This window comes from Ahaetulla prasina, chromosome 7, assembly GCF_028640845.1.
Source record: "Ahaetulla prasina isolate Xishuangbanna chromosome 7, ASM2864084v1, whole genome shotgun sequence".
Taxonomy (NCBI): domain Eukaryota; kingdom Metazoa; phylum Chordata; class Lepidosauria; order Squamata; family Colubridae; genus Ahaetulla; species Ahaetulla prasina.
The window spans coordinates 101,567,905-101,637,979 of NC_080545.1; the positions used below are offsets into that span (position 1 = coordinate 101,567,905).

Genomic DNA, 70,075 nt, shown 5'->3' on the forward strand with positions numbered 1-70,075 from the left:
GCTGCATTGGGGCATCGGGGCCCATCTTGGCCCTGCTGTCGAGGGGCGGGGGGTTGCAAAGGTCGTCCAGCAATGCAAATAAAAATTTAAAAAATGGCCTTTGCAGCTCTTTGCAACAGCACTTTGGGGACGGAGGGGTTAGGAAAGAGACGTTTCGAGGGCCGGTGTGGAGAGCAGACCCAATCGGCCTGTTCCCCTTTGCCTTCTGCCCTTCTTGGGCCTGGAGGCTTTTTCACCGCTGCAGTCCAGGTTTTTCAAAGCCGGCTGCGTTGCAAGGGTCTCCCCAGGCAGCGGCCTTTCGCTCCCCCAATATAGCTCCTTTGGGCCCAGGCACCAGGCGCCACCTTCAAGCCTCCCTTCTCCTTGCATCCCCGGCCTTTCAGTGTCAGGAACTCCGAAGCAGAGCTGGGAAGGCCTCAAAATGGCAGTGTGGCATTTTAAACATTTCCCTCCTCCATTTATCCACTCGGTCTCTCCTCCTCTCTCATTTAGCTCTGTCTATCTGGTCTGTCAGTCTGTCTGTCTCACCTTATAACCTGTCATCTGTCTATCATCTATCTATCTATCTATCATTTATCTATTTATAATCAATGCTATCTCTATTTATCTATCTACCTCTATCAATCATTTATTTATAATCTATCTATCTATCTATCTATCTATCTATCTATCTCTACCTCTATCATTATTTATAATCTATCATCTATTTATAATCTATATTATCTGTCTATCATTTATCTATTTATAATCAATGCTATCTCTATTTATCTATCTACCTCTATCAATCATTTATTTATAATTATAATCTATATTATCTATCTATCTATCTATCTATCTATCTATCTATCTATCTATCTATCTATCTATCTATCTATCTCTACCTCTATCATTATTTATAATCTATCATCTATTTATAATCTATATTATCTATCTATCATTTATCTATTTATAATCAATGCTATCTCTATTTATCTATCTACCTCTATCAATCATTTATTTATAATCTATAATCTATATTATCTATCTATCTATCTATCTCTACTTCTATCATTATTTATAATTTATCATCTATTTATAATCTATCTATCTATCTATCTATCTATCTATCTATCTATCTATCTATCTATCTATCTATAATCTATACTATCTCTATCTACCTCTATCTATCAATCATTTATTTATAATTTATAATTTTCATCTATTTATAATCTATATCAGGGGTCTCCAACCTTGGTCCCTTTAAGACTTGTGGACTTCAATTCCCAGAGTTCCTCAGCCAGCTTTGCTGGCTGAGGGACTCTGGGAGTTGAAGTCCACAAGTCTTAAAGGGACCAAGGTTGGAGACCCCTGATATAGATTATCTATCTATCTATCTATCTATCTATCTATCTATCTATCTATCTATCTATCTATCTATCCCTCTATCAATCATCTATTTATAATCTATCATCAATTCTTGAAATCAGCTCATTTGCCTGGAACCCGCACTGCATATAGGACATTAATACAATCAAACGAGTCCAGAGATATTTCACAAGAAGAGTCCTCCACTCCTCCGCTTGCAATAAAGTACCTTATGCCACCAGACTCCAAATTTTGGGCTTAGACAACTTAGAACTTTGCCGTCTTCGGTCTGACCTAAGCGTAGCTCAAAAAAATATCTACCACAATGTCCTATCTGTCAATGACTACTTCAGCTTCAACCACAACAATACAAGAGCACACAATAGATACAAACTCATGGTAAATTGATCCAAAGTAGACTGCAGAAAATACGACTTCAATAACAGAGTTGTCAATGCCTGGAATGCATTACCTGACTCTGTGGCTTTATCCCAAAAGCCCCAAAATTTTAACCTTAGACTGTCTACTGTTGACCTCCCCCCATTCCTAAGAGGTCTGTAAGGGGCGTGCATAAGCGCACCAGCATGCCTACCATCCCTGTCCTAACGTTTCCTTTTTACTCGTATCCTTTCATATATTTATAATTATGTTTACACTTGTATCTGTCATAAAATGCATGCTTGACGAAAATAAAAATAAAAATTTATAATCTATATTATCTATCTACGTATCTATCTATCTCTATCATCTATTTATAATCTATACTATCTCCATCTATCGATTGTAGGAAGTTAGCACCCACCCCTCTCCTAGAAGAATGAAATATTTTAGGAAATATTAAAAAGGCAGAATATATTTCCCTGGATGAGAAACAGAGAAACATGTTTTAAGGACAAAGCAGCTCCCTGCAGCTTTCTGCCTGCCCCCACCTTTGTCAATGGGCCAGAGACAGAAACTCATTCTCCCCCTACCTTTGCCAATGGACCATCATCTGCAACACAATAGGACCCATCTAGCAACAGAAACTCCCCACATGGCACCTGGGAAGATGACATCAGCCAGCAAGGCTAGCTAAGACCCCCACCCCCACCCCCTGGGAGTCTGGGAAGTTCAAAGCTCAGAGAAAGCACAAAACCTCAGCATCTCCTCCCTTTTTTTCTGTTCAGGAACTCAAACCATATGGTCCTGTCCACCATTAAACCATCTTTCCAAGCAGTCTCCACGTTTCCAGTGTCTTTTTCCCCACTTGGAACTGAACCCAGATGGACATTTCTTTTCTTTTTTTTTATTTTGTCACAACAATATACACAAGCGTCAACATAAAACAACAACACATCATGTAAGCATATATATAAGCAAAAGTATGCAATAACTATATTAATTGGATATAATGAAGGGAACATTAGGACAGGAACGGTAGGCACTTTTGTGCTCTTATGCACGCCCCTTATAGTCCTCTTAGGAATGGGGTGAGGTCTTCCAACACTATCTACCTCTATCTGTCAATCGTTTGTTTATAATCTGCCTGGGAGGGGAGGGGATGATTCCAAGCTGTCCCGGAACCTTCAGGGGGGGAGCCCAGCCCCGCCTCCAGCTGAAAAGTGCCAAGGGGGTCCCGGTGGCAGTGCAGTGGCAGTTGGCATCCCAGCTCCATCTGTGAATCTGAGAACAGGGACACACACCCCCTCCCCGGTGGTGCCATGGCCAGCCGAGCCAGGATGGGGGCCTCGGGGCCCCTCTCCTCATTCCGGGTCTGGACTCACTTCTCACTCTGGTCCTTCAGGGAGCCCCCCAAGCAGGCAAAAACTCACGGGAGAGGACCAGCTTTCTGGAGCAGCTCGGGGGTGGTCAGTTTGCCCCAGAAGCAGAAGGTCTCCATGGCCAGGAAGAAGAAATACAGCCTATGCCCCTCTCTCCCAAGTGAGTGGGGGACAACGCTGTCCCAGCACAGGTTGGGGGGGGAGAAGAGGCCTTATGGGCCTTATAAAGTGGGAGTAAAAGTCCTTTGTGATCCTTTGCAAACCTTCCTTGCCTTTCTGGCTCTTTTCCCCAGGTTGAGATGCTACCCGGTGGCCATGAGGACTAGAAACCTTGCCTCTGTTTAAATTGGAGGCTGCACCCTGTAAGGGGGGAGGGTATTGGGAGGAAGAGGAGACTGCAGGTGGGTTTTTTGCAGGGTCCTCGCTGCAGGTAAGCAGCAAAATTAGGATGAATTTCTGGCCCCACTAAGTCCTCCTTGAAATGGCAGGATGGTCATCATAACTATATTTATAATTATAGCAACAACAAACCAAGATGGTTAAAGATGGCTAGCAAGCTGGCCTGTTCCCTCTTTGGTTCCTCTTATGGTCTAGTAGTTTAATCGTGCTTTTGAAATATCATTCATTTCTAATGTAATCCAAACTGAAAACCTGAACTCAAAACTTTTTAATTTAATCTAAATTGAATATTTGATTTATTCTCATTTCAATTCAAATTTTAATCCATTTTAATTTCAGTTCAAATATTACTCCATTTTAATTGATAATTAAATATTAATCCACTTTAATTTACTGTGAAAGTTTAATCCGTTTTAATTTCAATTCAAATTTTAAACTGTTTTACTTTAAATGCCAGTATTAATCTGTTTTTAATTACGTTCAAATGGTAATCCATTTAATTTCAATTCAGTCCTTTTTTATTTAATTTAAATTAGTTCAAGGTGACAAATTTATTGTTGTGGCAGAATACAGATAGTCCTTGATTTCAGTAACAGTTCGCTTACTGCCCTTCTGAGCAGCTCTGATGATGTTCGCTATTTGGGTCATGAAACCTCTTCAAGAAAACCACCAAGTTCAGAGAGCACCAAGGACCATAGTCCTCCTCCTCCTTCTCCTCCCCTCTGCAAACCCTATTCCCCTCTAGCACTGATGATGTTCCCTAGTTGGGTCGTGAAATGTCTGCAAGAAAACCACCAAGCCCAGAGAGCACCAGAGGCCTCACCTGAGCTACAAATATTTTCTTCTGTCAGTGATGGCATTTGTCCTTTGTTTTCCACCAGAATTCCTTGGCATAACCAGCTGGGCACAATTGCTTGCCATTTTCTTAGTGGCGGTCGCTCTGAGTTTGTTCTCCGTGCTGATGGGTTACTTTAATGCCTGTAAGTATCTCTGCTTCTCCCAGCCTTCCGATCTCACCCTCCTGGACCTCTTCTTCTCTCAAGTGGTTTCTCTGAAGGTAGAACGGCAGGAGACCCTGCAGAAGGATTGAGCAATCCCTCCCATAATCCTTGACTGCTGGGACTGGATGGCTGGGGGGCATGGGGGGAGTGCTGTCCAACATCTCTGGAGAACATCAAAGCTAAACTTGATCAAGAAAGGTCCAGCTGTTCCTCCATCTATGGTCATAATTGTCTCAGCAGACAAACTGGCTTGGAATACTTTCCATGACTCTCTGTACAATATTGGGGTGTCAGGATGACTCCCTTACACACTGTTGGACACCTGATGGGCACATCCAGAAGCAAAGGAGGTCAACCAACGAAAGAGCTGGACCCACACACCAATGGGTAGGATTCGGAAGGCTGCTAGGGCGGAGGAGGAGGAGGAGGAAGAGAAGAAGGAGAAGGAGGAGAAGGAGAAGGAGAAGAAGGAGAAGGAGAAGAAGGAGGAGGAGGAGGAGGAGGAGGAGGAGGAGGAGGAGGAGGAGGAGGAGGAGGAGGAGGAGGAGGAGGAGGAAAGAGAAGAAGAAGGGGAGGAGGAGGAAGGAGAAGGAGAAGAGGAGGAGGAGTGGGGGAGGAGGAGGAGGAAGAAGATGAAGGAGAGGAAGGAGAAGAAGAAGGAGAAGAGGAGGAGAAGGAGAAGAAGAAGAGGAGGAGGAGGAGGAGAAGGAGGAAGAGGAAGAGGAGGAGGAAGGGGAGGGGGAGGGGAGGAGGAGGAGAAGAAGAAGAAGGAGGAGAAGGAGAAGGAGAAGGAGAGGAGAGGAGAGGAAGAGGAAGAGGGGGAAGAGGAGGGGAAGGAGAAGGAGAGGAAGAGGAAGAGGAAGAAGAAGAAGGGGGGGAGTCATCTGGTCTAGAAGGATGAAGAAATAGCTAAACTTTTTTTTAAATAGTGTTTTTATTGAAATGTATCGTATTATTTTATTTGCCTGTTCACCGCCCTGAGTCCTTCGGGAGAAGGGCGGTATAAAAATTAAATTATTATTATTATTATTATTATTATTATTATTATTATTATTATTATTATTATTATTATTATTATTATTATTATTATTATTATTATTATTATACCAGAGGTGGTAGCTTTCGAACAATATCTCTCAATTTAGAGGCTTCAGATGGGCGGAGTCTGGGAGTTGGAGTCCACCCATCTGAAAGCTGCCAAGGTTCACGGCTTCAGAAGACCATGGGGTGTTGGAGTTGGAGCCCACCCATTGCTTTAGAAGGCCACGGTGTTGATGGTGACGAGGTCCCACTGCCTCACCTGGTCGGGTTCAGAGGTGGGTTTCAGCAAGTTCTGATCAGTTCTGGAGAACCGGTAGGAGAAATTTTGAGTAGTTCGGAGAACCGGTAGTAAAACTTCTGGCTGGCCCCATCCCCATCTAGTGTCTGTCTCCCGAGTCCCAGCCGATGGGGAGGAAATGGGGATTTTGCAGTATCCTTCCCCTGGAGTGGGGTGGGAATGGAGATTTTACAGTATTCTTCCCCTGCCACACCCAATCCACACGCACCAAGCCACACCCACAGAACCGGTAGTAAAAAAATTTAAAACCCGCCACTGGTTGGGTTCTCTTTCTCCTCTGCTCTCAGGCTGTTTCTGCTGCCATCACATTCAGACCAGCATCAGAATATGAGGCTGACATTCCCTGGGACGGAGGCTGGTGGCGGCTCTTCAGATCTGACTTTCTGGCCCGAGCTTCGCAAGTTGGTGGGAGTGGCCTCCGTCCACCACCGTCCTGGGAAAGAACCTCCGTCTGCACAATAGTCTCGGGTTTGTTTCTCCTTCGTTTCAGATATCCAGAAGGCTGATACATTAAATGACCAAACTTTCCAGATGAGGACCAGGGAGAAAAGGTTGAATGATGCTATCAAACTGTTGGCAGGAGACCAGGGTGAGTGTCTCCTCCAGGCTTGCTTCTCCCGGCTCCAAAAATAGAATAGAATAGAGCGAGGGCCATAAAGTCCTCGTCCTCCTCCTCCTCCTTCCCCTCCTCCTCCTCCTCTTCCTCCTCCTCCTCCTCTTCTTCTTCTTCCTCCTCCTCCTCCCCCTTCCCCTTGTCTTTCTCCTCTTCCTCCCCCTCCCCCTCCTCCCCCTTCCCCTTCTCTTTCTCTTCTTCCTCTTCCTCCTCCTCCTCCTCGTCCTTTTCTTCTTCTACTTCTCCTTCCTCCTCCTCCTTCTTCTCCCTCCTCCTCCTCCCCCTCCCCCTTCTCTTTCTCCTCCTCCTCTCCTCTCCTCCTCCCTTCTCTTCTCCTCTTCCTCTCCTCCTCCTCCTCCTCCTTTTCTTCTACTTCTCCTTCCTCCTCCTCCTTCTTCTCCTCCTCCTCCTCCCCTCCTCCTCTTCTCCTCTTCCTCCTCCTCCTCCTCCTCCTCCTTTTCTTCTTCTTCTCCTCCTCCTCCTCCTTCTCCCTCCTCCTCCCCTTCCCCTTCTCTTTCTCCTCTTCCTCCTCCTCCTCCTCCTCTTCTTCTTCTCCTTCTCCTTCCTCCTCCTCCTCCTCTTCTTCTACTTCTCCTTCCTCCTCCTTCTTCTTCTCCCTCCTCCTCTTCTTCTTCCTCCTCCTTCTCCCCCTTCCCCTTCTTTCTCCTCCTCCTCCTCCTCCTCCTCCTCCTCCTCCTCTTCTTCTTCCCCCCCTCCTCCTTTCAGCAACCCCAGTCCCTTCTAGCATTGATGATGCTACCTACTTAGGTGGTGAAATGTCTGCAGCAACAAGCCAAGCTCAAAATGCACCAAGGACCCCAGAGTCAGGATCTACACCAGTGGTGGGTTTCAAATTTTTCTACTATCGGCACTGTGGGTGGGCGTGACATGGCTTGGTGGATCTGGCTTGGTGTGCCTGGCAGGGGAAGGTTACTGTAAAATCCCCATTTCCTCCCGATCAGCTGGGACTCGGGAGGCAGAGAATAGATGAGGGCGGGGCCACATCAGAGGTGGTATTTACCGGTTCTAAGAACTACTCAAAATTTCCGCCAACGGTTGTGCAGAACCGGTCAGAACCTGCTGAAACCCACCTCTGATCTACACCCCAGAACCCTAGTATGTGAGTAATGGCTGCATCATCAAGAGTGCATTAGAAGAGAGATCTTATGGGAGAGGTAGAGAAATCATCATTTGTGGCAGATTCCCTCACCCTCCCAGTTGGATAATTCTCTACATCCTCAGCCATTCCTTCTGGCCATCAACCCAGCCTTCTTCCACTCCAGTTCTGAACAGGATTGCCTGCAAAGAGAGAAGAACTGGATGAGGGAGCATGGGAGGAGGAGGGTTTCCTATGCTTTTCCCACTCCCCTTGTCCTCCCACCCCACCCCTCTCTCTAGATCAGCATTGTAAACTCTGTCGCAACCACACCTGGCTGCAACGAGGAGAGACCTGCTACAGACTGACAGATGTCTTGATGCCCTGGGGAATGTGCATGGAGAAATGCCAGAGCCAGGGAGGCAGGCTACTCATAGCAGACACGGTAGGGGAAATGGTGAGCATTCTTGCCATTACAGCAATGCCATTACATCCATTATCTATCCATCCATCCATCCATCCATCCATCCATCCATTATCTATTCATCCATTATCTATCCATCCATCTATCCACCCACCCACCCACCCATCCATTATCTATCCATCCATTATCTATCTATCCATCCATCCATCCATTATGTATCCATCTATCCACTCACCTGTCCATCCATCCATCCATCCATCCCTCTATCTATCTATCTATCTATCTATCTATCTATCTATCTATCTATCTATCTATCTATCTATCTATCTATCTATCTATCTATCTCTATGTATATCCATTCTATCTCCTCCTCTACCTGTCTCTATATTTCTCTTTCTATATCTATCTCTCATCTCTCATCTGTCCATCCATCCATCCATCCATCCATCCATCCATCCATCCAATCTATCTATCTAGATGACCTCCCAGGGCCCTTCCAATTCTGTGATTCTTTTATACCAAAGAATCTCTGGGTTTTCTCTCCGTAAACACTTTCAGAGTCTTCTGTTATCAAGATGTGAATCCTACTCCAATATTTCTCTGCTGGAAGGGCCGGACATTGCTGAGGTGCTTGGTGACCTGTATCCTTGAGGGTCCAGATGTTGGCGGTGATTCCTCCGGACATCCCTGAACTTCCCCTCGTTTCCTGGGCTTCGGTCAGAATCAAACCCATCATTTTCCTCGTAGGAATTCCTGCTCCAGGAGTCCCACAAATGGGTCACCGTGGTTGATCACCACCACGTCCCGCAGAAGGTCTGGATCAGTGTGGTCTTCAACCTGTCTCAGAAGACCTGGTGTTGGGCAGATGGAGAAGTCATGCACATCCGGATGTGAGGGTCACCTCTTCCCCCAGGGCTGGGAAGCTGTGGGTGGGTGGGACACACAAAATGCGGAGCTGTTGGGCAGGTTCTTTTCTTTAAACTTTAAAACAGGGGTCTCCAACCTTGGTGACTTTAAGACTTGTGGACTTCAACTCCCAGAGTTCCTCAGCCAGCAAAGCTGGTCCCTTTAAGACTTGTGGACTTCAACTCCCAGAGTCCCTCAGCCAGCAAAGCTGGTCCCTTTAAGACTTGTGGACTTCAACTCCCAGAGTCCCTCAGCTAGCAAAGCTGGTCCCTTTAAGACTTGTGGACTTCAGCTCCCAGAGTTCCTCAGCCAGCAAAGCTGCCCAACAGGAGATCCTAGACCATTTTAGACAAATGGCTGTCCAAAGTCCACAAGCAAAGCTGGCTGAGGAATTCTGGGAGTTGAAGTCCACAAGTCTTAAAGTCGCCAAGGTTGGAGACCCCTGCTTTAAAACATCTTATAAAATGTTTTTGAACCTTTTTAAAAAGTCGGAGAATCGCTGCCTCCCCCTGACTCCAGAATGGACACAAAAGTCCTGCTTTATACCACAGCCGATGACAGGTGGTGGGAACACACCTGGAAGGGAGGCCTCGACTTATAACGGTTCGTTTAGTAACCGTTCAAAGTTACCAAGGGACTGAAAAATGCTGATTTAGGACCGTTTTTCGCTTACGATTGATGCAGCGGCTGACTCGTATTTATGACGGTTGCAGCGTCCCGGGGTCATGGGACCCCCCCCCTTTTTCGACCTTCTGACCAGCACAGTCAATGGTGGAAGCCGGATTCACTTAACAACCAGGTTACTAACTTATCATCGGTGGTGATCGCTTTTATTAGTGCCCTTGTAACTGCGAACGGTCACTAAACGGATGGTTGTAAGCCAAGGACTTACAGGTTCGAGCCCGGCCCAAGGTTTACTCAGCCTTCCATCCTTTATAAGGTAGGTAAAATGAGGACCCAGATTGTTGGGGGGGCAATAAGTTGACTTTGTAAAAATATACAAATAGAATGAGACTATTGCCTTATACACTGTAAGCCGCCCTGAGTCTTCGGAGAAGGGCGGGGTATAAATGTAAACAAAAAAAAAAAAAGGACTGCCTGTAATGAGGTTTTTTGATCAGTAACTCTTGTTATTTTTTTGTTTTTTTTAATCCCTTGGCAGACCCATCCACATAACCAAGGCTTGTTTCGCCACTGAATGTTGCGTGGCGATTAGGCACGGAAAAGCAATCAGCAACATCTGCAGCGAGGAGACCAGATGTCTGTGCAAGAAAGTTCTGGTTTGAAACCATCCACGGGCACCCCAGAATTTCCTCCCCCCCCCAACCACCTTTTGCAATAAAGGTTCCCCAAATCAGGTAACCCATTTTGACCTCGGGAAACGCCTCCGTGGCCGAAAATGCCCCAAAGATAAAAGCTTCTTCTTCAAAGAAATTAAACGCCTGTATCAAATGCTTCCCCTCCCTTTGATTGTCATTTTTTTATGCTGTTGTTTTATATCTCCCAAATGCTGGGGTTTTTTTCCACTCTTGCAGCGTCTAAGAAATTTAAAATACTTCACGGTGGCCATTGATGTTTATTTACCTTTTCAGGGACTTCTAGATATATATATATATATTTTAGTATTTCCCCTCCCAATTTTGCTTGTGGTTAGCAAACTTCAGAGGTTGATAAGTTTCAAGTTACAGTACACTAATTTGAAATTTGATAAGTTTCGAATGACTGAGCAGCAGTTCATTTAGTAACTGTTCAAAGTTACCAAGGACTGAAAATGCTGATTTAGGACCGTTTTAACTACGACTGATGCAGCGGCTGACTCGTATTTATGACGGTTGCAGCGTCCCGGGGTCATGGGGCCCCCCCCCCCTTTTTCCACCTTCTGAGCAGCAAAGTCAATGGGGGAAGGCGGGTTCACGGAACAACCAGGGTACAAACTTATCATCGGTGGTGATCGCTTTTATTAGTGCCCTTGTAACTGCGACGGTCACTAAACGGATGGTTGTAAGCCTAGGACTTACAGGTTCGAGCCCGGCCCAAGGTTTACTCAGCCTTCCATCCTTTATAAGGTAGGTAAAATGAGGACCCAGATTGTTGGGGGGGCAATAAGTTGACTTTGTAAAAATATACAAATAGATTGAGACATTTCCCCTATACACTGTAAGCCGCCCTGAGTCTTGGGAGAAGGGCGGGGTATAAATGTAAACAAAAAAAAAAAAAGGACTGCCTGTAATGAGGTTTTTTGATCAGTAACTCTTGTTATTTTGTTGTTGTTTTTTTAATCCCTTGGCAGACCCATCCACATAACCAAGGCTTGTTTCGCCACTGAATGTTGCGTGGCGATTAGGCACGGAAAAGCAATCAGCAACATCTGCAGCGAGGAGATCAGATGTCTGTGCAAGAAAGTTCTGGTTTGAAACCATCCACGGGCACCCCAGAATTTCCTCCCCCCCCCCAACCACCTTTTGCAATAAAGGTTCCCCAAATCAGGTAACCCATTTTGACCTCGGGAAACGCCTCCGTGGACGAAAATGCCCCAAAGATAAAAGCTTCTTCTTCAAAGAAATTAAACGCCTGTATCAAATGCTTCCCCTCCCTTTGATTGTCATTTTTTTATGCTGTTGTTTTATATCTCCCAAATGCTGGGTTTTTTTTCCACTCTTGCAGCATCTAAGAAATTTAAAATACTTCACGGTGGCCATTGATGTTTATTTACCTTTTCAGGGACTTCTAGATATATATATATATATTTTAGTATTTCCCCTCCCAATTTTGCTTGTGGTTAGCAAACTTCAGAGGTTGATAAGTTTCAAGTTACAGTACACTAATTTGAAATTTGATAAGTTTCGAATGACTGAGCAGCAGTTCATTTAGTGACCGTCCAAAGTTACAACCGCACTGAAAACAATGGCCTATCACCATTTTTCACACTTATGACCACTGCAGCATCCCCACGATCCTGTTATCAAAAAAGGCTTGGCAACTGACTCATATTTATGACAGTCGCCATGTCCCGAGGTCATGTGATCCCCGCTTGCGACCTTCTGGCAAAGCCAATGGGGAAGCCAGATTACTTTAACAACCACGTCATTAATTCAACGACTGCAGTGGTTCTCTTAACGACTGTGGCAAGGAAGGTCGTAATATGGGACAAAGCATACTTAACAAATGTCTCGCTTAGCAACATAAATTTTGGGCTCTATTGTGGCCATAAGTCGAGGACTACCTATACATAGAACGTTTTTCTTACGGTCTGAATTATTGAATCAATTAGCACCAGTTGACTGAAATTGGCTTGACAGGGCTTAAAATGCTCATATCCCGAATATCTGAATAGAGCTGGAAGGGACCTTGGAGGTCTTCTAGTCCAGCCCCCTGCTCAAGCAGGAGATCCTAGACCATTTCAGACAAGTGACTGTCCAGTCTCTTCTTGAAAACCTCCAGTGATAAAGAACCCACAACTTCTGGAGGCAAGCTGTTCCACTGGTTAATTGTCTTGACTGTTAGGAAATTTCTCCTTAATTCCAGATTGCTTCTCTCCTTGGTTAGTTTCCATCCATTGTTTTTTGTCCTGCCCCTCTGGCGCTTTGGAGAATAATTTGAACCCCCTCTTCTTTGGGGCAGCCCCTCATACTGGAATGCTGCTATCACATCACCCCTAGTCCTTTTCTCTAGACTGGCCATACCCAGTTCCTGCAACCGTTCTTCCTATGTTTTAATCTCTAGGCCTTTAATCCCCTTACTGTATTTTTTGGAGTATAAAACGCTCCAGATTATAGGACGCACCTACCTTTTTTGGTGAAGAAAACAAGAAAAAGAAATCTGCCTCTGCCTCCCAGCAATTTTGCCTCATTGCAGCAAATAGCAAATATCTTGCTTTATTTTCATTTTCGTTTTCAGCATAGCTTGATTAGCACAAGGAAAAAACAATCTGCTCCCAGCAATTTACCTCCTTGCAGCAAGCAGGAGAGGCCCACACAGCAATAGGCCATGGCAATCCCTGCAGCCTGAAACAGCTGAGAGTCCGGACGCCGATCTAACTGACAATCAACTTGTGCTAATTAGGCTGTGCTGAAACTGAAACGGGCTGTTTCTTCTTGCTGCAAGGAGGTAAATTGCTGGGAGGCAGAAGCCAAGGGGTGGGGCCAGTGGGTGGGAGGGGCTATATTCGGTGTATAAGACGCACCCAAATTTTCACCCCCTTTTGTGGGGGGGAAAGGTGCATTTTATACTCCGAAAAATATAGTAGTTGCTCTTCTCTGCACTTTTTCCAAAGTCTTAAGATCTTTTTTGTAATGTGGTGACCAAAACTGGATGCAAGTATTCCAGGTGTGGCCTTACTAAAGCTTTATAAAGCGGTTCTAATACTTCACGTGATTTTGATTCTACGTCTCCGTTTCTACAACCAAGGGTCATATTAACTTTTTTGGCTGCCGCCACACACGGCCGGATCATATTTAAGGGATTGTCCACTAGGACTCCAAGGTCCCTCCCACAGTGACTGTTACGGAGCATTTTAGTCCATGGGGCACAGTCATAACTCAGAGCTGAAAGCCTTTGGGGCGAAAAGGAGCCAAGAACCCATGGATGGACGCACGTAAACATGACCGCATGAGGAGGACCATGTAAAATTGGGTAGATCAACTGGCAAGCTCTAACCTCACACAACCGCAGACTACTGACCTCCAAGTACTGAAGATAAACAAACAGGATGGTAGCCTTTATTGACCCAAAGGTCTGGTGTTCAAACTTACAGGTGTGAACCTTCCACCTGACTGATAGGAGGGGAGCATCGGGTTGGTGTCATCCCTCAATGACCACCTAAATCAGGGGTGTCAAACTCAAGGCCCGTGGGCCACATCTGGCCCACAATATGATCGGATCTGGCCCTTGGGGCCATCCTGATCTACCCAATGCGAAGAGGAAACATACCAGCAGTTTTGGTGGGTGGGTGGGTGGAGTCAAGGTGACCACACCCACCCAGTTAGCCACACCCACCCAGTCAGCCACACCCACCCACCACCCTCAGCCATGATGCGGCCCTCAGTGAATTGAGTGATACCTCTGACCTAAGTAGACCTTCTCCAGAATGGGAGCTCTGCCCAGTTTTTTTTAAAAAAAGCAAGTTTTTATTGATTTTTTAATTTCCTCCCCTGGACACATACATGGTTTATGAACAGAGTATTGGTCATATCATATCTTACGCAATTCAATATATTCAAATATATTTTACTTAGTTACAATTTTTGCCAGAATATTCTTTTTTCATAATTTTTTATCCATATCATAATATTTCCTTGCTCATTTCACTAAGTCACATCTTCTTTCACCCTCAAGTTCTAATTTCTCCATTTTTATTCGTATTCATTCTCTTTCATTCTTTTTTTTTTTAACTGTTTCAATTTTTATCCTAATATATTAAAATATATTCGGAGTTGCCTTTCTTCCAATTCTTCCAATCCTTTTCATAGCAATCCTTTCTTCTCCTTCTCACTCCTTTCCCTCCCTCCTTTCATCCCACCTACTTTCTTCTCTCCTCTCCTGTTCCTTCTCTACTTCCCCTTCCTTTCTTCCCCTCCTCCCTGCTTCCTCTCGATCTAACTTTCTCTCCTACTCTTATCTCCCCTCCCTTTCCTCCTCTCCTCTCCTCTTCCCTTCCTTCTTTCTTTCTCCCTCCTTCTCCCTTTCCATCTCTCTCCTTCTTCTTATCTCTCTCCATTGCTGTATTTGTTTTCATTTCAATATTTCTGGTGTCCAAGCAACCCCGATTTTCTCATTTATTGAGTGTATTTCTCAAACGTCCCCTCGGAGGTCCCCCCAGTCTGTGCCACCAGGTCTATCCTGAAGGAGACCATGGAAGCGTTTTGCAAGTTCCATCTCTTTTCTCGTCCTTCTGTAAAAAGAGCCTTAATCCAAGGCCTTGAAGGGACTTTTTTTTTTAATTTAATTTTGTCACAACAGTATTCACAAACATAGACATAAAACAACAACACATCATATAAAATATATATATATATATAAGCAAAAGAATGTAATAACTATGTTAATTTGATATAATGAAAGGGAACAATAGGACAGGAACGGTAGACACTTTTGTGCTCTTATGCACGCCCCTTATAGTCCTCTTAGGAAGGGGGTGAGGTCAATAGTAGACAGTTTTTGGTTGAAGCTTTGGGGATTTTGAGAAGAGACCACAGAGTCAGGTAGTGAGTTCCAAGCGTTAACAACTCTGTTACAGAAGTCATATTTACTGCAATCAAGATTGAAGTGGTTAACATTAAGTTTAAATCTATTGTTTGCTCTTGTATTGTTGCGATTGAAGCTGAAGTAGTCTTCAACAGGAAGGACATTGCAATAGATGATTCTGTGTGTTAAACACAGATCATGTGGGAGTCGGCGGAGTTCTAAGTTTTCTAATCCCAGGATTTCAAGTCTGGTGGTATAAGGTATTTTGTTGTTTACGGAGGAGCGAAGAACTCTTCTAGTAAAATATTTCTGGACTCGTTCTATTGTATTTATGTCAGAGATGTGGTATGGGTTCCAGACGGATGAGCTGTATTCAAGAATAGGTCTGGCAAATGTTTTGTATGCTCTGGTTAGTAGTGTAGAGTTTTTGGAAAAGAAGCTGCATAAAATTAGGTTTACAACTCTTAGAGCCTTTTTTGCTATGTAGTTGCAGTGGGCTTTGGCATTTAGGTCATTTGATCGGAAACAAAGTCAAGGTCATTTTGAAGGGTAGAAGTATTGTTAGTGGTATTGAATAGTCTGACGTCATCAGCTAAGAGAACACAATAACTTGAGATGAGGTCACAGAAATCATTTATGTATAATATGAAGAGCGTCGGTCCAAGAAACTACCTTGGGGAACGCCACTTTTGACAGGAACAGGATTTGATAGAGTGTTGCCAATTTTGACCACTTGTTGTCTGTTTGACAGGAAGGCATTTATCCAATTGTGAAGAGGTCCTGAAATGCCGTAGGATTTTAGTTTTAAGAGAAGTTTATCATGTACTACTGAGTCAAAAGCTTTGCAGAAGTCTATGTAGATTGCATCTATTGCTTTTCCTTGATCAAGGTTAGTAGTCCATATGTTTTTGCAGTGGAGAAGTTGTAAGTTACATGATAATTTTTTTCTGAAACCAAATTGTTTATTAGAGAGTAGGTTGTTTGTTTCAAGGTGGAGTGTAATGGATTGGTTTATGATAGATTCCATTACTTTGCATGAGACACAACATAGAGAGATAGGTCTGTAATTTTCAACTAGGCTGGGATCTCCTTTTTTGAAGATAGGGATGACTGTGGCTAGAGACCAGAGTTTGGGAAGGGAACTAGTCGTGAAAGCTTTATTAAAGATTATGCTTAGGGGTTCTGCTATATTAATTGAAAGTTTTTTTAAAAAGTATGCACATAGTCCATCAGGTCCAATAGATAATGATGGTTTCAGGTTGCGAAGAGCTTTTTCAACATTATCTTCTGTGAAGTCTATATGTGTTAAGTCGTTGTTAACATTTTTAGTACGATTGAGGAATGTCGGATATGAGCCATCACTGTTTACAAAGACTGAGCCAAAGAATGTGTTAAAGAGGTTTGCTTTAACTGTTTCATCAGTATATTCTTTGCCGTTTGATTCTTTTAGTGGTGGAATGGATCTTGTTTCTTTAAGTTTATTGTTCACAAAATTATAAAAATCATGATTGGAATTAGTGCGTAAAAGGTCTTCTTCTTGCTTGGTGTGGTAAATGGTGCATTCAGTTTTTATTTGGTTGCAAATATTTCTGTAGCGGTTTTTGAAGTTTGCTACATGGCCCTTTTTGTTTCTTCTCCAGAGGGATTTTTTTTGGGATTGAAGCTTTTTTATTGATATGGATAATTTGTTTTTTTATTTTTTTATTTTGGTGGTGATTTGTGGTACGTATAGTTTGATGATTTTATTGATTTCAAGTAGGAATACTTTATAGTGGTCTTCTGCAGTGATACAGGTTGAGAATACATTTTGCCAGTCAAGAAATGAGAGATCATTGTTTATAAGGTCATAGTTGGCTTTTTTAAAATTATAGTTTGGAGTACTATTGTTATGACGATTTATGTGAGGGCGTCTATTTAGACAAAAGTCAATCATGCAGTGATCACTGTTGGAAAAGGGTTCTTTTATTTGTAGTCCATAAATTGAGTTCGTGTTATTACAAAAGATGAGGTTGAGGCAGTTCTTAAGTCTAGTATTGTAAGTTACTAGTTGCTTGGAGGGTGCTGCTGCTCCCATGCTTCTCCTCCTGGCTGTTCTCTCTCAGGGACCCCCTTCCTCCCCCCCTGTGATCCAGCCGTTGCTGACTCTTCGGTAGGAAGAAGGATTTTCACCACCTTGGAGGCCGGGGTGAAGGGCTCCAGGTCCCCCAGAATCAGGGCCTTCTGTAAGATTTCTCGGTGGGTCTGGCTGAGCCTGGGGGTATCGTAGTGGATTCGGATCCATGGAGTTCCTGGAAGGGAAAAGGGAGAGAGCAATATAATCCCAATTCCCTTCCGGCACTGATGATGTTACCTAGCTGGGTCATGAAACGTCTGCAAGAAAATTCAGAGAGCCCACAGTCCTCTTCCTCTTCCTCCTCCTCCTCCCACCTCTTTCTGGCACTGATGATGCTATCTAGTTGGGTCATGAAACATCTGCAAAACAACCAACCTTCCCATACCACCAAGGATTCTCTAGTTTTCTCCTCCTCTCCCTCCCCCTCTCCCTCTCCCTCCCCTCCTCTGGCTTGGGAGAGGGGACTGCACCTGCAGCTACCTGGGCCCCCTTTCTAGTGTGGGCTCTACTTTTCAGTTCAGTCGAACGCCTCCCTGGCATTGCTCCCCCCACCCTCTGGGCACTGGGGACCCGCAGCCATTACCTTTGGCCACTCGCTTCCCCGTGGAGACCAGCAGCTCCGCGCCCACCCGGGGGTTGATCCGCTGCCCCTCCTGGGTCCGTCCAGCCCCCAAGTCATGGAGCACCTGCGCGATGGGCAGAGCCTGGATCTGCTGCACGGTCCCTGCAGGGAGAGAAGACGGGCAGACTGGGTGACCCCTCCACTCTGGTGGGGAGGGGAGGAATGGGGAGGGGGAGGGACAACACACACCCCCTCCAGTTCCTGAAAGAGACTCAGTCTTTTGTGCAGCTCCTGAAACAAAGAGCATCTTGTGATGGAGAAGATCTGGGCCTATTGTGTCCCCTGTTGTTATGGACTCCTTTCTTTCTTTCTTTCTTTCTTTCTTTCTTTCTTTCTTTCTTTCTTTCTTTCTTTCTTTCTTTCTTTCTTTCTTTCCTTCCTTCCTTCCTTCCTTCTTTCTCTCCTTCCTTCCTTCCTTCCTTTCTTTCTCTCTCTCTCTCTCTTTCTTTCTTTCTTTCTTTCTTTTTTCTTTATTTTCTTTCTTCCTTCCTTCCTTTTCTTTCTCTCCTTTCTTCCTTTCTTTTTCTCTCTCTCCTTCTTTCTTTCCTTCCTTCCTTCCTTCCTTCCTTTCTCTCTCCCTCCCTCTCTCTCTCTCTCTCTTTCTTTCTTTCTTTTTCTTTTTCCCTTCCTCCCTCCCTTCCATCCATATCCATCCATCCATCCATCATCTATCTATCTATCTATCTATCTATCTATCTATCTATCTATCTATCTATCTATCTATCTATCTATCTATCTATCTATCTATCATATATTTATCTTTTTCCTTCCTTCCCCTTTATTTCTGTATAAGTATCTCAAGGCAGCAGACATATCGAAGACCCCTTTCTCCTCCCATTTTCCCCACCACAACAACCCTGTGAGGTGAGTTGGGCTGAGACAGAACGACTGGCCCAAAGTCACCCAGCTGGCTTTCATACCTAAGGCGGGACTAGAACTCACCGTCTCCTGGTGATCTTCTGACAAGCAAAGTCCATGGGGAAGCCAGATTCCCTTAACAACCAGGTTACTTACCAAATAACTGCAGTGATTCGCTTAACAACGGTGTCAAGAGAGGTCGTAAAATGGAGGAAAACTCACTTGTCAACTGTCTTGCTTAGCAAAGGAATTTGGGGGCTCCATTTTGGTCGTAAGTCAAGGACTACCTGCATTTCTAAACACCCGTCATCAATCTTTCCTCCTGCCCAGGAGCCTCTGCAGGAAAGGGCCGGAAGGAAGGGGGGGAAGGAGAGAGATTCACAGCCGCCCCCCACACCGCCCACTCCATACCCTCTTCTGGAGCCGGCAGCTCCTCCTGGATGTCAGCCACTTTCAGCACTGCCAAACGCTGCTCCTCCGTCCCTTCGCACAGCAGGCGGGACACCTCGGCCTCCACCCCTTGAGCCTCCAGCATGGCCTGGAAAGTGCGCAGGGCAGCGCCATTGCTCAGGACTTGGCCGATCTGGGCGGCCCCCGCGGGCACAGAGCCTGCTCGCCCGCTCTGCCACAGCAAGATGCCCCCTGGAGAGAGAGAGAGAGAGAGAGAAGTCAGCCAGGGTGACAAGGTCAACTGAGCCCAGAGGGAGCATTTGGAAATGGGAGGGAGGCTCAGGAGTATCTGCCAATGAGGGAGCATAAATTGCCAAGCGCAACTTGGGCGTCCTCCTGGATGGTCAGTTGTCCTTTGAAGATCACTTGACGGCCGTCTCCAGGAGAGCCTTTCACCAGGTCCGCCTGGTCCGCCAGTTGCGTCCCTTTCTGGACCGGGATGCCTTATGCACGGTCACTCATGCTCTCGTGACATCTCGCCTGGACTACTGCAATGCTCTCTACATGGGGCTCCCCTTGAGGAGCACCCGGAGATTCCAGGTAGTTCAGAATGCAGCTGCGCGGGTGATAGAGGGAGCCCCTCGTGGCTCCCATGTAACACCCCTCCTGCGCAGACTGCACTGCCTACCTGTGGTTTTCCAGGTGCGCTTCAAGGTTTTGGTAATGATCTTCAAAGCGCTCCATGGCATAGGTCCGGGTTACTTACGGGACCGCCTGCTGTCACCGAATGCCTCCCACCGGCCCGTGCGCTCTCACAGGGAGGGACTCCTCAGGGTGCCGTCGGCCAGGCAGTGCCGACTGGCAACACCCAGGGGAAGGGCCTTTTCTGTGGGGGCCCCCACTCTCTGGAACGAGCTTCCCCCAGGACTTCGTCAACTTCCTGACCTTCGGACCTTCCGCCGCGAGCTCAAGACACATCTATTTATTTGCGCAGGACTGGACTAGATTTTTTAAAAATTTTTAAATTTTAAATGTCTAAATTTTAGATTTGGTTTTAAATTGGGTTTTATTGTTTATATGTCTATTTTAAATTTTGGCCTATATAATAAGTTTTTTAGATGAATGTTTTACTTTGTATATTTATGTGTTTTTATATGGCTGTACACCGCCCTGAGTCCCTAGGGAGATAGGGCGGTATAAAAGTACGAATAAATAAATAAATAAATAAATAAAATAAATAAAATAAATGGTAGATTAAGAGGGGCCCTTGAGGTCATTTAGCCCAACCCCCTTTTCCAGGTAGGAATTCCTATTCAAGTATCCCCCACAGTTGGTGGTCAAGGACCTGCTTGGACACACTGCCCACCAGTTTGGACTGGAAAGGAGTCCCCCCCCACCCACTCTCCTGCAGCTTGTGTAGTTTTCTTCACCATCTTGAAAAAAATAAGCCATGGGTTTACTCGATGTCATTTTGTGTTGGTGGGCAAAGGTTGAACGCAATCTTAGATCTATTTGCCAGGCCGTCTGTCTATCTCCGTCTCCTGCTACAAAAGGCTGCAGAGGCATCCGTAATGGTAGGGATTGGGCGAGGGGGGTCACATATATCCCGATGTCACTGCAGAAATGTTTCCATGGGGCTTATCCCCTCCTGGTGGCTTTTTTTTTTTGTTTGTTTACATTTATACCCCGCCCTTCTCCGAAGACTCAGGGCGGCTTACAGTGTATAAGGCAATAGTCTCATTCTATTTGTATATTTTTACAAAGTCAACTTATTGCCCCCCCAACAATCTGGGTCCTCATTTTACCTACCTTATAAAGGATGGAAGGCTGAGTCAACCTTGGATTGACTTGCAAGCTTGCATGCAAATTGTAGAGCTGGAGGAGGAGGAGGAGGAGGAGGAGGAGGGGAGGGGGAGGAAAAAACAGAAGATGGAGAAAAGGACAATAGAGAAGGAGGAGAGGAATGAAGGGGAGAGAAAAAAGGAAGGGGAAGGAGAAGAGAGGAGGAGGAGGAGGAGAAAGAAGGGAAGGAAAAAGCAAGGAAAAGAGGGAGAAGGAGAAAAGAGAAAGAGATAGAGAAGGTGAAAGAGGAGGAAGCATACATTAAAAGAGAGAGAGAGACAGTCGAAGCTTCCTTTCCTACACACTGACACATCCTTCCCATCTGGCAGGCACCACACTGGGGAAAAGCTGCTGTACAGGTTTCCACACAGTTCATTCCCTGGATGGGACCTGCTTTGTCCCCAGAATGCTGATTGGTTCAATTGGGCCCCACAACAGAAGGTCCTTTTCTTGACACCTCCATGCATGGGGTGGAGAGTGAGGAAGGTGACCTTGACACAGACGAGCCAGTTCTGTTACCGAGGAGAACGACGTGGCTTATGTCGGAAGCAGTCAGATAGACACCTCCCTAACTCGCATGGGTATAGGTAGGGGAGGAGGAACACCACAATCCAGCTTGCGAGAGGTTGTTCGTTCAGCCATCTCCATCAAAGTAGACTCTGTTGATTTCGTGCTCTGATCTACCTGGTGGGGCTGACCCCCCCACCAACCTTCCTCACCCGCCATCCGTACATGCTTGAGGTGCACCATCCAAGTGTTCTGTCCCCCTTCGCCTCCGTCCGAGTGATGGCTTAATTAGCCGGCACTATCAGCTCTGTCAGCAAAATAGTGAGCGCCTGCCAAGTGACTCTGTTATCTCCCACGACACCGATGAGTCACCCAGGAACAAACTTAAACTCTTAGTTAATCAGCTGATTTGCCTGCTACGAAGAGGCACAGCAGCCCTCGCTGCCTTTATATCCTGTGGGGTGTGGCTCCATGACTCAGCACTTCCTAGGCCTGCCCCACCCCTGCTTCTGTTGTTCCCGCCTCTCCTGCCTACGAAACCTAGGGTCCAGCCAGGCCTGATTGCCATCAGCTGGGTCTGGAGGCATGGCCTGGGGGGGAGGAAGAGTCAGGGGACGGAGGCCTCGTTATCTCCTTCACCTGGCCTGCTTCTGGCTCCTGGAGCTGAACCGGTGCTCCCAAGGTAAACCCTGACGGCCCTTCCCCCTCACTTTCCAAGTCACTTTCTGGCAGGAGGCTGGCTCGGGGGGCGCAGACACAACACCAAGTGCCATCACTGAGACGCACCTAGAGTGGTGACCAGCTCACGGAGGTCCTCGGGGCCGCCTCCTTCCAGGCACTGCAAGGCTTCGAGGACTTCCAAGGAGTTGCCTACCCGGCCACCCACGGGCTCATCCATCCTGCTCAGGACTGCAGCTGTTTTCATCCCGAGCTGGTTTCCGACGGACACCTGGGGAAGATGGAGAGAACAGGCGGGAAAAGGTGAGATTTCTCCAGCCTTAGTTGGTGGAAGTAGTCCCAGATCTTTATGGAAGCTTCTGCAAGAAGGTAAATAAGTGGACCTTCCAGATGGCCCTCTTGAGTTGTACATCTTCTAAACTTCTTCTGATCTGCAGATTGGACTCAACCGTTTGGGTGAGCTGAGTTAAGAGGTGTCCAAAAAATTGTGAAGGGATTTTTGGGTTCCTTCTTCAGGTTAGAGATTCATCCTAAAGCCTTTCAGACAACCTTCAGATCTCCCGCTTGGGTGAGTGGGGGCAGGGGTTGGACTGGAGGACCTCGAGGTGTATGATCACATGTATCTGTCCCATTGAGCCCAAAGAAAAGTCCAGGATGGTATAGGATCTCCTGCCGTGAGCAGAGGGTTGGACTAGGGACTCCAAGGTCCCTTTCAACCAGAGGTGAAATCCAGCAGGTTCCGACAGGTTCTGGAGAACCAGTAGCAGAAATTTTGAGTAGTTTGGAGAACCGGCAAATACCACCTCTGGCTGGCCCCATAGTGGAGTGGGAATGGAGATTTTGCAATATCCTTCCCCTTCCACGCCCACCAAGCCACGCCCACAGAACCGGTAGTAAAAAAATGGATTTCACCACTGCTTCCAGCCCTGTTATTCTATGTTCTAACCTAGATTTCCTTAGCTGCCTTGGTTGGCTAAGGATTATGGGTGCTGAAATCTAACTCATCTGGAGGATTGCAAGTTGAAGGCGGCTAAAAGCCTATTGTTGGAGGAGAGCCATGTATCTGGTTTGCCATCTCCACCTCCATCATTTCTCAAGAGTTCCACAACTGTTCAGGAGAACATCTAAGGACACGTCCCTGCCCAGGTGGTCATAGAATGTAGAAGGGACCTCGGAGGTCTTCTAGTCTTTTAGTCAGAAGTTGTGGGCGCTCCATCCCTGAAGGCTTTCAAAAAGAGACTGGACAACCATTTGTATGAAATGATATAGGGTCTCCTGCTCAAGGAGGGGGTTGGACTAAAAAACCTCTGAGGTCCCTTCCAATTCTATTGTTGTTCTATATGTTCTAGACCAGGGGTCTCCAACCTTGGTCCCTTTAAGACTTGTGGACTTCAACTCCCAGAGTCCCTCAGCCAGCAAAGCAAATTCTGGGAGTTGAAGTCCACCAGGCTTAAAGTTGCCAAGGTTGGAGACCCCTGCTTTAAACAGCATACAGCTCCACCCCAGTACAATCACTCAATTATCCAATTAACTCGCATCCTCCCTCTCCCTCCCCAATCTATCACAAGCCACTTCAGTTGTTGCACCGTCATTCCTTAAAGTGATGGATGGTGAGAAACTGCTCCAGTGCATTTCCCTGACATCATCTAGCATGAGGCTGGGAAGTCGAAATGAGAGGAAAGCCTCCAGGCTGAACAGCCCAGCAGAGCAGGCACACAGGAAGGGTCGTCGGCCAAAGTGTGCAGCAGTAGAATGGCGATCTCACACAAATGGCGGCCCCAAGTACCGTCGCAGGGCTGGGGCTGACAATTCAATTTCTGTCTCATCTGCCTTTTATCCCCAGAGCTAGAGTGGAGCTTTGCTAGCAGCAGTGGCTCTTCTGTCCCAAGGACCGGCCCATAGATTTCCACTGCTCTCCTCTCCTCTGCCTTCTGCATATCTGTGCATCAGGCACTGGACCCATGTTGTGCCTCGCTCGCCCCCCTCTCCGCAGCTGGGCCCCTCTCATCTCCTGCTATCTCAGCCAGAGACTGATAGTGCAGAAGAATGTCCTGGCATGCCTCCAGCCCCCAGCCCTGGCACCATGCCCGGACAAACCGAGCAAACAAACCTCCCCCCGATAGCATGTGCGCCTGAAGCCAGCCATGAGCTGGAATTACCGGCAGCTGGGGACGAAACGATGCAGTGGATAGATCCACGCTTCCGGAGAATGGAGAGGCGATGTCAGGAAAAGGAAGGGAGGGGCAGGCCTGGATAAGTGCTGAGTCATGGAGCCACACCCCATGGCCTATATAAAGGATCTGCTTTTTGGCATTCCTTGAGTCAGGCAAAGTCTCATCTGGATTGCTGAAGTCACATCCTGGTCTCCTGCCTGCCTTGAGAACTCTGATAGGACTTTGGCAGAGCTGCAGAGGCTTTGCGGCCACGCTTGATAGGGACTTCCCCGACCCGGCCGTCAGAGGAGGAGTGGGACACGACAACCCAGCTGTTCCTCCTCTTCCTCATCAGCCTTCTCCAGACTTGGGAGCTGTTGACTCGCCTCTGTCTCTATCTCTCTGACAGCTCCATTCCCTCTTTCCCCTCCTCTGATTTGGCTATTGGAGGGGCCGGCAGCCGATAGGCCACAACACTTCTGTCCCAAGGGATTGAGCTTCATCCTTGCAAAGGTGGCTGCTCAGATGGAAGAGATGGTCTTCATCTCCAAGGACAACATTGGGGAGAAGGAAACCCATCCCTTTGTGATGCTAACCATCACCATCATCCGAACCCCAACCCTCCAAAGACACCGGATGGGGCAGCTTCGGTCTTACCAGGCTTCGGGCAAGCTGTTCAGCACTCTCCAGTGTATGGTACAAGGCGGCACTGCCAAATTTGACATCCAGCACCAGAGCGGAAAGCTTCTCCACTACCTTCTTACTCAGGATGGAACCTAAGGGCCAAGAAAGGAGCCGCTGAGACCATGGTGCACAGCTCTTCCCCCCGAGCTCATAGAAACCTAGAAAGTTGAAGACAGAAAAAGACCTAGTGGCCCATCGAGTTTGCCCTTCAAGTTTTGTTAGTTTTGTTAGTTTTGTTTTTAATTTATTTCTTATTTTTTAAGTAACATTTTTATATTTTATTTTTATTTTTGGCAGATGATAGATACGAGACTGGTGCGGTGGCCTAGAGGTGGAGCTCTCGCCTCACAACCAGGAGAGGCTGTGAGTTCGATCCTAGGTAGAGGATTTCTTTCTCTGGGCACAATGAGAATATATCTGCTGAACAAAACTCCACATTGGCAACACGAAGGGCATCCGGCCAGTAAAACACTCAGCTCCATTCAATTGCCCAGACTCCACCCCACAAGGGATTATGGAGTTGTTAAAAGAAAAAAAGAAGAAGATAGATTTGTGTTTATCCCAATTATGCTTAAACTCATTTCCTGGTGATTGATCCAAAATCTCCGCTGGAAGTCAGTTACAAGCTCCCACTCCTCTTTTTGTGAAGTACAGGTAGTCCTGGACTTACGACCACAATTGTGCCCAACATTTCTGTTGCTAAGTGAGACATGTGTTAGGTGAGTTAGGTAACCTGGTTGTTATGTGAATCTGGCACCCACATGGACTCAACTTCTCAGAAGGTTAAAATGGGGATCGCACAAGCACGAAGCCGAAAGCGCCAGCCTGAAGATGACAAGTGAGACCTCGTCGAAACGTTGCCAAGATACTCTCAATCTTACACGGGAAAAGACCTGAATATGCCAAGACCTACATACATATATGTTTGTATGTATTAATATAACAAGGTATATGTAATAATAAGAGGAAGGTTTAGAAATTGATGAGCGGTAGTATTAGGTATGTTTAGATAATATGAAACAATGGAAACGAAATGTAGTAACTATGAATATTATATCTATTTGTATTAAAATGTATGATACCTAGCAGAGGTGGGTTTCAGCAGGTTCTGACCAGTTCTGGAGAACCGGTAGCAGAAATTTTGAGTAGTTCGGAGAACTGGTAGTAAAAATTCTGACTGGCCCCACCCCCATCTATTCTCTGCCTCCCAAATCCCAACTGATTGGGAGGAAATGGGGATTTTGCAGTAGCCTTCCCCCAGGAGCGGGGTGGGAATGAAGATTTTACAGTATCCTTCCCCTGCCACGCCCACCAAGCCATGCCACGCCCACCAAGCCATGCCACACCCACCAAGTCACGCCCACAGAACCGGTAGTAAAAAAAATTGAAACCGACCACTGATACCCAGATATCACACTATTCATGTACTGATATGTATAAATAATATGAAATAAAAAACTTGAAAAAAGGGCTGAGAAATCCTGTCGGAATTCAGTGCCGGCCGTGAGACAGTCCAGCGTCAGAGGACCTACTGATGATGAGGGGCAGGCTGTCCACCGTGGCTGTGACATCTCTCAGGGCATAGAGGACTTTGTCAGCTGGGACCAGATGTTGGCTTTGCTCTACAATGCAGCAACCGACTTTTTCCAGGATCTCTTTCATCTGCAGGAGGAAAAAAAAGCCCATCATTTGGGGTCCAAGAAGCAGGACTCTCTCCTGGTTCTTCCTTCATTGCCCAGGCAAGGCTTGAGTAAGGGAGAACCTCAGCCCAAGTTCTCACAACGCCCTAAACCAAAAACATACTGGTATCTTTTGGATCTAATCGAAGGGAACTCATAGAAGAAAACCTTTGTAGCTCAGGGTTGAACTGTGAGGTCCTTGGTGCTTTCTGAGCTTGGCGGTTTCCTCGCAGATGTTTTGTGACCCAAGTAGGGAACATCATCAGTGCTAGAGGGGAGGGGGGTTTGTGAGAAGTGGAGGAGGGGGCAGGAGGAAGAGGAGGAAGACGAGCAGAAGGAGAAGGACTGTATGGTCAGTTTGGCTGCTGGCTTCAGATATTTCATGACCCAACAAGGGAACATCGTCAGTGCTAGAAGGGAGAGGCGTTGTGGAGAAGTGGGGGAGGGTGGAGGGGTGAGGAGTAGGAGGACTGGGATACTGGGACACCAGGACACTGGGGTCCTTGCAGTGGTGGGATTCAGCCAGTTCGCACCACTTTGGGAGAACCGGTTGTTAACGTTCTGAGCAGTTTGGCAAACTGGTTGTTGGAAGAAATCATTAGGGCAGAGAACCGGTTGTTAAACTACTTGAATCCCATCACTGGGTCCTTGGTTATTTTCTTGCAAACATTTCATAATCCAATTAGAGAAAACTAGGGATTTGCTTTCAGTACAAGTTGTTTTGCTCTCTTGTTAAGAAACTGCCAAGAAAACAGTAACACCCTCAGCCACAATGACAGAACAACCCCACTCCCTTCTAACACTGATGCTTTTATCTAGTTGGGTCATGAAGCACAGTGGTCTTCTCACCTGCTCTGGGCTCTGGGAAACGCAGAAGCCTGGCACGGATTCCAACTTGTCCAGCGTGCCCCCAGTATGGCCCAGTCCCCGGCCACTGATCATGGGCACCTGCTCAGGAGAAAGAGGCACCAAGGGTTAACTGTGTTAGAAATTCTGTTTAAATAGAACAAACAAAGAGTACAGTCACCATGTGCTTTACTGCTTAACTACTTTTAACTGTAGCAAGAAACAGAAAAATCTACTTAGAACAGAAGAGCATAGAGCCATGATGGCAAACCTATGGCACGCATGCCACAGGTGGCACGCGGAGCCATATCGATGGGCATGCAAGCATTGTCCTAGCTTGGCTCCAGTGCGCGCACTGGCCAGCTAATTTTCAGGCCTTCTGGGCTCACCGGAAGTCAGGAAACAGGCTGTTTTCGGCTTCTGGAGGGCCTCTGGGGGGTGGGGAAGGCCCATTTTTCGCTCTCCCCAGGCTCCAAAGGCTTTCTAGGAGCCTGGGGAGGGCAAAAACAGCCTTGCCCACCCCCCAGAGGCCCTCCGGAGGCTGGAAACATGCACGCAAGAGAATCTGCTCTTCCAGTTCCCGGCGCTCCCCCACGCTCCCATTTCGGCTGAATACTACTGTAGTTGTTGCATAGAAATACATTCAAACAATGAATTCCAACGAACTGTGTGGTGAAGGAGACAAAAATGCCTCTGGGACCTGCTCGTAAGAAGAAGGAGCAGCCTCGTTCCCCGTTCCTGGGCAAAGGAAGCCCTCCCACCCAAGTCTTTGAGTGATCCAGTTGCTGACGTTCATTTTGTGCCTTGGAGAAGCACTAAGAGAGGGGTTTAAGTTTCAGTGCTTGACCCCCAATCTTAAATATCAGATTTGAAGAAAACTCTACCCATTCCCAATTCTGCAGCATTAATGTTCCTTCTTGGGGTTTTCTCATTTCAGATTCTGCCCTGGTAAAGCAAAAAACGGGCACCCCAAAATTTAGAGCAAAGTTAGATAAACTTGGTAGTTTGAAGATGGGTGGACTTCAACTCCCATAATTCCCCAACCAGCCAATCTTTCTCAACCTCAGCCTCTTTAAGATGTCCACAAGGGAATTCTGGGAGTTGAAATCCACCCATCTTAAAGCGCTGAAGGTTGAGAAACACAGGTTTGGAGGCTGACACGCAATGTCAGATTCTTGGCTTCTCTGTCCCCAGAGTCCACTGGAGTGGCTGCTCCTGAACCCAGCACCTGTTGAGTTCAGCATCTCTACCACGCTTTATTTTGTAGCTGTTAATCCCAACTTTGGCCAGTTTTAGAATTAGAATTCTTTACTGGCCAAGTTTGATGGGACACACGAGGAATTTGTCTTCGGTGCATAAGCTCTCAGTGTACATAAAAGCTATAAGTGATAAATCATGATCATCATCATCATTAAAATGCATTCATCATAAATCATAAGATACAATACTTAGGGATAGTCGTAGGATACTAAACAAGCAATCAACATAAATGATACTAGGAAATTAAATAAAACAATATATATCGTAAAGATACAAACAACAAAGTTATGACTTTGTTGCTCATATCTTTATGATTTACATTGTAAGTAGAAAAGGAGATACGGAATAGGAAAGATGAGAAGAAATCCAGGGAACCTAGATTTGCAGAGTACCGGCCCACATTCAGACGTAAAGAGAACCAGGATTCACAGCCAGCTGGCAGCAAAGCCAGATTTAACCATCAAGATGGCATCTGGCCATCCTGACTCACCTTGCAGCCACAGGCCGCCAACGCAGGAGCCAGGGGCAGGCTGATTTTGTCCCCCACGCCCCCCGTGGAGTGCTTGTCCACCAGCAGTCCTCGCCATTGTGCCGGCCACTCCAAGGTAGTCCCCGAAGCAGCGATTTCCCGGGTCAGCACCAACGTCTCGGACAGCTCCATGCCTCTCAAACGGATGGCCATCAACATGGCCCCTGGAAGAAGAGAGGAGAGTGGTGGATGGGGGTCCCGGCTGGAAAAAGGGGGCGAGGGAAGGTAGGAGAGGCCTCATGGCTGCAAACCAAGATGGCTAAGTCGTGGTTTAACTGTAGCTAAGCCCACTAAATGGGAAAGCGTTGTTTGTAAAATTAAAGTCCAACGACTTTGGACTTCCGGATAAAGGAAATGGTCTTGAGTTAAAAGATTTACTGGTCAGCTTCGGAAGGACAAATATTCACAGAATTATTCACAGAATTGGTTAAACATAGATGAGTTTTGGAGACTGTAATAAATCATGGCACCAATTTATTGATGAGGGTATGACTGTAAATCAATTATGAGTTTTGGTTTTTTGTTTTCTCAGTTTCCTTCCCCCTCTTAATAGTTTCATGTATGCTTTTTCCTTGAGTGCATTTAATTTAATTAATTTTAGCACTTATTTAATAGACATTTCATTCTTTAATCAAAATATTTAATTTAAAAGTATTTCATTCTTTTGTTAAAATGCTTAATTTAAAAATATTTCATTCTTTCACTTAAAATATTTAATTATTCAATTCAAAAACTTTTAATTATTTCCTTAATTTTTTAAATTTGAAAATGTTTAAGCGTGTCCTTTAAAAATATTCAGTGATTTCATTTAAAAATTCATTCTTTCATTTAAAACATTTTTGTGTTTCATTTCAAAATATGTAACATTCTATTATAATTTTTTTAATTATTTTATTTCAATTCTTCCTTTTAAAATATTCAATTACTTCATTTAAAAGTATTTAACTCTTTCAATTGAATTTTTTGCATTATTTAATTTTAAAAATACTGAATTTTGGGGGAAAAAACCAGTCCATTTGCAAACCACAGCTGTGTTATAATTTTTTTAATTATTGGATTTAATTTTTAAAAATTCTTTCTTTTAAAATATTCAATTATTTCATTTAAAAACATTTAACTCTTTCAATTGGATTTTTTAAAAAAATTGTTTGATTTTAAAGATATTGATTTTTTTTTTGTTTAAAAAAAGAGAAGCCCTCATTTGCAAACCGTGGTTTTGGTCCAAAGGAGTTGATGGCCGAAGAGTCCCTCCCCGTCCCCATGCCAGCCCCTCCCCAACTCCGTCCCACCGCCTCTGCCAGGCTCACCGATTTGCCCCTCCCGCGACCTGCCACTGCCGAGAGTTTGCACGAAGTAGCGGATTTCCTCCCGCTGAAGCGTCTCACCATCCCGTTTCTTCCGAATAATTCCAGGGATGTTGATTTGACCGCCTTCCTCCGGGGCCGTGGAGCTGGGCCCTGCCAAGGCAAAGCAGGGGCCATGGTGAAAATGGGGAGGGGGCAACGATTTGGCAGAAAAAAAGGGCCTTTCCCCCTCCTTATCCCCCCTCTAAAAAGCATCATGATCTCCCCCGCTTAGCAGAGGGGACACTGCACTCTGCACACAGGCAGAGCAGCTGCGGCTCAGCCATCCTGAAGGATCTGATTCCATCTCCCCCTATGTGCCTTGCCTTGAATTGACCAAGACCCCTCCTGCCAAGACCCCCAAATATGTAAATAGCCACATCGCCCCCCCCATCCCATGGAGGTCATCACATTGCTAATAATGCACCCCCTCCTTGAAAGTTGAGGAGGGAGGATTACCTGGACGGCTCGAATTTCTTGGGGAAGACATCACCTGTGGAAAGAATGACAATGCAATCGGGGCTGCTCTGCTCACATTTTTTTTTAATTTACATTTATATCCCGCCCTTCTCCAAAGACTCAGGGCGGCTTACAGTGTGTAAGGCAATAGTCTCATCCTATTTGTATATTTTACAAAGTCAACTTATTGCCCCCCCAACAATCTGGGTCCTCATTTTACCTACCTTATAAAGGATGAAAGGCTGAGTCAACCTTGGGCCTGGTGGGACTAGAACCTGCAGTAATTGCAGGCTGCTGTGTTTTAATAACAGGCTATCTTACAGCCTGAGCCACCACATTCACACACTGCGGGTGTGAGGAGCCTTTATGAAGACTTCCAAACCTGAAATTAGCATTCCTTGGTGCTGGAATGCAACCCCAATATTTCCCAGCCAATGGAAGGGGGCTTAGGGCAGCCCGGAGTGTCTTCTCAGCATCTACAAGAAGAATGCTTCTTAATCTCGTACGGGGTAGTCCTCGACTTACAACCATTAGTTTAGCAAGAGTTTGAAGTTACAACGGGGGCTGAAAAAGGTGATTTACAACCGGGATTCATACTTAGGACTCTTCTCTGCATCTACACGTTGAGAAGACCTCTTAACATTTTACAGGTAACGTAGGTTAGGACCATTAGTTCAGCAGCAGTTTGAAGGTCTGACGGGGCTGAGGAAAATGACTTGCAACCCGTCCTCGCACTTACGACCATTGCAACTTTCCCACGGTTACACGATCAAAATTTGGCGACTGGCGTGTATTTGATGGTTTCCACCTCCCGGCGCTGCCACACGGTCACCATTTACGAACTTTGTGACCAGCTTCTGATAGCCAAAGTTAGTGGGGGAAACCAGATTTACTTAAGGATCACACAATTCATTTAACAGCTGTAGTGATTTGATTAATGGCCACGGTCAAAAAAAGGTTATAAAACCACTGGCAAATCCAATTCATCCAATTCTGATAAGAATCTCACCTTGCTATTCTAAATATTCAGCGAGTTGCTGGCGAGATTGTAAATCGAAGGGAAGGTTTTTTGAGCTCCTGTTGGGAAGGTCAGAAAGTTTTAAATTTTTAGAAAAAGAAGTTTAATAAAATGTTAAGCATAACTAAATAGAAGAATGGGGTTCACCTGAGCTTGGCTTGCTGCACATATTTGAATCAAACATTTAGTTAATATTACAAATTGCAGAATCTTTCTGTGGCATTAATGACATTAGGTTTATCCAATCCAAGTAATGTAAGGTTTTGAATTGTGGGCCTCCCAGAGTCATGTGCTGAGATGGACGGCTATAGAAATAGGAAGGAAGGAAGGAAGGAAGGAAGGAAGGAAGGAAGGAAGGAAGGAAGGAAGGAAGGAAGGAGAAAGCAAGAATAAAAGAATGAGAGAGAGAGAAAGGAAGGAAGGAAGGAGAATGAAAATGAATGAATGAAAGTAAGGAAGAGGGAGGGAGGGAGCAAAGAGAGAGGGAGGAGGGAAGGAAAAAAGAAAGAAAAAAGAAAGAAAACAAAAGAATGAGAGAAAGAAAGATCCTTTTTCACAGGCTTTAAAGTTCCCCTGCTTGCAAGTTTACCCAACTTTCATTTTCCTTGTTCTGAAGCAGCTGCAGGAAAAGGGCTGGTCTGGAGGAGAAATTAGTCATCTGTTTTTTGCTCTCTACCGATGCACAGGGGAGCTTGAAGCTGATGACTAACAAATGTGCAAATGACTACTTGTGCCATTTTCTGGCAATGCCAAGAAGGAAGTGGTTGGTCATCTCTTCTGAGATTCTGCCTCTTGGTTTGCTGGATTTCTCAGCTTGACCTCCAGCTCTGGGATGCAGGAAAAACAGACCTGTGGGGCTTTTCTACTACTAGGGCTCTCTTGCACAGACGCTGCCTAAGCTTAGAGGAAGGTACAAAAAGGGGGTTGAGAGAGACAGAAAGAGAGTGAGAGAGAAAGAAAGAGAAAGAAAGAGAGAGAGAGAGAGAAAGAGAAAAAAGAAAGAAAGAAAGAGAGAGAGAGAGAAAGAGAAAAAGAAAGAAAGAAAGAGGAAGGAAGGAAGGAAGGAAGGAAGGAAGGAAGGAAGGAAGGAAGGAAGGAAGGAAGGAAGGAAGGAAGGAAGGGTCCATAAAAACAGGGGATGCAAGGGGCTTAGATGTTCTCCATCACATGATGTTCTGAAACAAACAGGAGCTACCAAAAAGGGAGGGAGGGAGGGAGGAAAGAGAAAGAAAGAAAGAAAGAAAGAATTCCCCCACAAGCTTCAAAGTTCCCCTGCTTGCAAGTTTACCCTAATTTCTTTTTCCTTGTTCTGAAGCAGTTGCAGGAAAAGGGCTGCTCTGGATGCGAAATTAGTCATCTGTTTTTTGCTCTCTACCGATGCACAGGGGGAGCTTGAAGCTGATGACTAACAAATGTGCCTAGAAGACCCCCAAGATCCCTTCTACTCTGTTATTCTGTATTCTGACATGATAGCTGCCTTCCAGTATTTGAGGGGCTGCCACAAAGAAGAGGGGGGGGCAACTTATTCTCCAAAGCACCCGAAGGCAGGACAAGGAACAACGGATGGAAACTAATCAAGGAGAGAAGAAACGAAGAGGGAAACTTCCTGACAGTGAGAACAATTAACCAGGGGAACAGTTTGCCACCAGAAATTGCGAGTGCTTCCTCACTGGACGTTTTTAAGAAAAGCTGTTTGTTTGAAATGGTAGACGGTCTTCTGCTCAAGCAGAGGGTTGGGCTAGAAGACCTCCAAGGTCCCTCCAACTCTTGTTATTCTGCATTTTGGGTCCCTTCGCGGTGCCCGTCCAAGAAGGGAAAGAAAGGGAAGCTGCAGGAATGAGGAAAGGACTATGAACTCTTCCAATCCGGAAAGGGAGGGAGAGGAGGAGGAGGAGACAAACAGGTGGGTGAAAGGAAGCTGAGGAGAGGAGACCCAGCCCTGACAGGTGACTGGGTTGTCACCGTCTCCAGGTAGCTTCCCTGAAGCACCTGCCCAGACCCCTGAGGTTAGGTTGGCCACACCTGGAGAACTCACCTGCCGGCTCCGAGGTCCTTCCTGGGGTGAAGGAGTAAGCAGACGCCCGGCCGTAAGTCCCACCAGACACACCCTGGTCCTCTTCCAGGGATAGAGGAAGAGGAGGATGTGAGGCTGGCCTTGGCAGAGGAAGAGGAAGAGCACAAGCAGGATCCGGGCACAGGAGAAGGAGAAGAGCAAGGGGCAGAGAGCAGCAGCACCAGCTTTCCTTGGAGCAGAGCAGAACCGAAAGTTGGCTGCAGGGTTTTTTTCAGAGGCCTGTCTTTCTCCAAGCCAAGCAGGAAAAAAAAATCAAAAAGTGCCTTTTAGGGTGGTTTTTTGTTGTTGTTTTTTGGTTCCAACTGCTTCCTTGCTAGCCAGAGCAAAAGATTGCCTGGGGCCTTTGGCAAGAACTGGAAATGTTGCAATGCGGTTCCTGTCACATTTTCTGTTGCTTCTGTTAATCTTTGACGGGTTTGGGGTGGGTGGGTGTGCAAACATGTTTTTTTTTTAAAAAAATTAAAACCATGGTTTTTACCCATTGCTGTCCTGCTACAATCTCAGGGGTTTATAGAGCGTGGAAGTGACCCAAGCATGGTTGGCATCAAGATTTCTGCATTGGGCTTTTATTTTTTTAAAAAATGAAAAAATATTGGACAAAAATACATACATGGCTGGGGAAAAAATGACAAAACAGCATATGAATTTGAAACCAGAGACATTGTTGTTGGGCCTTTTACAGGATAAGTATCGTAAAGGGAATACATATTTGATTTTACACGTAACTGGCTGCAGCTAGAATTGTATTTGCAACAACAGTGGAAAAGTGACCAGATTCCAACGGATTGAAAATGTGATTTAAAAAAAATACTAGAATGTGCAGAAATGTATAGGCTAACACTTATAATTAAGGAAAAGAAAGAAACTGAATACTGTTCGACTTAGGACTTATTTTCTCAATGGTTAGCTGACGAAAACAGGAGCTAGAAACAGGGGAAATATATAGAAAGGATCAGTGATATAAGGAAGGTATGTTAAATGGGTTGCGCAAACATTATTAATAATATTATTATAATCAGTACTAATGTAACGAATACTGTTGTAAACATTTTGATTATTATTTCCTAAAACTTTTTGTACCCAGACAGCACACTGTTTAACTGAAATTGGAATTTTTATATGTTATAGAAAAAACAAAACCCTTGAAATAAAACAGATTTCAGCATTGGGCTAATAAACTTTTATTTTATTTTATTTTTTAAGAAAAGGGAAAAGTTTATTTTTAAGCCCCTGAGTGATGCAGCATGATCCCAAATGGGGCAGCCCCCTCTCGGTCCCCCAACTGGGTTAGAGGGGTGGAGCTACTGTACCTTTCAATGCCAGGGAGCCCCCCCCCCCACCTTGCCCTCCCCCCCTCCCGCCCAGACCTTTAAAAAACAGAAAAGGGCAGTGGGCCAGCAAGGCCCTGAACTGGACACTGACCTTAAGCCCCACGGAGTTTTCCCGTGTCCTGAACTGACCTCTGTTTGTGTGGCTGACAAGCCTCAATGGTCAGCCAGGTTCTGAGATACTCACCGATTAGTTTATATTTTATTTTTTAAAAAACATCTAACCTTGTTTTAAAGCATTTTTTAATTTTTTTTTAATAATACAGTTAATCCTCAACTGTTGTTCATTTCGTGACTTTTCCAAGTTTCAACGGCACTGAATAAAGGGACTTATGACCCATAATCTTCCTAACCCATAAAGCTTCCTAACAAACAGGAAGCAGCAGGTGAAGCTAAGCAAGATCACATCAAATACCTGTACAATTAGCACAGGGGCCCCCCAAGGCTGTGTGCTCTCCCCACTTCTCTTCTCTCTGTATACCAATGACTGCATCTCCAATGATCCATCTGTTAAGCTACTGAAGTTCGCAGATGACACAACAGTGATTGGTCTCATTCGAGACAATGATGAATCCGCATATAGACGAGAGGTCGAACGACTAGCCTTGTGGTGCAACCAAAACAATCTGGAACTGAACACACTCAAAACCGTAGAAATGGTGGTAGACTTTAGGAGAAACCCTTCCATACTTCCACCTCTCACAATACTTGACAACACAGTATCAACAGTAGAAACCTTCAAATTTCTAGGTTCTATCATATCGCAAGATCTCAAATGGATAGCTAACATCGAAAACATCATTAAAAAAGGACAACAAAGAATGTTCTTTCTGCGCCAACTCAGTAAGCTCAAACTGCCCAAGGAGCTGCTGATCCAATTCTACTGAGGAATTATTGGGTCTGTCATTTGCACCTCTATAACTGTCTGGTTCGGTTCTGCAACCCAACAAGAAAAACACAGACTTCAGAGGATAATTAGAAATGCAGAAAAAATAATTGCTACCAACTTGCCTTCCATGGAGGGCCTGTATACTGCACGAATCAAGAAGAGGGCCGTGAAAATATTTACAGATCCCTCGCATCCAGGACATAAACTGTTTCAACCCCTACCCTCAAAACGACGCTATAGAGCACTGCACACCAGAACAACTAGACACAAGAACAGTTTTTTCCCGAAGGCCATCACTCTGCTAAACAAATAATTCCCTCAACACTGTCAAACTATTTACTGAATCCGCACTACTATTAATCTTCTCATCGTTCCCATCACCCATCTCCTTCCATTTATGACTGTATGACTATAACTTGTTGCTGACAATCCTTATGATTTATATTGATATATTGACCATCAATTGTGTTGTAAATGTTGTACCTTGATGAACGTATCTTTTCTTTTATTTACACTGAGAGCATATGCACCAAGACAAATTCCTTGTGTGTCCAATCACACTTGGCCAATAAATTCTATTCTATTCTATTCTATTCTATTCTATTCTATTCTATTCTATTCTATTCTATTCTATTCTATTCTAATCAAGAGAAGTTTCCTCTCGGTTGACAAGGTCTCACTCATCATCTTCAGGCTGGTGCTCTGCTCGCACAAGCATGAAGTCAAAAGCACCAGCCTGAAGATGACGAGTGAGACTTCGTCGAAACGTCGCCAAGATACTCTCAACCTTACATGGGAAAAGACCCGAGTATGCCAAGACCTACATACCTATACCTGTGAAAACCTACGAAAACATATAAGGTATATTCCAACTTCCATTAAACAGTGTGTCGTCTGGGTATAAATATCTTTGTGCAATAATAATCAAAGTTTACAACAATATTCATTACATTAATATTAATTCTCTGATTTTATAATACTAATATTGAACATTATAAACATATTCACTTCTCCCTCTTAACATAGCTTCTAATAAGAATATAACAGGAATATTAAACATAATAATAGAATAGAATAGAATTTTTTTTATTGGCCAAGTGTGATTGGACACACAAGGAATTTGTCTTGGTGCAGATGCTCTCAGTGTACATAAAAGAAAAGATACCTTCATCAAGGTACAACATTTACAACACAATTGATGGTCAATATATCAATATAAATCATAAGGATTGCCAGCAGCAAAGTTACAGTCATGCAGTCATAGGTGGAAAGAGATTGGTGATGGGAACGATGAGAAGAATCCTAATCATCATCATCATTATAGTGTTTACATCTCTCTCTCAGCGTATTTTCTATATTTCATTAATCTTCTTTTATTTCCCTATTTCTAGCTTCCGTTTTTATTTTCTAACCATCGATAAAATAATTCCCATGTTGTGTAGTAGTCGGTTTGTTTTCTCCTTAATTGCAAGTGTTAATCTAGTCATTTCTGCACATTCTAATATTTTCCTAATCACATTCTCATCTGTAGGGATCTCTTCCCTTTTCCAATTTTGTGCGAATACAATTCTAGCTGCAGTTAATACATGAATAATTAGATGTGCATTCCTCTTACTGTAGGTTTCAGGTAAAATCCCCAACAGAAATATTTCTGGTTTTAAATCAATGTGCTGTTTTATCATCTTTTCCAGCCACATATGCATTTTTGTCCAGTATTTTTTTTTTTTGCTTCTACCCATGTCCACCACATATCAAATTATTGATTATCAATAATAATCAAATTATTCTCCAAAGCACCTGAGCATAGAACAAGAAGCAATGGGTGGAAACTAATCAAGGAAAGAAGCAACTTAAAACTGAGGAGAAATTTCCTGACAGTTAGAAGAATTAATAAGTGGAACGACTTGCCTGCAGAAGTTGTGAATGCTCCAACACTGGAAATTTTTAAGAAAATGTTGGATAGACATTTGTCTGAAATGATGTAGGGTTTCCTGCCTGGGCAGGGGGTTGGACTAGAAGACCTCCAAGGTCCCTTCCAACTCTGATATTATATTATTATTATTATTATTATTATTATTATTATTATTATTATTATTATTATTATTATTATTATTATTATTATTATTATTATTATTATTATTATTATATGATAATAAGACCTCGTGGCACTTCCAACATTTAGCTGACTTATCTTTAAACATCTTTGCCAACCTCATTGGTGCAAAGTGCCATCTATAAAACATTTTATACAAATTTTCTTTATATGCAGTTGACATTGTTGATTTATAGTTCCTGACCCGTAATTTTTGCCATCTATCTAGTTCTATTGTGTAGCCAAAGTTTTTTTGCACAAGCTATCATTGCCTCCTTCACTTGTTCATCTTCCAATCTGATACCCAGTAAGTACCTATAGGAATGGCCTTGAGCAACAAGGGGGAAGAGCGGCAACCGAAGCAACAGTCGGATACAAGAGACCTGACTCCAGGCTAGAACCGTAATCTGAAAAAGCATCTCAGACCAGACCTGCCTAATTCTCAGGAAGTTAAAGGGTGTCGTGTCCCACTCCTCCGCTGACGGCCAGGTCAGGGAAATCCGAATCAGGCTTGCCTCTGCAGCTCTGCCCAAAGTCCTAGCAAAGTCCTTAGAGCAGGCAGGAGACCAGAAAGTGACTTCAGCAAGATAAGTTCGACTTTGCCTGACTCAGAGACTGCCAGAAAGCAGATCCTTTATATAGGCCCTGGGGTGTGGCTCCATGACTCAGCACTTATCCAGGCCTGCCCCTCCCTTCCTTCTGTTGCCTCCGCCTATCAAGTCTTCTGACGCGAGGGTCACTCCAGTCGGCAGCTGTTGGTAATTGACCTTCCTCAGGCTCACATGCTGTGGGGGAGGGGGAGGGGTCTAGTTGCTCCGTTTGCCTGGGCATGGAGCCAGGGCTGGGGCCGGGACGTGCCCCCTCCTCCTCAGCCTGTCTGGGCATGGAGCCAGGGCTGGGGCCGGGAGGCATACTAGGACATTCCTCAGCGTTCGGAAGCAGATAAGAAGACCCCGGCTGTGGTGAGAGTGGGCAAGACACAACAAAGGGATGGAGAATGGAAGCGCATTCAGACTTGCCTCTTTCAAGTATTATAACCTTGTAATGAAAATACTGGTAGTACAGGGAATTCTTGATCTACGACCATTCATTTAGTGACCGTTCAAAGTTACAACAGCATTGGAAAAAGTGGCTTGTGACACTTTTTCCCACAACCGTTGCAGAACCCCTGTGATCAGGGGATCAAAATCCAGAGTCCTATTTATGACGGTCGCAGTGTCCTGGGGCCACGTGATTTTGTGCGACCCCGGGACCTTCTTTTGCGACCTTCCGACAAGCCAAAGTCAATGGGGAAACCAGATTCACTTAACAACTGTGGCAAGGAAGGTCTTAAAATGAGGCAAAGCTCACTTACCAACCGTATAGATACAAACTTAAAGTGAACCGCTCCAAACTCGATTGCAGAAAATACGACTTCAGTAACAGAGTTGTTAATGCCTGGAATGCACTACCTCACTCTGTGGTTTCTTCCCCAAACCACCAAAATTTTAACCTTAGACTATCTACTGTAGACCTCCCCCCATTCCTAAGAGGTCTGTAAGGGGCGTGCATAAGAGCACCAGCGTGCCTACCGTTCCTGTCCTAATGTTCCCTTTAATTGTATTCACTTTATGTATTCAATTCATGCTTATACTTATATATATTTTTATTTTTTTTATTTATTGTTTCAATTTCTATACCGCCCTTCTCCCAAAGGACTCAGGGCGGTTTACAGCCAAAGTAAAAACAATTAGTACAATTTTTAAAACCAGTTTAAAAGGAAATTTAGAGTTGGTTGAAGAACTTAAAACCAATAAAACCCCTTATTAAAACCCCACTAGGCCAGTCCTGCACGGTGAAACAGAAATGTTTTCGGCTTGTGTCGAAAGGTCCGAAGATCAGGGAGTTGACGGATACCTGGTGGTAGCTGGTTCCAGAGGGTTGGTGCCCCCACAGAGAAGGCCCTTCCCCTGGGCACTGCCAGCCGACATTGACTGGCCGACGGCACCCCGAGGAGAACCTCCCTATGGGAGCGCACTGGTCGATGGGAGGTCGCCGGTAACAGCATATTAGATTAGATATATTATCTAATACGTACTCAATAAATAAATAAATAAATAAAAATAAAAAATAAAAAAGTAACACCGAGCAACATAAATTTTTGGCCCAGTTGCAGTCACAAACCGACGATTACCTGGATTATAACCTTACACTACAAGTAGGATGAGCCTGCTATGCCTTTCGCTTCCTAACCTGGCCTACCTTGGAGGGTTGGCAGCCTACGCTGTGGCAGAAATTGTGCACGATTTTATCAGGAGAAACGGTGCAACGTGGAGCCATTTTGCAAACCAACGACAAACACCTCCCCCCACCCCCTTTACCGGAGTCTCTTTCCGGGGCCTTTTTGGTCCAAGGTAAAGATGCACAACTAGACATTTGTTTTATTTATTTAATTTGTTTATTTGTTTGTTTGATTGATTGATTTGTCGCCTATCTGGCCATGGGGCCACTCCAGGCGGCTTACAACAATGAAAAGGACGGCATGAAAAGAACGTAAGTAGAAGAGAAGTAAAAAAATAAGCAATGAAAAAGAACATGATGTTAATAATACATCAATATGACATCTAGGAAAGATGGACGGGTGGAAAGCAGAGAATGGGAAGCGGGGGGGACTCCGCCATCAATTCAGCAGCCCCCTCCCATATGGAACTGCCCCATGGGCACCTTGGGCCAACCGGCAGAGTCAGGTCTTCAGGCTCCTATGGAAGGAGGGTGGTCTCAGGAGGTCTCCAAACTTGGCCACTTTAAGACGGGCGGACTTCAACTCCCTGAATTCCTCAGCCAGCGGGGTCTCCAAACTTGGCAGCTAAGATTTGTGGACTTCAGCTCCCAGAGTTCCTCAGTCGGGGGGGGGTGTCTCCAAACTTGACAACTTTTAAGATTTGTGGACTTCCGCTCCCAAAATTCCCCAGCCGGCCATGCTCTCTTGAGCTTGGTTGTTTTCTTGTAGGCATTTTGTGGCCCAGCTAGGGGAACATGATCAGTGCTTCGAAGCCTTCTAATCCAATTCTTCTAGCCCTGATGATGTTACCTCGTTGGATCATAAAAGTACGTACTGCAATGAAGTACAGTAACAGATAAGAGAGCACCAAGGGCCCCACAGTCCTACCTCCTCCTGTTTCTCCTCCCCGTCCCACCTTCTAGCACTGATGATGTTACCTGCTAGTTGGATCATGAAACATCTGCAAACAAGCAAACAAGCTCCGAGAGAAACAAGGACCCCACAGTTCAACCCTCAGTTACAAATATTCTCGTCCTTTGGCATGCCAGATGTTGTCCCTCCATCCCACCATCCTTCAATTCACACCCAAAGTCTGCCCACTGGAGGGCAATGCCAGATCCGGTCATTTTAAGCTCCATAGACCAGGGGTCACCAAACACAGCCACTCTTGATTTGGGGACTTCACATCCCAAACTTCCTCAGCTGGGGGTCTCCAAACATGGCAACTTTTCAGACTTGTGGACTTCAAATCCCAGAATTCCTAAGCCAGGGGCCTCCAAACATGGTCACTTTTAAGACTAAAGGTAAAGGTTCCCCTCGCACATATGTGTTACTCGTTCCCGACTCTAGGGGGCGATGGTTATCTCCGTTTCAAAGCCGAAGAGTCAGCACTGTCCGAAGATGTCTCCATGGTCATGTTGCCGGCATGACTAAATGCCAAAGGCTCACGGAACGCTGTTACCTTCCCACCAAAGGTGGTCCCTATTTTTCTACTTGTATTTTTACCTGCTTTCGAACTGGTAGGTTGGCAGAAGCTGGGACAAGTAACGGGAGCTCATCCCGTTATGCGGCACTAGGGATTCGAACCAGTGGTAAAATCCAAATTTTTCAACTACCGGTTCTGTGGGTGTGGCCTGTTGGGTGTGGTGTGGCTTGGTGGGCGTGGCAGGGGAAGGATATTGCAAAATTTCCATTCCCACCCTACTCTGGGGCCAGCTACAGGTGGTATTTGCCAGTTCTCCAAACTACTCAAAATTTCCGCTACCGCTATCCAGAACCTGCTGGATTTCACCCCTGATTCGAACTGCTGAACTGCCGACCTTTCGATCGACAAGCTCAGCATCTTAGCCACTGAACCACCGCATCCCTTTTAAGACTAGTGGACTTCAAATCCCATAATTCCACAAGTCTTAAAGTGGGCAGGTTTGGAGACCCCTTCTGTAGACTAACACCTGGCTCCTAGTTTGCGGGGTGCTTCAGGACGCTGAGGCAGAATGGCCCCAGGTCAGTGTGAGTTTGTGTTTCCACAACCACAGTGGTCGGAAAACCGCAGCCGGCAAAGTTTTCCCATGCCAGGCAGTGGTGTGATTTGTACCAGTTATGCCGGCCATGCAATCTGCCCCTTCAGTCACTGAATGGGGCACGGACCGCTTAAAGAATCCATAAAATGGGTGCAAAACAAATCAAAGTGCTGCAATTGAAGCTATGGGCAGCATTGATTCCAGCGAGGTGGCCGCCATCTTGACTTTTTTGACACCCCCCCCCCAAAGAAGGCTGATCGGTTGATTGATCTTTTGAACCCTGGTTCATGTCAGGGGTCAAAAAAAAAATTGGTGGGTTTCCAAAGGCCAGATACCAAATGTCCGCCTGGCACAGCAATCCGGCCAAACGGTCAGAACAGTGGGACACCCCTGGACATTGGGGCCTCCTCCCCCCACTTCGTAGGGGAACTGGAGCGGATCCCTGAGTCGCCCCCCTCCTTCTAGTCTGAGGACCCTCCCAAGCCTCCCAATGCTTCTGCCCAGCAAGACTCCCCCTTCCCTGCCCCACACGGGAACCTCCCGCCCACCCCCCAAAGCATCGACCAGAGACCCAGACTTGGCAAAGAATGGCTTCTTGTCCGGCCCGCCCAGCCGTGGCCTAATCTGCCACGTCCACAATGAGAGGAGCCACGTAGTCCGAGTGGCGGATCCCAAAGGTCAAGCCACGGAGCGGATTGTGCTGTGGGGTTTGGAGAGGGGGGAGGGAAGAGAAGGAAAGGGGGAAAAAAGAAGGCAGCGTTATTCCTGGGGGAGGGCGAGGAGAAGGGGAGGGGGCTAGGAAGCTGCCCCCCAGCCTCGCAGAAGAGGTCGGCTTGAAGTTGGCAAAATTGGGGAGGGGGGCGTGGGACCGTTACGACCACGAGGCCTCCATTGTGGTCGTAATTCGAGGACGCCCTGCACTGTAAGGAAGGAGACGATTAAGCGAGTGGTTGACCTGCTTTGCGACCGTCGTGAGTTACAACCATGACTAGAAGACTCTGTTATGGTCGTAACTCGAGGACTCCCTGCACTGAGGGAGCTCCACCAATCTCATTGTACATTTGTTGTGCAGTGACAATAAAGGTTATTATTATTATTATTATTACTGTAAGGAAATGAGATGTTTGAAACTAAGCAGGTGGCTGTCTTGCTTTATGACCATTGCCAGTTACGCCCATGAGGGGCAGGCTCCATTAGGGTCAAAACTTGAGGACTCCCCGTATTGGCAGAAGGGAAGAGGCAATTAAAATTAACCAGGTGGCTGTCTTGCTTTATGACCATTGTCAGTTACGCCCGTGAGGGGCAGGGTCCATTAGGGTCGTAACTCGAGGGCTTTGCCAAAGGAGGCCAAGGAAGCCAAGGGTCGAAAGGAAGGACTGAGTTGGGGAGCAGCCCCCCTCCCCCTGGCGTCCCATGACCCCTCGGCTACAGGGGAGCCCCGCAGAAGCCCCTCTCCCCTTGTAGGCCCTCACCTTCTCCGGACTGTAGGCCCCGGGGCCCGGAATGATGGTCGTGTCCCCCGGAAGCATGTTCCGCGCAATGATGCTGTAATGCGGGGGGCGATTCTTGTAGACGCTGGTCTCCACCACACGGTAATTGCAAGGCCCCGGAGTCTGCGGGGGGGGGGAGGTTGAGCATCACAAACCGTCTGCACACCCCCCCCCAGAGCCCCAACCCCCCCACCCCATCCAGAACTGTGGCAGAGTAATGGGGGAGGGGTAGCTTTGCCCGTGTAACACATTTATTGCATGAGCTGCTGGATTTCCAGATGCCATTCAATAGCATAGAGCTGGAAGGGACCTTGGAGGTCTTCTAGTCCAACCCTGGACCATTTCAATCAATCAATCAATCAATCAATCAATCAATCAAAATAGAGCTGGAAGGGACCTTGGAGGTCTTCTAGTCCAACCTGCTGCTCAAACAGGGAAACGGATAGGACAGGACAGGACAGGACAGGACAGAACAGAACAGAACAGAACAGAACAGAACAGAACAGAACAGAACAGAACAGAACAGAATAGAATAGAATAGAATAGAATAGAATAGAATAGAATTTATTGGCCAAGTGTGATTGGACACACAAGGAATTTGTCTTGGTGCATATGCTCTCAGTGTACATAAAAGAAAAGATACGTTCATCCAGGTACGACATTTACAACACAATTGATGATCAATATATCAATATAAATCATAAGGATTGCCAGCAACAAGTTACAGTCATACAGTCATAAGTGGAAAGAGATTGGCGATGGGAACTATGAGAAGATTAATAGTAGTGCAGATTCAGTCAATAGTTTGACAGTGTTGAGGGAATTATTTGTTTAGCAGAGTGATGGCCTTCGGGAAAAAATAGAATAGAATACGATAGAACAGGATAGGATAGATAGGATAGGATAGATTTTATTGCATTTGAGGGGTTTGGGTGTGTGCACGTTTTGGGCACTTGGTCTGGAAAAGGTTAGCCATTTTTTTTTTTTTGCATTTATATCCCGCCCTTCTCTGAAGACTCAGGGCGGCTTACACTATGTTAGCAATAGTCTTCATCCTATTTGTATATTTACAAAGTCAACTTATTGCCCCCAACAATCTGGGTCCTCATTTTACCTACCTTATAAAGGATGGAAGGCTGAGTCAACCTTGGGCCTGGTGGGACTTGAACCTGCAGTAACTGCAAGCAGCTGTGTTAATAACAGACTATCTTAGCAGTCTGAGTCACAGAGGCCCTTGCTGGCAGATAGCAGATAGTGTATAGCATATAGCATATAGAGAAGAGAAGAGAAGGGGGAAGGGGAAGAGGAAGGGGAAGAGGAAGAGGAAGAGGTTAGGGGTTCCCCTACCCGGCTGAGGTCCTCGTAGAAGCTGCCAATGGCGCTGCGTCCAAACATGGAGTAATTGGGGGCTGAGCTCTTGCCGATCACCTTGGGCCCCAGCATTGGAGGGAGGCCGTAGGCGGCAGGCCCTGGAGGGCGAGGAAGGGGACAGTCAGGGTTTGGGGAGGGGCTTTGCAAGCAACCCAACTCAAAGCAAGGCAAAATAACACAACGCAGCAGAGCAGAGCAACACAAAGCAAAGCCACCCAACCCAAAGCAACACAAGGCAACACAACAAAGCAACACAACTCACCCGGCGTCTGTTCGTTTTGGAAGTCCTTTGTCCGTGAAGCCATGGAGTAATTTGGGGGACACGGATAAGCCAACTTCCCGGCTTTCTCCGGAGAATAGCGACCTGCGAATGAAAGAAAAGGTGGAATTCTCTTTGGTCCAAGAAGCGGGATCAGCTCGGGAGGTCATCGGAGAACAAGGGGTTGAAAAACCCCCAGCCCTTCCCCAAATAGAGCAGAACACAGGTAGTCCTTGAGTTACGACCGCAATCGAGCCCAACATTTATGTTGCTAAGTGGAACATGTGTGAGTTTGTACCATCTCACGACTTTTCTTGCCACCTTTGTTAAGTGAATCACCATGGTTGTTCAATTAGTAACCCGGTCATTAAGTGAATCCAGTTTCCCCATGGACTTGGCTCGTCGGAAGGTCGCAAAAGGGGATCACGTGAACCTCCCCCGGGACATTGCGACCGTCATAAATGTGAATCAACCGTCAAGCACCCGAATGTAAATCCGGTGAACCTGGGGATGCCGCAACGGTCATACGTGTGAAACATGGACGCAACTTTTTTTACTGGTGCTGTAACTTTGGACGGCCACTAAGCGAACTGTGATAAGGCGACCTAGGGCATTTTGGGGGCCCCCGATCCCAGCACTGACCTGGCCCCGGCGTCCGAAAGGTCGCCCCATCCCTGGGGCGCCCGTAGATGGAGTAGGCGGGAATGCCATCCTTGCCTCTCATAGTCATGTTGGTGGGCACCATGTAACCCGGCCCGGGAGAACAGCTCTCCAGCATCTGGAAACGTCGGCTGCCTATGCTGTAGGCCGGGGCCCGGAATCGAGAGGGATCGTGTTGTTGGTAACCTGTACGGAGGAAGAGGACGACGGTGTGAGTGAACGGGACCAGCGATGGAGAAGAAGCGCCCCATAGCTGGGCTCCTGCAGCCATCAAGCCCCCCTTCCCACCCACCCTCCCCGGTGCTAAGAAAGGGTGTGGGGTCCCCTGGTCTGCTCAACACCCATTGGGTCTCACTAGGGTCCATAGGATGGGTCAAGGGGTTGGTTTGTCCCAAGTGGGTAGAAGAAGAGACGTGACATGACTCTTGAGTCGGGCTGTTTTCTTGCAAACGTTTCAGGACCCAACTAGGGAACATCATCAGTGCTAGAAGGGAGTAGGATTTGTGGAGAAAAAGAGGAGGAGGGGGAGGAGGAGGAGGAGGATGGGATCATTACTGCTCTCTGAGCTGGATTGTTTTTTTTAAAGACATTTCATGACCCAGCTAGGGAACATCATCAGTGCACCAACCTCAGAAGGTGAGACAAGCCGTTTTAGGAATCAGGGACTTTCTTTGGGATGCAAATGCTTGGAAAAAAATTGCTTCAAGGTCCAATCTGAGTTAGTTTGTTTTAATTAGGTATTCTTTTGTGCCACTGACTATCAAAATGTTCCTTGACAGGAAGTTGGATGGATTAAAAAAAATACTCCTATCTAAAGCTTATGGTCAGATTCATTCATTCATTCATTCATAATACAGAATAACAGAATTCTGTTATTCAATCATTGATTGATTGATTGATTGATTGATTCTTTCTTTCCTTCCTTCCTTCCTTCCTTCCTTCCTTCCTTCCTTCCTTCCTTCCTTCCTTTTCTTTCTTTCTCTGACTCTCTCTCTGTCTGTCTGTTTCTCTGTTCCCCCCCTCTCTCTCACCTTCCCTGTCTGTCTGTCTCTCTCTCTCTGACCCTTCCTTCCTTCCTTCCTTCCTTCCTTCCTTCCTTCCTTCCTTCCTTCCTTCCGTCCGTCCTTCCTTCCTCCTTCCTTCCTTCCTTCCTTCCTTCCTTCCTTCCTTCCTTCCTTTCTTTCTCTGACTCTCTCTCTGTCTGTCTCTCTGTCTGTCTGTCTGTCTCTCTCTCTCTCTCTCTCTGTCTCTCTCTCTCTCTCTCTCCTTCCCCCCCTGTCTGTCTCTCTCTCTCTGACCCTTCCTTCCTTCCTTCCTTCTTTCCTTTCCTTCCTTTCTTTCTCATCCCACCTTCTTTCTTTTTAGAAAGAAGGCTGCGTTTTCCCCTCTTCAAAGAGTCAAAGGAGACCCCCGAATGTCTTTTGTGTGCAGAAGGCTGATGCTCACCCACATTTGTCGGGAGTCCATACTTGGGTCCAGGGCTGCTGTAGAGGGCAGCGATGGGTCCCCTCGGCCGGTGGGGTCTCCACGTTCCTACCCAGACGTCTGTGGACATCTCCGCTGGGTGGCGCTAACTCTTCAGTGGATCTGCAGGAGGAGGAAGAGAGAAGAATGTGGACCGACTAAGGCATTGCCCCGCTCTCCTGCAAAGCTGGGTCCGATCCATCATCCCCAGCCGGGCCTGAGAGGGTTGCCTTGGCCAGGGAGGGAGGGAGGGAGCAGGAGGAGGAAGGAATCAATCAATTAATTAAGAGAGCCTATTGTTTAACCAATCCTTTGGCAGGCAGGCTGGGCAACCAAACGGTGAAGTTTAGAAAGGATTGGTGCAGACTAGTGTTTCTCAGCATGGGCCCCTTTAAGATGTCCGGACTTCAGCTCCCAGAATTCCCCAGCCAGCTATGCTGGCTGGGGAATTCTGGGAGTTGAAGTCCGGACATCTTAAAGGGTCCCATGCTGAGAAACATTGATGCAGAAGTAGAGAAGGGGGGTGGTCCAACGAAGGTCAAGTGTCCCTCTGCCCATGGACTGGACTTCAGGTCAGTTGCTCTCTTCCTAGCCCAGCCTACCTCACAGGGCTGTTGTGATGAGCAGTGAGGGAAGAGATCAACTAAGGGATCCTATCCTCAACTCAAAGGGACCAGTGAAAGTCATCCATCCCTGCGCAGGGCATTGATTCTTTTGATGTGCCGGTCATTTGGGGGGTTAGTATAGAAACACCCCCGAATTTCGGTCCCTCTCCCCACCTGGATGGGGTCAGCTTGAGGAAATCAGGACGGTCTGGGGGAGGGAGGTGGCGGGGACGGGGGAAGGAAGAGCGAGGAGACCCGGGTTTTGAGACCCCCCTCCCCGGCCAGGCGCTGTCGGCCAACCGCCCCACCACCACCACCACTCGTGATGTGGCGCGAGGGAACCCCATCGAGGGGATCCCCGCGGGGAAGGGGAGGCGGGGATCGGTGCCTGCTGGATGGGGATTGGACCGGAGGGGCGTCCGCAGCCCAAACGGGGCGAAGGGATCTTATCTGGGATCTGGGAGTCGGAGCAGGGGGGAGATCCAGCCGCCTCTTCCCCTGCTCGAGGGTCCAGCTCCGGCAGGGACTGGCAGGGGGGGCTCGGCGGGATCCTCAGTTCTGGGGCGCAGGGGGACCTCTCCACCCCCACCCCCCGAAAGCGAACCAAGCTTCCCCCGAAATGGGTCGGGGGTCGGGAGAGCGAGGCAGGGGCAGAGCGGGTTGTGCGAAGGGGGTCCGGGGGAGCCCCCGCCCCCCAAAAAAGGAGGAGTCGGGGATCCCCCTCCCCGCTCGATCCCGCGCCGAAGGGGGCCCACCCACCTGGAGGCGGACCGCAGAGAGACCAGGCGCGAGGCAGACCGTAGAGGCGCCCGCGGGAGCAGCACAGCACTGAGCCCCCGCCCCCCCCCACCCGCTCCGGCCCCCATTGTGTACAGCGTTGCCCGGCAACTGGCCCGCCTTCCGCCCCTCCCGAGCGGATCCCTCCTCCCCCTCCGCCCATTGACCCCCCCTTCCTTAACCCCTCCCCCTTGCCCGGCCTCCGCGGACAGCCGCGAGAGCCCCTCCCGGGAGGTTTGGCGAAAAAGGCACTCTGCACACGCCCAGAGAGCGCCCTCTCCCTTTCCTTTTACAGCAGGCAGGGCTCCCCAACCTTGGCAACTTGAAGACCTGCGGACTTCAGCTCCCACCCAGAGTTCCCCATTGGACAAGTTTTCTTGCCATGGTTGCCGTAGTGGTTAAGTTAGTACCAGGGTTAGTAAGTGAATCTGGTTCCCCGCTGAGTTTGCTTGTCAGCCGATGGGGAACGCAGAACCCCAGGACACTGAATGAATGAATGAATGAATGAATGAATAGAGCTGGAAGGGGCCTTGGAGGTCTTCTAGTCCAGCCTGCAATGGTCATAAATACAAGTCACTTGCCAAGTGTCTGGATTCTGATCAGGTGACCGCGGGGATGTTGCAATGGTCGTAAGTGTGAGAAATAGTCATAAGCCCCTTCCTTCAGTGCTGTTGGAACTTCAAACGGTCACTAAACGAACTATTGTCAGTCAAATGTCGGTCGTAAGTCTTGCCAACAAAAGAATATCCCCTCTGAAGGGACTCTCTTGGTCCCTGAATCTACCGGCACTTCCAAACCGGTAAGGAAGGTAAGTAGATTTCACCCCTGAGTCAACCCATCTCTTCCCTCCTTCCTGACTGCCTGCCTTCTCCCTCCCTCCCTTCCTCTCGTTCCCATCTTCCTTCTTTCTTTCCTTCCTTCCTGCCTACCTGCTTATCTACCTGCCTGCATGAATGCCTTCTCTCTTCCTCCCTCCCTCCCTTTCTCTCTCTCTCTCTCTTTCTGTCTAGCCTGCCTGCCTTCTCCCTCCCTCCCTTGCTCCATCCCTCTTTTTTGTTCTCTCTCTCTCTCTTTCTTTTTCTGTCTATCCTCCCTTGCTCCTCCCTCCCTCTCTTTTGTTCTCTCTCTCTCTTTGTTTCCTGTCTATCCTCCCTCCTCCCTTCCTCTCGTTCCCATCTTCCTTCTTTCTTTCCTTCCTTCCTGCCTACCTGCTTATCTACCTGCCTGCATGAATGCCTTCTCTCTTCCTCCCTCCCTCCCTTTCTCTCTCTCTCTCTTTCTGTCTACCCTGCCTGCCTTCTCCCTCCCTCCCTTGCTCCATCCCTCTCTTTTGTTCTCTCTCTCTCTTTCTTTTTCTGTCTATCCTCCCTTGCTCCCTCCCTCCCTCTCTTTTGTTCTCTCTCTCTCTCTTTGTTTCCTGTCTATCCTCCCTCCCTCCTTCCCTTCCTTCCTCCCTCCCTTCCTTTCTTCCTTCCCTGGCAACTTGCAGTCCAATTTTGTAGCGTTTAAACCTGGTTTCTCTTCTCTCTGCTCTCATGGACTTGAGCAGTGCACCTGCCAGTCAAGGGAGTTGATCCTTTCCGAGGGTCTAACCCAGATGACCCGCTGAGCCACACCCGAGCCTGGACCTGAACCAATGCTGGCTCAGGGATTCTGAGAGCTGAAGTCAAGTCATAAAGGCACCTAGTCCCCCACTTCTGGCTTACAAGAAGGACAAGTTCTTGTTCGATTATTTCCATTGTTGAAATTCAGCCTTTTGTCCGTTTCTGTGCTCAGTGCCAGCCTAACCTAAGCAAACTCTGCTCCATTTGGTGGTTCTATTTGTGTTCTATATTGACCATCAATTGTGTTGTAAATGTTGTACCTTGATGAACGTATCTTTTCTTTTATGTACACTGAGAGCATATGCACCAAGACAAATTCCTTGTGTGTCCAATCACACTTGGCCAATAAAAAATTCTATTACTATTACTAAAAAATTCTATTCTGATTTATAGAATAGAATAGAATAGAATTCTTTATTGGCCAAGTGTGATTGGACACACAAGGAATTTGTCTTGGTGCATAGGCTCTCAGTGTACATAAAAGAAAAGATACGTTCATCAAGGTACAACATTTACAACACAATTGATGGTCAATATATCAATATAAATCATAAGGATTGCCAGCAACAAGTTATAGTCATACAGTCATAAATGGAAAGAGATGGGTGATGGGAACTATGAGAAGATTAATAGTAGTGCAGATTTAGTAAATAGTTTGACAGTGTTGAGGGGATCATTTGTTTAGCAGAGTGATGGCCTTCGGGAAAAAACTGTTCTTGTGTCTAATTGTTCTGGTGTGCAGTGCTCTGTAGCGTCGTTTTGATGGTAGGAGTTGAAGCAGTTTATGTCCAGGATGCGAGGGAACTGTAAATATTTTCATGGCCCTCTTCTTGATTCGTGCAGTATACAGGTCCTCAATGGAAGGCAGGTTGGTAGCAATTATTTTTTCTGCAATTATTTTTTCTATGTACTCTTGAAATCCAGTCTGTTGCCTTTACGCTGATAGGAAGGACCAAGAACCTCTTCACTTGGTCTTTGTGGCAACCTTTCACAAAAGCCGCACAATTACAGACCCCCGGGTGGGAAAATGGAAAAAGGACAAACAACTCAGGTGTTGTGAAAGGTCAGAAGGAGGGGCGAGGTTTTGTTAAAGTACTTGGTCATTTCATTTGCCAGTCGCTCCGATTGACCACTCACTCCCTAGACTCAAATGTTTGAGTTATTAGCAAAAGCACCATTCATATTATTCTGAGGTGTATCTAAAGAGCAAAGATTTGCCACAAGAAACACTCTGAATTTCTAGCTAAGATGTTTCCTCGGTTACCAAGTTTTAATCCCTATACATACAATTCATTAGAGGTGAATAAAACACTCAGGACCAAACTTGTAGCTAAAAGCAAACATTAGTCCTCAACAAAACATTTACACACATATTTACATGCCTACAGACACACACACTCACACACAGAAACACGGAAATCCCCGTTTGATACAGATAAGAAAGAACAAAGCCTAAAAGGATAGTTTAAGAATAAGAGAATAATAGAGTGGGAAGGGACCTTTGAGGTCTTCTAGTCCAACAGCAATCCTAGGCTGCATTAACATAGAATCAAGATCACGTGAAGTGTTAGTGCCACTTTATAAGGCCTTGGTAAGGCCACACTTGGAATCCTGCATCCAGTTTTGGTCGCCACGATGTAAAAAAGATGTTGAGACTCTAGAAAGAGTGCAGAGAAGAGCAACAAAGATGATTAGGGGACTGGAGGCTAAAACATATGAAGAACGGTTGCAGGAACTGGGTATGTCTAGTTTAACAAAAAGAAGGACTAAGGGAGACATGATAGCTGTGTTCCAATATCTCAGGGGTTGCCACAAAGAAGATTTGGGGGTCAAGCTATTCTCCAAAGCACCTGATGGCAGGACAAGAAGCAATGGGTGGAAACTGATCAAGGAGAGAAGCAACTTAGAACTAAGGAGAAATTTCCTGACAGTTAGAACAATTAATCAGTGGAACAACTTGCCTGCAGAAGTTGTAAATGCTCCAACACTGGAAATTTTTAAGAAAAGACTAGACAGCCATTTGTCTGAAATGGTATAGAATCGATCCTATACTTTTCTGGGCAAATAGCTGTCCGCTCTCTTTTTGAAAGCCTCTAGTGCTCTTATCATTTCTGAAGGCACCATGATCAAAATCATAGAATCACAGGACAGGAAGGAGGCAGGCCAAGGCAGGATTCCTTATCCCATCCTGGATAAATGGCTGACAAATTTTTATCTTGAAAATTTCCAGGGACGACCATTTGCAAGAACCGTGACAATTCGGGTAGTCCTCAACTTACGACCACAATTGAGCCCAAACTTTCTGTTGGTAAGTGGAATATCTGTTAAGTGAGTTTTGCCCCATTTTACGACTGTTCTTGCCACAGTTGTTAAGTGAATAACTGCAGTTGCTGAGTTAGTCACACGGTTGTTAAGTGAATCTGGCTTCCCCATTGATTTTGCTTGCCAGAAGGTCACAAAAGCAGATCACATGATCCCTGGACACTGCATTGGTCATAAATATGAGTCGGTTGCCAAGCGTGCGAATTTTGATCATGAGATGCTGCAACGGTCGTAAGTGTGCAAAACGGTCATAAGCCGCTTTCTTCAGCAACGTCGTTGCTTTGAAAGGTCACTAAATGAACTGTTGTAAGTCAAGGACTACCTGTATTGCAATTTCAAATTTTATGGTATAATGTCGATGGTATTAAAAAAAAAAATCACCAAGCCTAAAAAAATTCATTCTTCAAGTCCACCGTTTGGCAAACGCTGTTCTCATGAACTCTCTTATCATGTTGCAAACATCTTGGTGATGTTTCTGACTTTTAAAAAATCCGTGTTTTGTGTGGGTTTCTTCAGAATACAAATATTACTGCAGAGTATTGTTCTGAGTCCAGTTTCTTGGTGTATCACTCACACTCATATAAAACTCTACAATATTTTTTCTTTCTACTGTAGAATAGAATACAATAGAATACAATAGAATAGAATAGAATTTTTATTGGCCAAGTGTGATTGGACACACAAGGAATTTGTCTTGGTGCATAATGTCTCAGTGTACATAAAAGAAAAGATACGTTCATCAAGGTACAACATTTACAACACAAATGATGGTCAGTATATCAATATAAATCATAAGGATTGCCAGCAACAAGTTACAGTCATACAGTCATAAGTGGAAAGAGATTGGTGATGGGAAGGATGAGAAGATTAATAGTAGTGCAGATTCAGTAAATAGTCTGACAGTGTTGAGGGAATTATTTGTTTAGCAGAGTGATGGCCTTCGGGAAAAAACCGTTCTTGTGTCTAGTTGTTCTGGTGTGCAGTGCTCTATAGCGTCGTTTTGAGGGTAGGAGTTGAAACAGTTTATGTCCAGGATGTGAGGGGTCTGTAGATATTTTCACAGCCCTCATCTTGATTCGTGCAGTATACAGGTCCTCAATGGAAGGCAGGTTGTTGCGATATTATGCCATATGAACCCCTTTATGAAACTGTTTATAAAATTACTTATGTGCAAATATAAGCATGAGCAAGTTTTGAGAAATTGCTTATGTGCAAAAATATCAGCATAGGTAAGTCTGGCTAATTTTCATCATGTAAGCAGAAATCTGTTTGATGCCAAGGTTGCAAAGATGTTTGCCAGTAAATGTAACAACACCTATGAGATAGCCACAGAACATTCCTTCTCTGATAAGGTCAGCTTCACAGAGCTTCAAAGAAGTTTACTCCTACACACAATTATATGAGATTTATTAGTATGTAGTCAGGATGTTTCAAGATGTATTTCTGTTTGCTGTACCACGTAGGCAAAAAGCGGAGAACAAAGAACCACTTCATGGTAAAACTCCTCCCAAGAATCATGATCTTTCTCCCAAAATCATAGGCTTGTGGATGTGCTTGCAGTCACGTGTTCACGTGTTGAATATATGCTAATATGTAACCTCCCCTGCTTACCTTTTGTAACCACCCATTTTTACCTATACACAATAAAAGAGTTTGTCTCGAGCTAGCTCGGGGCTTGCTCACCCGAGGAGAATTGAACTCGCGTCTTCGTTCTCACTCCGTCCGGTGCGGATTGGCCGGACGATCTCGTGGCGAGCCCGCTGGCCGCGAGAAAAGCCACAGCAGGTTGGTAGCAATTATTTTTTCTGCAGTTCTAATTATCCTCTGAAGTCTGTGTTTTTCTTGTTGGGTTGCAGAACCGAACCAGACAGTTATAGAGGTGCAAATGACAGACTCAATAATTCCTCTGTAGAATTGGATCAGCAGCTCCTTGGGCAGTTTGAGCTTCCTGAGTTGGCGCAGAAAGAACATTCTTTGTTGTCCTTTTTTGATGATGTTTTTGATATTAGCTGTCCATTTGAGATCTTGCGATATGATAGAACCCAGAAATCTGAAGGTTTCTACTGTTGATACTGTGTTGTCAAGTATTGTGAGAGGTGGAAGTATGGAAGGGTTTCTCCTAAAGTCTACCACCATTTCTACGGTTTTGAGTGTGTTCAGTTCCAGATTGTTTTGGTTGCACCACAAGGCTAGTCATTCGACCTCTCGTCTATATGCGGATTCGTCATTGTCTCGAATGAGACCAATCACTGTTGTGTCATCTGCGAACTTCAGTAGCTTAACAGATGGATCGTTGGAGATGCAGTCATTGGTATACAGAGAGAAGAGAAGTGGGGAGAGCACACAGCCTTGGGGGGGCCCTGTGCTCATTGTACAGGTATTATTTCCTCATTTGAGTTCCATATTCTTCCAGTTTATAATCTTCAAGTATTCTAAGGAAATGACCACGCTGCACTTTTCTTCTTTCTCTTTGTCTGACATTTGCTCTTTTCGAGTCAAATATGATGTTTAAATATATACACACTGTGTGTATTGTGTGTGAATGTAAATAACAGGTAGTCCTTGACTCGCGACCACAGTTTGGATTAGTACATGAGAGAATTGTTAAGTGAGTTTTGCCCCGTTTTGTCATTTTTCGTGCCACCGTTCCTAAGTGAATCACTGCAGTTGTTCAATTAGTAACATGGTTGTTAAGTGAATCTTCCCCCTCATCTTTGCTTTTAAAGGGTTCTGACGATCCCAGCTGAGTTGCCTGATCACCAGAAGCTTTTAAAAGCATTTTTTTACAACCTCTTTGGCCGAAGAGGTTGCAGAAAAACTGCTTTTAAAAGCCTCTGATGAAGGCAACTCAGCTGGGATTGCCAGAGGAACCTTTTAAAAGCTTTTTTTTAACAACCTCTTTGGCCAAAAAGGTAGTAGAAAAAAATGCTTTTAAAGAGTTCTGACGATCCCAGCTGAGTCGCACGATGATAAGAAGCTTTTTTTTTTTACTTTTAAAAGCGTTTTTTTGGCCGAAGAAAAAATGCTTTTAAAAGTAAAAAAAAAAGCCTCTGATGATCGCATGGCTCAGTTGGGAATGGGGGTGGTAGTGGTTGGGGTTTTTCTACTGGTTCTCCAAACCACCCTTGATAATCCAAGGTGAAACCCACTATGAAATCAAGAAAATCCTTGACTCTAGACTATATAGAGGTCAATTACAATATTTAGTCCACTGGAAGGAGTATCCATTATCTGAATCTACTTGGGTCAAAAGTTGGAAAGTAAATGCGGACAATTTGATTAAACAATTTCACGACACTTTCCCTGACAAACCTAAAAAACCTCTTGGAGGGGGGGGGGTAGAAGGGAAGTGTGGACCACTGACACTCTTCTTTATCGACTCTTTGTTTTCTTTCCTAGGATATAGCTTCTTTTCCAAGAGGGGACGCCTGTCAGGCCTGGAAACCATATTAGATTTTAGGTTTCCAGACGCTGCCACATTTTTCCTCTGAGGGGAAGGAGGGGGGCTGAGGGGTATGGTAACATTCTTCAGACGGTCAAGGTCGGATGGGGTTCACATCTGCAGGAAGAGTGGCAAGAAGATATTCGAATGGACTGGGAGAACGTGGGACCATGTGACCATCAAAGGGGTCAGGGGGGTGGGACTCTTGGGGTTTGTATAACTGGGGAAAAGAATCCGGAACTTCAGTTTTTGGAATTGCACTCATCGCGTGCCAGTCTCCTCATGCTAGTAAAGAACTTTGAGACAAAACAAAAAAATGCCTTTGAGTTTCTTTTACGCAGAAGAGGTATTTCTGGAACCTTGACATCCTGCCTCTCCATCATCTTGCGATTGGCTCTTCTGCCTTTCTTGGCGTTGTCAACAAGGAAAGAAGGAAAGTTGGAAGAGGAGAAGGCAGGAAGGAGAAGGAGAGAGGAAGGAAGGAAAAGAAGGAGAAGGCAGAAGCAAAGGAGGGGACAGGAAGGAAGGAAAGAGAGAAAGAAAGTAAGTTTAGTTTAGTTTAGTTTAATTTGATTTCTATACCGCCCTTCTCCCAAAGGACTCAGGGCGGTTTACAGCCAGATAAAAGACAATTATACATATAACATAAAAAAAAAACACCTGTTAAAAAACTAATTCAATTTGGCCGGGTTAAGGCTTAAAAGCAATAATAAAACTATAATAAAACCCCTATTAAAATTACTATTACTTCAAGCCAGCCCTGCATGGAAAGAAAGGAAGGAAGGAAGGAAGGAAGGAAGAAGAGAGAGGAGAGAGGGAGGGAGGGAGGGAGGGAGACAGAGGAAAGGAGGGGAAAGGAAGGAAGGAAGGAAAGAAGGAAGGAAGGAAGGAAGGAAGGAAAGAAGGAAGGAAGGAAGGAAGGAAAGAAGGAAGGAAGGAGAGAGGAAGGAAAGAGAAAGAAAGAAAGAAAGAAGGAAGGAAGGAAGGAAGGAAAGAGAAAGAAGGAAGGAAGGAAAGAAGGAAGGAAGGAAGGAAGGAGAGGGAGGGAGGGAGGAAGAGGAAAGGAGGGGAAAGTCATTAAACCCCCACATTAGGAGTTCACTCACAACCATTTTCGGATCATCCTCAACCACCAAAGATGGAGTTTTTCCTCGAAGGTTGTGGTGGGGAGAGGGAGGGGGCTGAAGGGCAACTCAGAGCTTCTCCTGCCCATCCCTGGTTCTCCACATCCAGCCCCAACTGAGGGGGTCCTTCGGCTCCGTCTCTCTTCCGCCTTCTGTTTGGCCTTGTGCTGGTGGGACCATGGAGACCTCATGGGGACCATCTCACTTATTGCGCTTGCCTTTGTCTGTTTTAGGAGAACAAGAGGATGGGACACCAAACCTTCTGGGCCTTCTGTCTCTTGGCCTGCCTGACTGGGACCTCCTTGGCGGAAGGTGAGTGCCACCTGCCAGAAGAAGTGGTGGAGCCAGTCCCACCATTAAGCCAGCCCAGTGGACACCACAGGGGGACAGTTGGAAGGAAGCTGGGAGGTGGAGCCCTGTCTACCTGCCCTCTTCCTGCCAAGCTGGGCTGCCCCTGCCATGCCCTCTGAAGGAGGCCCAGCCAATGCCACTTGGGGGCAAAGCTTCAAGTGCCCTCCGCCCTTTAGCTTGGGCTCCAGAGTTGCGTGTCCTCAGGAGATGTGTCTAACTGTCAGCTGGGAAAAAAACCCTTCCTGGCTGTGTGGCAGAGGTGTGGATGGAGTGGGACTGGGCTCCATGAGGTCTAAAGGTGGAAGGACGGGGGATGCCCTTCCTCCTTCCTTCCCAAGCAATAGCGCTGGAAGGTTGGAAGGCTGAGTTGGCCTTGAGCCGGTCAGGATCGAACTCCTGACTATGGGCAGAGTCAGCCTCTTGCCCCCAACAATCTGGGTCCTCATTTGACCCACCTCGGAAGGATGGAAGGCTGAGTTGGCCTTGAGCCGGTCAGGATCGAACTCCTGACTATGGGCAGAGTCAGTCTCTTGCCCCCAACAATCTGGGTCCTCATTTGACCCACCTCGGAAGGATGGAAGGCTGAGTTGGCCTTGAGCCGGTCAGGATCGAACTCCTGACTATGGGCAGAGTCAGCCTCTTGCCCCCAACAATCTGGGTCCTCATTTGACCCACCTCGGAAGGATGGAAGGCTGAGTTGGCCTTGAGCCGGTCAGGATCGAACTCCTGACTATGGGCAGAGTCAGCCTCTTGCCCCCAACAATCTGGGTCCTCATTTGACCCACCTCGGAAGGATGGAAGGCTGAGTTGGCCTTGAGCCGGTCAGGATCGAACTCCTGACTATGGGCAGAGTCAGCCTCTAGCCCCCAACAATCTGGGTCCTCATTTGACCCACCTCGGAAGGATGGAAGGCTGAGTTGGCCTTGAGCCGGTCAGGATCGAACTCCTGACTATGGGCAGAGTCAGCCTCTTGCCCCCAACAATCTGGGTCCTCATTTGACCCACCTCGGAAGGATGGAAGGCTGAGTTGGCCTTGAGCCGGTCAGGATCGAACTCCTGACTATGGGCAGAGTCAGCCTCTTGCCCCCAACAATCTGGGTCCTCATTTGACCCACCTCGGAAGGTTGGAAGGCTGAGTTGGCCTTGAGCCGGTCAGGATCGAACTCCTGACTATGGGCAGAGTCAGCCTGCAAAATTGCATTATAACAACTGTGCCACAATTCCTTTGTCAGTTTTGGAAGGGAATTTTCTTTTTGCTTCTTAACTGCCACATATTTTAGCTGGGGAAGTTAAGAAGCAAGAAGAAAATTTCCTTCCTCCCTCCCTCCCTCCCTCCCTCCCTCCTTCCCCACTCCCTCCAAAAAACCCCTCCCCCCCCAACTTCCCAGAGCAAACACAAGGTATAATTCAATAAACAAACAGTCATACATTAAATTTTTAAAATCTAACACAATTATAATCCTCTCTCACATAACCTGACTTCTTCCATTAAAATCAAAAACAACGTCCTTCATTCAAAGGCAATCTGAAATTTCTTAATCTGATATCTATGTTGAATATAAACTTCCTGTTTTTTCAAGGACCTGCTGGCATATATTGGGCTGTGTATTGTATTTTGCATTTTTTTGTAGTATTTTATTTATACGGTTTTATCTTTTTAATATTGTAAGTCCGTCCAGAGTTGCTTGGACTCCAAAGCTCCTTCCAACTCTTCTCTTATTCTGCTCCTCTGTTATCCGGCTATTCTGTCAATCTACTACTCTGTTTTTCTGTTACTTTCGTATTCTGCGATTCTTTCTCTTCCCGTCTGCAGATTGAGTGCCAACACCTGAGGAGTGGAGCCCACCTGGCCACTTTTCAGACTGCTGCTGACGAAAGAATTGTCTCCTCCTACATCAAGCGCTCCAGTGCCATCACAGATGCCTGGAGTGGGATGCACGCTGTGAGAACACCCAACGTAGGCATGACTTTGGTCTGGGGTCCTTCTGAGGTGGCTTCATCTGACAGACCACCAGGCACTCCAGCCACAGCCTTGGCCTTCCTCTTTCCTTCCAATCCTCCATGGATGGTCACAGAGGGTTTTATGGCTTCGGGATGAGCTCTGTGCCAGTGGGAAGGGTGGGCAGCCCCCAAGGCCAATATCTGGGGGTGGCACTGACTGGGAAGGAGGATGTGACTTGATGGGAAGGAGAAGATGAGTCCACAATTTATTCATTTTATTTTATTTATTTATTTGTCAAGCATATATAAGATAACAGATAAAAGTGTAAACATAATTATAAATACATGTGAAGGATACGAATAAAAGAAAACATTAGGACAGGGACGGTAGGCACTCTGGCGCTCTTATGCACGCCCCTTATAGACCTCTTAGGAATGGGGTGAGGTCAACAGTAGACAGTCTTAGGTTAAAGTTTTGGGGATTTGGGGAAGAAACTACAGAGTCAGGTAGTGCATTCCAGGCGTTGACCACTCTGTTGCTGAAGTCGTATTTTCTGCAATCGAGTTTGGAGCGGATTATCATGGGTTTGTATCTATTACGTGCTCGTGTATTGCTGTGGTTGAAGCTGAAGTAGTCACTGACAGGTAGGATATTGTAGCAAATGATTTTATGTACTATGCATAGGTCAGTGGTGAAATGTAAAATTTGTTACTACCAATTCTGTGGGTGTGGTTTGGTGGTGGTGGGGTAATGTAATTGGTTGGGCGTGGCCAACTTTTTTTTTTTTACTTTTAAAACCATTTTTTTACAACCTCTTTGGCCAAAGAGGTTGTAGAAAAAAATGCTTTTAAAAGCCTCTGACAATCCCAGCTGAGCCGCGTGATCATCAGAGGCTTTTTTTTTTAACTTTTAAAAGCATTTTTTCGGCCGAAGATTTTTGCTACCGGTTCTCCGAACCACCCGCTGCCATCGCTATTGGATCGAGCAATCTGGTCCGAACCGAGAGCATTTTACCCTGGCTTAGGTCAGACTGAAGTCTGCGTAGTTCTAAGTTGTCTAAGCCCAAAATTTGGAGTCTGGTGGCATCAGGTATTTTGTTGCTAGCAGAGGAGTGGAGGACTCTTCTTGTGAAATATCTCTGGACTCTCTCGATTGTATTAATGTCTGATATGCAGTGTGGGTTCCAGACAATCTAGTTAAGACATCCTTCTTGGTGCCCTTAAGATCTCCAGGTGGGGAGAAGAGACCTCTCTCCACAGTCAGATTCCACTTTTCATTGAGTTATTATTGTACCTTATGATTCTTGATGAACGTATCTTTTCTTTTATGTACACTGAGAGCGTATGCACCAAAGACAAATTCCTTGTGTGTCCAATTACACTTAGCCAATAAAAGAATTCTATTCTACTCTATTATTTGTTAATCATTTTTTTAAACTACCCATTTCACCAAAGATAGAATAGAATAGAATAGAATAGAATAGAATAGAATAGAATAGAATAGAATAGAATAGAATAGAATAGAATAGAATAGAATAGAATTTTTATTGGCCAAGTGTGATTGGACACACAAGGAATTTGTCTTGGTGCATATGCTCTCAGTGTACATAAAAGAAAAGATACGTTCATCAAGGTACAACATTTACAACACAATTGATGATCAATATATCAATATAAATCATAAGGATTGCCAGCAACAAGTTATAGTCATACAGTCATAAGTGGAAAGAGATTGGTGATGGGAACTATGAAACGATTAATAGTAGTGCAGATTCAGTAAATAGTCTGACAGTGTTGATGGAATTATTTGTTTAGCAGAGTGATGGCCTTCGGGGAAAAACTGTTCTTGTGTCTAGTTGTTCTGGTGTGCAGTGCTCTATAGCGTCGTTTTGAGGGTAGGAGTTGAAACAGTTTATGTCCAGGATGTGAGGGGTCTGTAAATATTTTCACGGCCCTCTTCTTGATTCGTGCAGTATACAGGTCCTCAATGGAAGGCAGGTTGGTAGCAATTATTTTTTCTGCAGTTCTAATGATCCTTTGAAGTCTGTGTCTTTCTTGTTGGGTTGCAGAACTGAACCAGACAGTTATAGAGGTGCAAATGACAGACTCAATAATTCCTCTGTAATATAGTATAATATCTGTAATATAGATAGTAGAGGAACAGAACTGGAAGGGTGCTTGGAGGTCTTCTAGTCCAGGGGTCTCCAACTTTGGTCCTTTTAAGACTTGTGGACTTCAACTCCCAGAGTCCCTCAGCCAGCAAAGCCCTGTTCTAGTCCAACCCCCTGCTCAAGCAGGAGACCCTATAGCATTCGGAACAAATATCTGTCCAATCCTTTCTTAAAAACCTCCAGGGATGGAGCACAAACAACTTCCGGACTCTCACTTCCCCTGGAGAGTTTTTCTTCTGCCGCTTTATTGCACGAAGTCCTCAGGACCTCAATGTTGTGGGGAAGAGACGTTGTGGGGAAGAGAAAACAAAGCCTACCCAAAGTTTCCTTAACGAATCGTCTTTGATTCCCCAAAAATCTATTTCCTCACCTGCCACCAAACAAACCTTTCGACCGTTGGTGAAGCCAGACATCTGGAGGGCAAATAGAACTAAATAAATTCTTTGCTCACGGAATTTCCTTTTTTCTGCCTCAATAGAAACTCATCTGGGAATGGATTGATGGAACCCCCTACAGCCCAGGAGGCCCCGTCTGGGACAACAGATTCCCCGGCACCCCAGCTTCCACCTCCGAATGCATCTCGGTCACCAACATCCAGAATCCAGGAAGTGCGTCTCAGTCCCTCTACCAAAAAAGGAGTGGAGGGGGGAAAGTGACCCTTCCTCACCTCAGGAGGTCCCCCTAGGAGGCCCCTTTCCCCCCTCCCTCCTTTCCTCCCTCCCTCCCTCCCCCCTTCCTTCCTTCCTTCCTTCTTTCCTCTTGCCCTCCCTCCTCCTCCTCTTTTCTTCCTTATCCTCTCTTCCACCTTCCTTCCCTTCTCTTCCAGCCCCTCTCCCTCTTTTCCTGCCCTCTCCCACCTTCCTTCCTCCCTCCTCCCTCCCTCCATCCTCTTCCCCTTCATTTCTCCTCCTCCTTCTCCTCTCCCACTCCCACCATTTCTTTCCTACATCCCTCCCCCTTCTTTTCTTCCTTCCCCTCCCTCCCTCTTTCCTTCCTTTCTTCCCCCCCTTCCCCTTCTCCTTTGTCCACCTACCTACCTACTTACCTACCTTCCTTCCTTCCTTCCTTCCTCCTCCTCCTCCTCCTTCCTTCCTTCCTTCCTTCCTTCCTTCCTTCCTTCCTTCCTTCCTGTTTCCTCCTCCTCCTTTCCTTCCTCTCTCTCTCTCCCTCCCTTCTTTTCTTCCTACCCCTCCCTCCCTCCCTAAATGGCATCCTTCAATCAATTAAAATGATGACTTTCTTCATCCCGAGTCTAAACAGCCTTTCTGGTCCTTCTCCCCTCCCGGCTGGATCACCCAGGTGGACCCAGATCTCCTGTGACACTGCCCTGCCCTTCATCTGCAAGTACAGAGCTTCCTTCTACCTCTAACCAGCCACAGAGGAGAAGAGCAGCCGGCCTCTTCCTCCTTGGGGAGCATCTAAGGCGGCTTCTGCAACACCCCAGATTCCACGGGAGCTCAGCCTCCTGACCCTCCTTGACCGTCTTCCTCCCAGTAGGACAACCAACCTCACTTCCTGGTGCGACCTGGTGCAAAGTTCCTCACTCAAACCCTCCTGCGGTTCTTGCTAACGGTTGAAGGTTGCTAACCTCAATGCTTTTAAGATGTTTATACCTGTGTTTCTCTTCTACTGTAAGCTGCCCAGAGTCACCTGGGACGCTTGGCTGCATGTAAACTGAACAAACAAATAAATAAACAGAAAACGGCTTCTTGGGTTTACTGAATTAGAAAGGAAAAGGTCCTTCCTCGTTTGGCCAGGGTAGAATTGTTTGGCCTTGATTTGGCTGCCAAGAGAATAGATGTGGACACAGCTACACACCCTTCTTGGTGGGTCAGTGTGAGCTCCCCCAGACCTTGGTTTGCAAAGCATTTTGAAGCCATCAGCCCAAAGGCCAGGCATAAGGATAGTCCTGTGATTTTTTTTGGGGGGGGGGAGTCGAAACTGGGGAGTCCAGGATTCTATTGGGGGTGATTACATCAGCTTGGATGAAGAAACTCTTCTGCAAAATCCAACCAATCCTGTGTCTATCTGGATGGCAAGGATTCTCACCTTGAAAACTGATTGGGGGTGTATGTTACCTGCCATACTTCGGTCCACCCGCCTCCTGGAAATTTATTTACCACTTGTTGCCTCTGGATGGCCCAGCCTGAACTGGTTTTATCCCCAAGTGAGCAAAAGAAGTCTATTTGGGCCGGGGGGGAGGGGGGGCTGACTGGCCAAAATAGCGGCAGTGTTTGTGTGGCTGTGTGTGTTGTTGATATTTGCCACCTTCAGCTTGCAATGGGTTGCATGCAACTCCCATCCTTGCTTTGCAACTTCTGTAGATTCAGCTGTTCACCAGCAGTTGTCCTTCCAGGAGGCTGCATTACAGTTCCCATGTTCCTTGGCCAGGAAGCCCCTTTTCTTTGCTATTTAGGAGGGGAGGGCAGCTTTAGCAAAACTCAGCCAGAATGTTCTGCCTCCTTCCCCACTTCAGACCCACGAGCTGGCCTTCAGCCAGTGGATTCACGGCTCTTATCAGTCCTGGCAGAGAAATCGCAGCTGCCTGCCAACGTTCAAACAAATGACTCACGTAGCAAGACTTTCAGGTCTTTTTGAAATGGATCAGCTAAACTTTTGTTTCCCGTGGAGTGTGAGCAGTCCCAAAGCTCCTTATATATCCTGTGGGGTGGGGCTCCTGCCCCACCCTTCCTTTTAATGACGCAGCCTCTCTAATCTTCTGAAGCGCGGGTCAAGCCAAGCTTGATTATTATTATCAGCTGGGTCTGAAGGCGTAGCCTGGGGAAGGGAGGAATCGGGGGATGACGGCCTCATTACGTCCTCTGACTGGTCTGGTTCTGGCTCCTGGAGCAGAGCCAAAGGAATCGGTGCTCCCGAGGTAAGCCTTACCAGCCCTTCCCCCTCACTTTTGGAGTCACTTTCGGGCATGGGGCCAAGTTCGGGGGCTGGAGTCACAACACAGAAGTTGACCATCTGGGTATTTGGGGTTGACCAGGACAAGCTGGGTGTCATGGAACCAAGATCATCGATGCAAAGGTTGGCAACTTCAGTGTTCTGGACTTCAGCTCCCAGAATTCCCCAGTCTTAAAATTGTCAGGGCTCTCCAATCTCGGCAACTTTTAAGACTTGTGGACTTCAACTCCCAGAATTCCTCAGCCAGCTTCGCTGGGAGTTGAAGTCCACAAGTCTTAAAGTTGCCGAGATTGGAGAGCCCTGCTCTAGACTCCCAGGAGGGAGGGGCTGCTGGCTGAGGGATTCTGGGAGTTGAAGTCCACAAGTCTTGCCAAGATTGGAGAGCCCTGCTCTAAGTAAGCACCAAAACGAGATGGCAGTCCTTTCCGCACCTTCTGAAAGGTTTGGCTCTCCTGGTGGTGCACTCTCCCTTTTCTTTTTCTCACAAAACCTAACATCTTTAATCAAACCAAGTAGGAATAAGGGCTCGGGTGGGGCCAAGAGCTTCAAGGGGGAGGGGTTGTGTGAGGAAGCTTTGAAACAGGTTTGGCAAAACTCACAAAAGGGGCAATTCTTGGCTGGGCATCAGGAAGGCTGCCGCTGTTGTTGCCAAAACACCCCTGAGCCATGTTGGATCTCTTACATTGCACAGCTGTGCAGAAATAGGAACAAAATACACATCTGCCCACCATTAATAGAATAGAATAGAATAGAATAGAGTAGAGTAGAGTAGAATAGAGTAGAAGAGAAAATAGAATAGAAGGGAAGGGAAGGGAAGGGAAGGGAAGGGAAGGGAAGAGGAGTAGAAGAGAATAGAGTACAGCACAGCACAGCACAGCACAGCACAGCACAGGAGAATAGAATAGAATAGAATAGAATAGAATAGAATAGAATAGAATAGAATAGAATAGAGTAGAGTAGAGAGTAGAGTAGAGTAGAGTAGAGCAGAGTAGAGTAGAGAGTAGAGAGTAGAGTAGAGTACAGTAGAGTAGAGTAGAAAATAGAATAGAAGGGAAGGAAGGAAGGAAGGAAGGAAGGAAGGAAGGAAGGAAGGAAGGAAGAGGAGTAGAAGAGAATAGAGTATAGCACACAGCACAGCACAGCAGAATAGAATAGAATAGAGTAGAGTAGAGTAGAGTAGAGTACAGTAGAGTAGAGTAGAAAATAGAATAGAATGGAATGGAATGGAATGGAAAGGAAGGGAAGGGAAGGGAAGGGAAGGGAAGGGAAGGGAAGGGAAGAGGAGTAGAAGAGAATAGAGTATAGCACAGCACAGCACAGCAGAATAGAATAGAATAGAATAGAATAGAATAGAGTAGAGTAGAGTAGAGTAGAGTAGAATAGAGTAGAATAGAAAATAGAATAGAAGGGAAGGGAAGGGAAGAGGAGTAGAAGAGAATAGAGTACAGCACAGCACAGCACAGCAGAATAGAATAGAATAGAATAGAATAGAATAGAATAAAATAGAATAGAATAGAGTAGAGTAGAGTACAGTAGAGTAGAGTAGAGTAGAGTAGAAAATAGAATAGAATGGAATGGAATGGAAAGGAAGGGAAGGGAAGGGAAGGGAAGGGAAGGGAAGAGGAGTAGAAGAGAATAGAGTATAGCACAGCACAGCACAGCAGAACAGAATAGAATAGAATAGAATAGAGTAGAGTAGAATAGAATAATAACAGTAGAGTTGGAAGGGACCTTGGAGGTCTTCTAGTCCAGGGGTCTCCAACCTTGGCAACTTTAAGACTTTTGGACTTCAACTCCCAGAATTCCTCAGCCAGCTTTGCTTTGCTCAGCTTTGTTCTAGTCCACCCGCTGCTCAAGCAGGAGATCCTGTATACTATTCCAGGCAAATGGTTGCCCAAACTCTTTTTGAAAGCCTCTGGTGAAGGAGCACCAACACTTTCTAAAGGCAAGCTGAAGGTTGCCTTCAGAATTCTGAAGGTATTTGAATTATGATCAGATACATTAAAAACAAACAAACCATAGAATCATGGGACTGTGGAGGTCATCTAGTCCAACCGCCAGTACTCCTTGTATACCATCCAGTGGTGGGATTCAGCCAGTTCTCACCACTTCGGGAGAACCGGTTGTTAACTTTCTGAGGAGTTTGGAGAACTGGTTGTTGGAAGAAATCATTAGGGCAGAGAATCGGTTGTTAAATGACTTGAATCCCACCACTGATACCATCCCAGAGAAATGGTTGTTCAATCTTTTCTTGAAAATTTCCAGCGACAACCATTTGCAGGAACCGTGGCAATGTTGCTTTTTCAAATGCCATGATATCACGTCGGTGATAGTAGCCCAGTCTGAAAATCTTAGGATGCATACTTGAGTTGAGGAAGTTGAAGTCCACAGGTCTTAATGTTGCCAAGTTTGCAACGGTGGCAAATGTGTTGTCAGGTTTTGACAAATCCTGTTCTAATGAGCTCCCTTATCATTCTTGCGAGGTTTACGACTTCGTTTTTATCCATGTTTTCTTTGGACTTCTTTGAACTATGAATATTAATCCACAGGGTTGCCTTGATTCCAGTTTCCTGACCTATGACTCATCTGCCTGTACGAGTCTTTAGAATGTTTCTTCCTTCTATTATTTCATCATTTGAGTTTCACATTATTCCAGTTTATGGTAGTTTTTTATCATCTTCAGGTACATGACCAGGCTGGGCTTTTCTCCTTATCAAGTTTCATTTATCAAGTTGACGTTTGTTCTTTTTGTGTCAAATATCTTTAAATATACTGCATATACAATGTGTGTATACACAATTGTATGTATAGTAGTGGCTAAAATTGTGGAAACCTTTTGAAAAAAATGTATTTTTGAGGTTTGATGGCTAATAACACCACTTTTTTTTCTTCTGGAGTTTCAAGATAATCTTATTCCACTGCTGGAATGGCCTGGGAATAGCCCAGACCTTCACCCAATGGAAAATCTATGGAGACGACTCAGGAAACAGCTGAGTCAGAAGCGACCCAGCAATAAAACCCAGTTAATAGACGCCATCCTTCAACCTTGGTTTCATATGATAACAGCTGCAGAACTAAAAGACTTGGTTCACTCCATGGGAAGACGTTGTAAGGCCGTAATTCATGCTAAAGGTTACCAAACTAAGGATTCACTGACATGGCGAGAATTTTTGTTTATCTCGGTTTTTCTACCTGTTTCCCTTTTCTTCTTTCTACTGCAACTGCTATTCTAATAGCAAACCCTTCATAAAAGTTATTGCATTACATTCTTGATTCAATTATCTTTCCATGGATATATAATTGTATGGAACTACTCCCCCAAAAAAGTGGTGCTATTAGCTAGTTTTAGAAAATACACTTTTCCCAAAAGGTTTTCACAATTTCGGCCACTACTGTATATCTATGTGTGTATGTAGATATAGGTAATCCTAAATGTATGGCAATTGAGCCCAAAATTTCGGTCACTAAGCGAGACAGCTGTTAAGTGAGGTTTGCCCCATTTAATGACCTTTCTCTTGCTAAGCGCATCATTGCAGTCGCTAGTCGCACAGTTGTGACGTGAATCCGGCTCCCCCATTGTCGTTGCTGATCAGAAAGTTGCAACAGGGGATCACGTGACCCCGGGACACTGCAACCGTCACAAATATGAGTCAGTTGCCAACCGTCTGAATTTCGATCATGTGACCCTTGGGGATGCTGCAATGGTCATGTGAAAACTGGTCACTTTTTTGTTGCGACTTTGAATGGTCATCAAACGAATTTGTTAAGTCAAGGATTGCATGTGTGTATGCGAGTTTGTGTTTGTATTTGTCAATTTTTCTGGATTATGAAGGTAATTTTATTGCATTCGTTCCCTCCAATTCATTAATAGATTACATTTTGGATAAGATCCCTAAGCAGTAATTTTGTGTTCTTCCTGCCCAATCCTGTTATTTCTGGGAGACTACCTAGATCAGGAGTCTCCAACCTTGGCAACTTTAAGGCTTGTGGACTTCAACTCCCAGAATCCCTCAGCCAGCAAAGCCTTAAAGTTGCCAAGGTTGGAGACCCCTGACCTAGATAAGTCTCTGCAGGTTATTTTTTTAAAACTAAGAGTAAAACTGAGAATCCTTTCCTCCTAGACAAGGGAACCGATAGGGAGACATGGAAGACCCATCTCACCCAGCCATAAAAACGTCTTATCCTCAAAAGAGAAGTTCTCTCAAAAGGGTTGATGAAGGAAAAACGTAAAGAAAATGGAACCATAGTTCAAGGTTGGCCTTATCACCAATCTGGCAGCTTTTCCCAAATCCCAGTCAGAATGGGATTTCTCTCCTTTCCCCCTGAGGATTATTTCCTGGAGGCTTTCCTCAAGGGACTGGGACAAAGTCTCAGATTGCTCTTTGCCCTGGGTGAGATTACCTGCTTGGATCTGCAGAATTGCTGCCCCCCCTCCCCCACTGCCTATAAATAGCTCAGGGACCAGGTAGATCGGACAGCCTTGAGAGGAGACAGAAGACAAGGGGTCATCTAGCAGGAAGCAGCAGAGGTGAGAAGGTGGGCCTCCTTTCCTGTCTCTCCATCATCTTGCGATTGGGTCTTCTGCCTTTCTTGAAGTTGAAAGGAAGATGGAAGGAGAAGCAGGAAGAGAAGGAGAAGGAGAAGGAGATGGAGGAAAGAGGAGAAGGGAGGGAAGGAGAGAGAGGTAGAGGAGAAGCAGAGAGGAAGGAAGGAGAAAGCAAAATAGAATAGAATAGAATAGAATAGAATAGAATAGAATAGAATAGAATAGAATAGAATAGAATAGAATTTTTATTGGCCAAGTGTGATTGGACACACAAGGAATTTGTCTTGGTGCATATGCTCTCAGTGTGCATAAAAGAAAAGATACG

General features: G+C 45.9%; 2 protein-coding genes across 7 annotated transcripts; both read right to left on the reverse strand.

Annotated features, from left to right (window-relative positions):
- Positions 1-16,835: 16,835 nt before the first annotated feature.
- Positions 16,836-34,343, reverse strand: TYMP (thymidine phosphorylase). 3 transcript variants are annotated; one of them, XM_058191294.1, is made up of 13 exons: positions 34,082-34,343; positions 32,038-32,105; positions 31,411-31,504; positions 31,029-31,062; positions 30,534-30,683; positions 29,188-29,390; positions 27,441-27,539; positions 26,445-26,574; positions 24,886-25,070; positions 22,184-22,346; positions 19,070-19,300; positions 17,762-17,902; positions 16,836-17,353 (listed from the first exon to the last, which is right to left on the reverse strand). In XM_058191294.1, exons 4-13 carry the CDS (start codon positions 31,057-31,059, stop codon positions 17,109-17,111), a joined length of 1,578 nt encoding a protein of 525 aa, XP_058047277.1. In that variant the 5' UTR covers positions 31,060-31,062; positions 31,411-31,504; positions 32,038-32,105; positions 34,082-34,343; the 3' UTR covers positions 16,836-17,108. The 3 variants fall into 3 exon arrangements, with proteins under 3 accessions (XP_058047277.1, XP_058047276.1, XP_058047278.1); XM_058191293.1 differs by lacking the exon at positions 31,411-31,504 and having other exon boundaries at positions 16,838-17,353; positions 34,082-34,342; XM_058191295.1 differs by lacking the exon at positions 31,411-31,504 and having other exon boundaries at positions 16,854-17,353; positions 24,886-25,004; positions 34,082-34,339.
- A 6,532-nt stretch (positions 34,344-40,875) lies between these two features.
- On the reverse strand, positions 40,876-49,395 carry CIMAP1B (ciliary microtubule associated protein 1B). Of its 4 annotated transcripts, none has more exons than XM_058191602.1 (7): positions 49,319-49,395; positions 47,941-48,077; positions 46,473-46,676; positions 45,834-45,935; positions 45,548-45,669; positions 44,183-44,323; positions 40,876-43,410 (listed from the first exon to the last, which is right to left on the reverse strand). In XM_058191602.1, the coding sequence occupies exons 2-7, from the start codon at positions 47,955-47,957 to the stop codon at positions 43,172-43,174; spliced, it is 825 nt and encodes a 274-aa protein (XP_058047585.1). In that variant the 5' UTR covers positions 47,958-48,077; positions 49,319-49,395; the 3' UTR covers positions 40,876-43,171. The 4 variants fall into 4 exon arrangements, with proteins under 4 accessions (XP_058047585.1, XP_058047587.1, XP_058047586.1 ...); XM_058191604.1 differs by having other exon boundaries at positions 43,275-43,410; positions 47,937-48,077; XM_058191603.1 differs by lacking the exon at positions 49,319-49,395 and adding an exon at positions 48,557-48,703 and having other exon boundaries at positions 43,275-43,410; positions 47,937-48,077.
- Between the last annotated feature and the right edge of the window lie 20,680 nt (positions 49,396-70,075).

Coding starts and splice junctions, on each gene's coding strand:
- CIMAP1B (XM_058191602.1), bottom strand. Junction 45,670..45,833: donor CCAAAACGAACAGACGCCGG/GTGAGTTGTGTT, acceptor CTCGCCCTCCAG/GGCCTGCCGCCTACGGCCTC. Junction 43,411..44,182: donor GGGCCTACAGTCCGGAGAAG/GTGAGGGCCTAC, acceptor CAAACCCCACAG/CACAATCCGCTCCGTGGCTT.
- TYMP (XM_058191294.1), bottom strand. CDS start 31,059: ATGTCTTCCCCAAGAAATTCGAGCCGTCCAG. Junction 30,684..31,028: donor AAGAAATTCGAGCCGTCCAG/GTAATCCTCCCT, acceptor TTGCCTTGGCAG/GGCCCAGCTCCACGGCCCCG. Junction 29,391..30,533: donor GTCGCGGGAGGGGCAAATCG/GTGAGCCTGGCA, acceptor CTCTTCTTCCAG/GGGCCATGTTGATGGCCATC.